The 72,089-nt window shown below is 39.6% G+C and overlaps 1 protein-coding gene and 2 long non-coding RNA genes across 4 annotated transcripts; 1 reads left to right on the top strand and 2 right to left on the bottom strand.

The window, feature by feature from the left end:
- Positions 1-11,012: 11,012 nt before the first annotated feature.
- LOC145579561 (uncharacterized) lies at positions 11,013-12,433 on the bottom strand. The gene is made up of 2 exons (XR_014099167.1): positions 11,907-12,433; positions 11,013-11,641 (listed from the first exon to the last, which is right to left on the bottom strand). It is a non-coding gene; the product is annotated as an uncharacterized LOC145579561 (long non-coding RNA).
- A 16,507-nt stretch (positions 12,434-28,940) lies between these two features.
- On the bottom strand, positions 28,941-49,028 carry LOC145579394 (inactive casein kinase II subunit alpha-2-like). Of its 2 annotated transcripts, none has more exons than XM_081636673.1 (5): positions 48,662-49,028; positions 48,418-48,547; positions 30,286-30,411; positions 29,343-29,629; positions 28,941-29,216 (listed from the first exon to the last, which is right to left on the bottom strand). In XM_081636673.1, the coding sequence occupies exons 1-3, from the start codon at positions 48,784-48,786 to the stop codon at positions 30,361-30,363; spliced, it is 306 nt and encodes a 101-aa protein (XP_081492799.1). In that variant the 5' UTR covers positions 48,787-49,028; the 3' UTR covers positions 28,941-29,216; positions 29,343-29,629; positions 30,286-30,360. The 2 variants fall into 2 exon arrangements, with proteins under 2 accessions (XP_081492799.1, XP_081492864.1); XM_081636738.1 differs by having other exon boundaries at positions 28,945-29,216; positions 30,286-30,408.
- Positions 49,029-54,835: 5,807 nt separating this feature from the next.
- Positions 54,836-55,831, top strand: LOC145579332 (uncharacterized). The gene is made up of 2 exons (XR_014099137.1): positions 54,836-55,167; positions 55,618-55,831. It is a non-coding gene; the product is annotated as an uncharacterized LOC145579332 (long non-coding RNA).
- The last annotated feature ends 16,258 nt before the right edge of the window (positions 55,832-72,089 follow it).

Here is a 72,089-nt window from a genome sequence, read left to right as displayed (position 1 = left end):
CTCTAAATGAAAAGGGATGAGCATTGGAGATCCCTTGATATGATCATGGTGTAAGTGTATGAATGTGAATATGAATGCATGTTTATTACGGCCGCACCTCGATGTGAGGTTGCCTACGTATCCGTTAGGAATCAGGCCGAACGTAGCTCTAGCCAAACCTCGCACAAGTGTGTATACCTCAAAAAGGTCTTTTAAGGATTGTAGCGTGGTTAGGCTAAAGGTTTAAAGAAGAAGGGGATAAAGGCTCAAGACCCTAGATAAGCCCCCAAGGTGTGCAACCTTGCTTTTGAATATTTGCATTTTTATGCTTGAGGTTTTCTACTCTTTTTTTTTAGCTCTTTCTTTTGCTTTAGCATTTATTTTATTTTTATAAGTGTGGGCAATCCCGATCATGCGGTCTATCACTCACTTGGCATTCATGTTTCTCAGGCACGGTACCGAGCACTCGATAAGAGACGCAATCTGAGACGTATTCTTATCGAAGATACTTTCATATCAAAGACATTGGAACACTTACCCTTTTGTACACTTGTTTTTGTTTTTTTATTATTGCTTATTTTTTGCTATTGCTTTCTTTTGAATTTGCTCAAGCTTTCTTTAGAATTGCATAAGTTGCACGCCATCCCATCCCAAGGTTAGGCAGATGTAGGTTGAAAAAAGAAGGGTCTATCGTTAGACGAGGCTCAAAGTGGTTTATGAAGAAAGGATTTGTAAATTAGAAAGGCGAAAGGAGATATGATGTGGCTACAAGGGGTGCCTTAAATCATTGGTATACCTTGTGCTTAATTCGACATGGTTTTATTTTTTTTTATGGAATGTAATGAAATGATCATATGCAAGGAAATAAATGCTCATTTTATTAAAAAGGGAAAAAGGAAAAATCTACAAAATTAATCTAAAAGAAAATAAAAGGTGCCTATGCTAGACTTATTGGGGAAGGGGTAAAATGAAAATAGAAAAAGAGGTCATGAAATCTTGTCATTGAAGCTCGTCTCTTGTCTTGTGTTTGCATTATCATTACTCGTTCTTGTTGTTGACTGGAGGCATGGGAAGCTTGTTATTATCAATCAAATGTTGGATAGCCTCCTTTAGCTTCCAACAGCTCTCAGTAGTATGACCCCTACCTTGATGATAATTGCAGTGTTCGTCTGGATTCCAACTAGGCAATCTCTTTTCAGGTGCGGGATCTTGAATAGGTCCAATGGGAGTAATGAGTCCTTTGGCATGGAGTCGATCGAAGGCAGTATCGTAGCTCATCCCAATGGGGGTGAAGTCTTTCCTTAGTTTCTTCTTAGATCGTTGGTTATCTATGGCTAAAACTTCACTGAGATCAAAGGTACTAACATTGTTACTAGAGTGGGCGTTTTTGGAAGAAGAAGGATTGTCGTTCTTCTTTCCTTTCCAGCCACCGTGGTTGCTATTATTAGTAGCTTTTTGCTTTGCGAGGTCATCTTCGATTTCAATTCCGATGTCATAAACGACCTTGAAAGTATTCAAATTGTGTTGATATTTTAGGTGCTTCGAATACTTTTCTTGGAGATTCTTGATAAACATCCTCACAGATTCCTTTTCGGTGGGGACTTCGATCATCTTGGCGGAAGTTTCCCTCCACTTATTAAAGAAAGAAGTAAAGCCTTCATTCTCTTTTTGTCTTAGCATCTCAAGTTGTCTATGATCGGTTTCAACTTGAATATTGCACTTGTACCTATCAACGAAAGCGTTTACTATCGATTCCCAGGTAGAGGTTTTCTCCTTGTCAAGGGAGAAGAACCATTGTTGGCAAACGGTTTCAAGAGATAGTGGGAACAGAGAGGGGAACACCTTCTTATCGATACCCTTAATGGTCATTATAGTTTCGAAAGCTTTTAAATGGAAGTAAGGATTATCTGTTGCCTTGAATTTTGGGATGTCGTTGGCATTGAACTTATGCGGAAGAAGTTCTTTATCCAGCGAGACCCCTTGCGAGCTCATGCCCTGAAATTTATAGTCACTAGATAACTTGCTCAGACTCTCTTGCATGAGGTCCATCCGTTGTTGCTTCACGGGATCATCGACCTTAAGTGTGAGGAGTTTCAGTGTCTCAGTCATGGTAACCAATTGATTCCTAAGCTCATTAACTTCTTCTTGAGTTGCCATTATCTTCTTAGCCTTTCTCTTTTGACGAATCGGTTTATCAAAAAGTAAGACTTGAACAAAGGTGTTGTCCTTGATTAATCGCCCTTCTCTCCTCGACCAAGTACTGTGGGAAAGGAATTTATTCAACATGTAATGGATGGAGGAAGTGAAGAAAGATTGGAATAGAATATGAAGAAGAAAGATGGAGTTGGAGGGATATGAAGAACTAGGGATAAAATGTACCCCCTAACTCAAATGACGGAAAAGACTGACTCATGCATGAACCTAAGACATGGCCATGGTGATGTATACTCAGAGTGTGTGCTAAGACTAGTAAGTGTAGGTGACATGTTAAGACTCGGGTCATGACCATATGGCTAGACTATGTGACCCAGACTCGATTTATGACTTGACGAGGTGTTATTGACAGCGAAAATTAACCGAATTAATTAGCAAACTGGTTAATTAGACCCTAGGCGATGAATCGACAAATAATCCGAACTGTCGGCCAAGCGACAGGACTGGCGTCACAATATGGTGATTGGCGCCAGACTTTTTAGTAAATGTCTGGCGCTACACACCATACAGTGGCGCTACAACTCAGATTTTGGCACCAATATTGGAGCTTCGGTCCGGGACTGTTTTCGGTATTATTAGCCAACTGGGGTATGCCTAAAGTCGTACTAGGTCAATTCCGATTAAAGAAAATAGACTTTATTGACTCAAATTAATTAATTAATTAATTAAATAGGCAAAGTTCTTTAAGTCACTAATTTTAGTCTCAACACAAATCAACAAACGGTTAAGAGGAACATAGAATATATATGCACAACAAATAATGCACAATTAGTCAAGTAGGCACAATATGATGCAACGAGTTCGCAACCTAACCATGGCTCTAGTTCTCTAAAGTTCGGGATATGGTTTAGTCAAATAGGGTCCATGGTTAATTGTCCAGATGCACCGCGTAGAAGTCTAACCGTGAAGGGTTAACGCGTGTGGATAGGACACCGCGAGTTTTTTTTTTTAGAAAAAACTCACTTCCATGGTTTGGTGAATTCAACCTCTCAGATGTACCCTTTGTTTCAGGAGCGTTCAATCAGGTAGATAGAGCATGAATTCCCAGAGGGTTATGTCCATATGTAGAACACATATGGGTTTCAGAAAAGTGAGAAAAAATTCAATCAGGAAGTAGGATCGAGCAAACAATACGAAAAACCGGTCGAAATTAGAACGCATATTTCTGGCTCGGTATTGGGGGAAATTGGCGCCAGCAAACAGAGACTGGCGCCAACTTTTAACTGTAGCGCCTAGCGCCAACTCTGGCGTCTGGCACTACGGCTAAAAGTTTGGCGCCAAGCTCTGGCCCCTGACGCTACTTCCCACATGCCTCAGCAGCTTTCTGTGCTCAATAAAATCATCCTGTTTCGCGCGGTGTTATTTCAGTCCTAGTTGTGAAAGACATTTCTCATATTTCCTACGTGTAAAATCCTTATGTTTTTGACTCATTACGGATGGTCTTTCCAATGAGAACCTTTTTATGCATATGACACAATGTTAATCAAAATTACGCACATGAAATACTTAGAACTTTTCGAGTCTCATCCACTCATACTAAATCATTGCCGAAACAAATTCAGGAATTAAAATAGAAATCCTTCCCAGTGGAGTCGCCAAAAACTGTAGGGAATAATTTCAAGCCTTTAAAATCCCACTAGCTCGAACCCCACTGTGATCATACACTAAAGTACGGTGGCGTCCAAAAGGGAAGAAGATAGAGCAAAAGAGTTGCCAACAAGTTTTTAAGGAACTTGTAAACCATCACGAGGTGAAGGTTACACCCCTTAACGATCCAAGAGATCGTTAACTCCATAAGGTCATGAACCAAATAAGGGTCCGGGGATGATGGTACAAATCCAACCTAAAAGAGATTGAACCTGCCCTAATAATAGGCCTCTACTTTATTCTGCTCGTATTCATGTGCGCTTTCTAATTAACATACAATCAATAGGATTAACCCTAAACCTGTTTAATCTATGTTGGTTGAATATTAATGCACAAACAAACTATTATTGGCGATCACTTGAATTATAATCACAATTAACCTAACAAGATTATTAATTATCTTATTAAGCGTGATTGCAAGTACCAATTCCCTTTAAACATGCAATAAAGGTGATCAAGCAATAACAACATAAAATAATATGTGTCAAGCAACATAAATAAATAATCAACATCATTAATTATAATAATATCAATCATAATTATAATCATGTTAAAGCATAACAAGATCCTAGGCATGATACTAACAAGATTAATAACAAACCCTAGCATGTCACTAAACAATAAAAATCAAAGCTTTAGCCCTAACATGATACTAACAATCATAAATATTAGGAAGAGAATAAAAAGCATCATAGCAATCATATTTAATATTAAAGTTACCCTAGACATGATACTAGGAATATCATAACAACAATGTAAACATGATTTCTACATCATAAATCAATTAATCAATTAAAGTACTTACTTGGATGTCTCGTACCTCTTTCTAATAACACAATACACGCGTTAGTAAATTCAAGGAAAATAATAATCAAAACAATCAAATTAAATAATTGAAAGAGAGATTTGGGATCAAACCCTCAGAAATTAAAACCTTTCACGTCTAGGGCGAATGCAACTTCGAATATGGCTAGGCGTATCAAGATCTCGCGAATGCGGAATTTTGTATTCGAGAAAACAAAGTTTTAGAAAAGAAAGAATGAATGATTTTAAGAAGAGAATTGAAGATTCTTGAATGAGATGAATGAATTCAAAGAATTTGATGAGAGTTGATGAAGACTTAAGAATAAAGAGAATTGGTGAACGATAGATGTAGATGATGAATAATGAAGATAGTTGGTAATTGGTGAATGAAAACGGAGTATTTGATACGATATTTATAGAGAAAATCATCCAAAAAAGATAATTTATCAAAACAGAGTCTGAAGACCACAAAACCACTTTGGCGCTAGACCTGGCTCATTGGCGCCAGGTCCAGTGGCTAGCGCCAGGCGCCAATCCTGGTTCCAGGCGCCAAGGCCTGGGGTTGGACGCCAAATCGGCTTTCAACGCGTTTTCGAAAATCTGATAAACTTACCGTAGTGGAAGATAAAATAATATAATTTCAGTCGAAAATGCTATTTGATCTAATTAAAACTCTGAAGAGTCCTAATTGAATTAAGAATGATAAGAACCTTCTAGAATATTCTAGAAGACTAAAACCATTCCTAATTGCATTAGGAATGATAAATCATATTAGGCCCTCCCCTAGATCATTAGGCCGTACTTAAAACTCAAACCGGGCCCAGTTTAGTAAATTGGCCATAACTTCCTCAATATTCATCGGAATTGGGCTTATAATATATCGTTGGAAAGGTCTTTACAAGCCCCATCCAACTACACCACTATTGGACCCATATCATGGACCAACCAAACTGGATTGGCTGTTTTCTTAAAATAAAGTTTTCAAAAACAGAGAGAAGAGAAAAGAAAAGAAATAAAACTTTCCGCAACACTAGACCTTTCCACACTTTCGTTTCATTCGATCATGATTCGACGTGAAAGGTACTCATCATTGGGTTTGGTTTTGGGGAGACACAAATGGGTGTCTACACATAATATTCATATTAAAGCATAATAATAATAGCAAGATCCTAGGCATGATACTAACAAGATTAAATGTTAGGAAGAAAATAAAAGGCATCATAGAAATCATAATTGACATTATATTCTTTACCCTAAACATGATACTAGGAATTTATTGTTGTCATTCTAAACATCAAATTAAGAAAAATATCCTAACATGATACTAGGAATCATAATAACAACCTAGACATGATTTCTATATCATAATATCAATGCAAATAATTAAAGCACTTACTTGGATGCCTCGTACCTCTTTCTAATAACAAAATACACGCGTTAGTAACTTCAAGGAAAATAATAAACAACAATTAAATTAAATCATAATTGAAAGAGAGATTTGGGACCAAACCCTTAGAAATTAAACCTTTCACGCCTAGGGCGAAGGCAACTTCGAATATGGCTAGGTGTATCTAAGTCTTGTGGATGCGGAATTTTGTATTTTGAGAAAAGGCTAGTTTAGAAGAGAGAGAGAGAGAGAGAGAGAGAGAGAGAGAGTAATCAAGAATTTCTTGATGAGAGTTGGTGAATGAAAACGGAGTTTTTAGAAGACTATTTATAGAGAAAATCAGCCAAAAAGATAAAAAATCGAAACAGATTTCTGACGCGCAAAATGAGGTTAGCGCCAGACGCTGACATTAGCGCCAGGCGCCAAGCTTAGCGTCAGGCGCTAATGCTGGCGTTTGGCGCTAACTTAATTATTGACGCATTTTCTAAAAATCAGATAGAAATTGTCGTACAGGAGGATAAAATCGTATTTTCCTCAAAAACATTCTTTTATTCTGATTAAAACTCTAAAAAGTCAACAAAAGTCAATTTATCAATGCTAATTGAATTAGGAATGAAAAGAACCTTCTAGAAGAATCTAGAAGACTAAAACAATTCCTAACTACATTAGGAATGATAAATCCATATTAGGCCCTCCTCTAGATCATTGGGCCGCATATAAGGTTCAAACCAGGCCCAGTTCAGTAATTTGGCCATAACTTCCTCAATATTCATCGGAATTGGGCTTATAATATATCGTCGAAAAGGTCTTTTCAAGCCCTATCCAACTACACTACTATTGGACCCATATCATGGACCAACCAAACAGGATTGGCTGTTTTCTTAAAATAGGTTTTCAAAAACAGAGAGAGGAGAAAAGAAATTAAAACTATCCGCAACACTAAACTTTCCACACTTTCACTTCATTCGATTATGATTCGACGTGAAAGGTACTCATCACTGGGTTTGGTTTTGGGGAGACACAAATGGGTTTCCACACCCGTCCTCAAGAAGAGGTTCGAGAGCGACGCGTCGCAGCCGATCGACGTCACCAAGAGGATGTGGTTTGGGAGGCTCTTCCCAATTGGGACCCTAGGGTCCTTAAGTGGGACCTAGACCAACATGTCTCGATCAGAGGGTGGCGCGGCATCGTGAGTTCTTTGCGCCTTCGTTTTTTTCTCTTTTCCTTTGTTTCTTCTCCTTTTTGAACCATAACCGTTTTTTTTTATTATTTTTTTATTTTCCTTAGAGTGATCCTAGCATGCGTTTATACGGATCTGGTGACCTGCGAGCCCGTTTTGAGAGTTTGCCTGAGGTGGCAAAGGAGATTGTGGAGCTTAAGGGGTCAGACAAGAGACTGCGCGACCTTGTGGCAAAAGAGATTGTGAAGTCCGTGATAGAGTTCGTTAAGGGGTCAGACAAGAGACTGCGCGACCTTGTGGGGGACCGTCTTGCGTCGGCCCTTCACGTGTACGCGCAGTCTTGTCCGTACTCATTTCTTGCTGATGAGTTATCGGTGGACGAGCTTGATCGGCAGTGTACACCTGAGCAGCTGGCTCGGATATACATTTCTCACGTTCTTTCCGTCACTATCTTGAGTGATCGAGGAGAAAGTTTCGCTATTGGGTTACTTATTTGCCTCAGTGATTTGGGGAAAGTAGGTAACCTGATTTGGGTAGAGGTGTCGTATGCCCGTAGGCTTACAACTATGGGCAAGGCGACCCGGGTGATGGATTCCGCGACAGCTACTGAGGTGCCTCGGATCTCCCTTACATGGAAAGATCGTATCCTTGAGGTTCGTACTTTAAGCTTCTTTCGATTATTATTTTTTCTTTTCTCCTTTAGGCTTATCCTTTTTCGGTTTCAGGCTTGGGGATACTTGTACCTGCCTTTCTTAGCCCCCAGGATGCTTGGGGCTGCTCGTTTTCCCATCGGCCATCAATTGGTCACGATTAAGAAGAGACAAGCCACTTCTCCCGGCAACTTTCGCCAGAGGATCCTTTCGGAGACTCGTGCGTCGGTGAGTATTCCAACTACATGTCCATCTTTTGATTTTATTTATTTTCTGACGATTTTTCATGTGGTTGTGTTTGTAGATCGATCTCCGTCCTTGGAGTTTGATCGTCGGAGTCCCTGAGGCTGTCCGGTCCAGATGATTCGTTGCCGTTTTTGGGATCTTTATCAGGGACTTCCAGTCCTTCAGAGGACAGACGCTTGGTTTTTAGGCGAGCGTGTTCTCTGGCAGTCTGCATTCGAGGAGCCCATGGTTCCCGTGGATCCTCCGATCCGGATGTTACGTCCGGACTTGCTGTTTACCGAGGATCGAGCTCAGGCGATCCTTGGTTATCCAGCGGAGCAGCTGGTGCTGCCGGATGCATCGTATCCGGGTTCATTGCATCAAGGCTGACTCCTTTCCTAGCTTTTGTTTCGGTTTGTACTTTAACTCTTTTTGTTATTTATATTTATTTTTCCGGAACTTTGACCCTTTTATTTATTTTCAGCGGGTTAAGCTAGGTGGTTGGGTGCCTCCTACAGCAGAGATCACGTATACCGATGCCGTTGGGTCGGTAATCCGTGAGATCCTTCCAGCAGCGGAGTATGAGGAGGGGATACCGTTTGTTCCTGAAACGGTTGAGTCGGTATGTTCCTTATGCATATGTATTTATATATATTTTTTCATATAAATTTTTGCTAATTATCCTTGTCTTTTGGAATAGGTTCCGCGAGAGACCGTGAACGGCATGGTGAGGACTTTGCGCGCTTTCCGAGCTGTTTATCGGAGAGCTCTCCTCACTTTGTCATGCCGTGATCATCGGATGGTCGCTGTAATTTTATTATTTATTTTTCTTTTAACGAAGTTATCACACATTTTATGTATTAATCTTCATTCGGATTTTGTAGGATGTGCAGCAGCCGTCTGGGAGTCGCCGACCATCTTGACTTCCTTTGTACACACATTTTTTTATATTAGGAAACAAATGTATATATTTTTTGTTGTACATATGACACGTTTTTTGTATATATGTCATTTTCTTTTGTTTCCATGTGTACATTTTTTATTTATTTTATTTTCTAACTTTTTCTCTTTTTTTTATTATTATATAAAAAAGTTGCAAAAAATTTTCCGAGGGAGGGAAAGGTTCCCGACTTACCCCCCCCTCGAAAAAATAACAAAAAGGAAACAAGGGAATAGAAAAATGAAAGGAAAAAAGAAAAGAAAGTAAAGGAAAATAAAAAAGAGAATATGAAAAATAAGAAAATATTAAGGAAAAGGACACAAAGGTTAGTAAAAGGTAAGCGTATTATTTGTCTTAAGATCTCGTGGGATTCTGTCTTTATGTTGTCCAAAATACGGAAATAATCCTAACTCACATGTCACGACAGAGCAAACGCGCGCAACTGTAGGAGTTGCGCGCGGCTGTCGCGCGCATGTGAATTGGTTGCGCGTGTACGTCGCGCGCAACTCATGAGTTGCGCGCAACACCTGCTGGTGAACTTTCCTTCGAGCGAAAATTGCCAAAATTTTACCCCTCTTGGGTCTATTTAAACGCGATTTCATGTAGGCTTTTAAGTATCTCGCATTCATTCTCTTAGTAATAAGAATCTAAAAAGAATTAATCTCTCTAAATTCTCTCTCTTTTTTTTTTTATTTGAAAAATGCTGAAAACCTTTGAACAATGCTTGAAGCAATGGGTCACCTCCCTCTCAACTGAGGATAAACTAGCTTTCAAAATTTACCACCTAGACCCTTTTTTGAACTATATGAAACTAGTGATCAAATTTGATTTTCTTCATGCCACCGTCAACCATTGGGACTCTAACCATCATCTTTTCTTGTTTAAAGGGGACGAGATTGTCCCACTTCCTGGCGAGTTTGAGGCCTTGCTAGGCTTCCCTATAAACACTCTCCCTGTGACCTATGCGCCTACCTTGTCGGATTCCAAACCTATATTCCAAAGATTTTTTGGTTTTTTTGACAATGATATGACTAACATTGGAAGTGAAGAAGGCGTGAATTTGATCCAATTTATTGAACACTTCGTCGCCCTTCATGATAACATGACTAAACAACGTTTTAAAATTCGTGCTTTATGTTATTGTCTTGTTGTTAATTGTTCACTTAGGACAGGCAAAAAGTATGGAGATTATTCCATGGTGTCCATAGTAGAGCAAATAGAGGGATGTCATTCACCCGCTCCTTTGGCTTTAACGGAAACCGATCTATGCTTGAATCGCCTTAGAGGAGACCCTAACGAAACCGGTTTCATGGGATGTCCACTCCTATTACTGATATGTGTCGTATACCGTATAAAATTAATTAATAAATTACCTAACTTAAACCTTCAAAAAAAAATTAACAACTAGTAGAAAGGGTAAGTAAGGGTCGAACCCACGAGGAGATTAATTAACTCTATAAACCCAAAATCAACTCGAAACATAAACTATATACCTAAAAGAGTATTATTCACACTATGTACATGAGATTGGGGGAGGGGGTATAATTGAACGAGTAACTAAGCCAAACAAGATAAAAATAATATACTAATCTATTGTTTGAAAATAGACGACAAGCAAACCACCAATGTGATAACAAATCGATCATAACTTAATTCCCAACTTCCTTCATATAGTCTCCTTCAATATTCAACTCAATATTTAGGTAGTCAAATTACCGCCACAGTCGATTTGACATGTATAGCTCACTAGAAATTAGAATCTTACTAATACACTTTCTACCCCAATAAACTTGATTTATTAGATCAACCCACAAACTCAACAAAACTACGATTGAGCCGCTCAAACTAGTAATATCGAGTCATTCACTCTAAATTATCAAATAATGTCACATCAAATAATAATTTATCATAGTCTAATTACTTCATACTAGCAATTGTGTACTCAATTACAAGTATAAATAAATTAAATGTTCATATAAAAACAAGGAAGAATATGTGAATCAATTAAATACCAACTAGAACATTGAAATACGATTATACTCAGCGTTTAAATGACGAAATATAAATCAGGAAATTAGAGATCAAATTACATCTAATTCACCAAGTAGAAGCAACCAAATTAATCACAAAATTAAAAGATGAGGAGTAAATTAACGAGAACTTATGAACTGAGCCAAGAAAACAAACAGCCGCTGCTTGAATCCACCGTCACATTCATCCCTTCGCCTTCCAATACCACCCAATTGATCAACCTTGGACCAATTCGTGCTCTACTAAGCCTCACGAACTTCCCGTATTTTTGTGGTAATACTTGTGTGTTTTCTAGGAGGGGTAATTGGAGATTTTATAAACGAAAACAACCTAGGTTTTCTGGGTTTGAAGGGATAGAATTGTAGAAAAGGATAGAAATTCATCTTCTCTATCTCTTGCCTTGAATTTTGGATGAATTTGAGCTCTTATTGAAGATGAGCACTGAGTTTTAGTTCTTTGGTTTACACGCCTAATAGTTAGGCACTCCTCCTTATCCTTTTGCTTTTCTTTTATTTCTTTTTAATTTGCAATTCCTTGCTCTTCACGTGAATTTGAGCTAGTGGGAAGTAATTTTCCTCCATTTCCTAATCACAAAATAATGATAAACTTATTAAGTACTTATAATATACGAAACTTAATAAAAAGAATAACTCTAATATGAATATACTACTAAAATTATAAATGTAAATAAAATCCTAAAATAATAAATAAAAGGCAATAATAAAACTAATATTAGGGACTAAAAATATAGTATATTATGCACTTATCAAATTCCCCCACACTTAGTCTTTGATCGCCCTCGAACAAACTAAATAGAACTAACCTATAAAAGCAATAAACCTGACTCACTGTCGTAGGAATCATGGTTACACTTAGCATGTGCAATAACCCCTTTAAACGTGAGGACATACCCACAAAGTCTCTTTATTTGGAATCTTTGAACCAATCAGCAAATACAACCAAAATAAGCATTTCCCAGCAAGCATGGACCATATATTTGACATTTATAAAGATTTTAACACCCTCAATGTCCGACGTCGTATCATTTCCGTTCTCACCTTTATTTTTATGTATTTGATTAGATGTCTCTGATCGTCATAACTTTTATGGAAAGTAAAATGAACAAGGTAAAATAGAGGTGGGAGATATGTTTAGGCTTGTAGTGGTATAGGTGGAAATTAGTAGAGCACATTAGTAGTACATTTATATCATACATCTCCAACATTGAACTTAGACATACTGTTTTTTTCCCAATCTCAGGACTCTTAATGCTTTGTCTCTGTCAAATAGTTCTTGTAGCAAGTGTTCGACCAGTGACTCCCGGTCCTATTGGCCCAAGGTATTAGGTTTTAAAATACCCCTACGGATCTACTTACTCGAACTACTTAAGCACGAGATAAAAACATCACACGTACATTAGAAAAACACCAAATAATGACATTGGTACGCAGAGCCTTCAAATCTGAAACTTTTCATTAGTACACAGAGCCTTCAAATCTGAAACTTTTCATTAGTACACAGAGCCTTCAAATCTGAAACTTTTCATTAGAAAAACACCAAATAATGACAACCACCATTCCACTTTACATTACAATTTAACAATATGCTCTACTAATCCCAAAAGGTGTTTTAATTGTTTTGTGGACAGAGGCACATTTGTGAGTTTTATATGATAAGAAACAAACTTAAGCTCAAATTGGCTCAATAGTGGATTATGTTAATGGAAGGCTTTGAGACATGATAAATTTTTTAGTGAGAAACAAAAACTTTTACTAATCATACCAAAGAGGGGTTTAAGCTATCTTTCATGTCTGTAATCCACATCATGCAATAAGTAAAAGACACATTTTTTTTTATTTTTTATTTGCCGATTAACCCAAAGTTCCTTCATTTATTAATGAAACTAGCAATCTAAAATAACAAACTTTTAAATCTAAAATTTGGCAGCACCTCCTTTACAGTAGGAGCAATCCACTCAAGAACGAGCTATTTTAATCAACACATTTACAACCAAATATCCATTCAAATAGGCATTCTCTCCACAAAACCAAACCAATTTCAAATATTCAATCCCCCCCACACTTAAACTTTTCATTGTCCTCAATGAAAACAAAGTTAAGAAAGCAAAAGAGAAACTTAGCTGGTCATGTGAGCTATTTTAACGTTTATGGATCAGCTCCAAGTTTGTGTTAAGTTCGGGAAGAATCGCAATATTTAAACTTGAAGCACGGTGAAGCATCAAGAAGGGAGTAAAATGTCCTGTCTAGCCCTTTATATTATGCTTGTTATATCTGCCAGAGCAACTTGGGATAAGGCTGGTGCTAATAAAAAAACAAAAAGAATACACAAAACGACATGAACTATTATAAAAAATAACAAAAGAAAGGAAGAAAGTGTAGAAAAATAATCTTGGGTTGCCTCCCAAGCAGCGCCTCTGTTTAGAGTCGTTGGCTCGACATAATTCTTTCCTCAGTCCGATTGAAGGTCAATTTCTTCAATCATCCCTGCAAAGTCATACTCATAAAATGGTTTCAACCTGTGACCATTTACTTTAAACTCCTTACTAGTTTCCAAGCTTTTAATTTCAACTGCACCATGTTGAAAAATATTAGTAATAACAAAAGGTCCTAGTTGTTTAGGGTAATTTTACCCCGCCACGTGGTCCAATCAGAGGATGACACGTGTCAGTCTCAGGATGGCCAAAGTGGACCAATCCTTGTTTGACACGTGTCACTCCATAAATTAGGGAACAATGGCGGCCTTCAGGCCCAAATCCCGAGAAAGCCGCAATGCGGCGCAGCCCACCAATGATTAGGGATCAATGACCTAATCAGGGGCACAAATCCCGAGGACCCTATAAATAGGGAGATTTCCCTCTTTTGGAGGGCACGTTTTTACCATTTTTATTACACCCTGTCCCTGTGATAGAGACAACTGAGCTTGGAATCCGAGCAGATACCCACTTAAACTTCCGCACCTTTTTCTCTCCCTTGAAGTTACTAACTTGTTCGTCGGAGGCGGAGCACCAACCAACCGATGTCTCCGTTTGTTTTGCAGGTACAGCTCACGCCGGATTAGTCTTCGTGTTGTAACTCTCCCGAGGGACAAAAACACCCAAAACATTTGGCGCCGTCTGTGGGGAGAGTACCTCGAAGATGGTTCAAGAGTCTGTACCACCCCCTAACCGTCTGGGCGATGACCCAAAAGTCTTTATAGACTAGGAGGATGAGGATCCTCAGGTCGAAACCTTTACAGCCGATGATGGCTCGCTCAGAATCAAGAGCATCCGGCCCAGAGATATTCTGGAGCGGGGTGCCTCCCAGGCGGGTACAAGTCGACCCCCTAGGCAGCCGGAAAGGGAAACCCATACGGCCGCTGGATCAGCACCTGTCACCCGAGACGAACTCATGAGGTTCATGACAAGTTTCAAGGGTGAAATTAAAGAGCTGATCACCCAGAGCCGGGCTGGCCCAAGTAAAGGTCAGTCGGCCAAGAAGACTCCTCTGTAAAAGGGGAAGTCAGTCAGAGAACGACAACCCACTCCTCATCCAAAGGAGAAGGCAGCCGGGACCATTAATTGGTCGAAAATTCTTCTCCCAACGAAGAATACCAACAAGACCCGCCGGACTCAGCAGCCGGTGAGAAGTAAAAAGTCATCTCTTGATGCCCGGGAAATAATCAACCGGAAGAGAAATTAACAGCTGTCTGAGTCGGCTTCAACGTCGAACTTTCCTGACAGCTTCAACAATACTTCTGCAGGGAATGCTCTCTCCCTTCATGAGAGTCAGACGGGTGGTAATACCGTCCATTCTGGCCCTCAGATGATTGGAACTGTGCCGTATGTACCTACTCAGGTTTACGGTCAGTATCCCCCTCACTTCATGCAGCCGGCCCTCTTCGGAGGTCAGGCGGCATATCAAAATGTCCAGCCACTGGACTGGCAACTCCGTCTGCTACGCCTGGGTGAACAACCTTCTGCGTTCACCCGGGAGATAACCGAGGCGGCATAGCCGGCCAAGGTTAAGAATGTATTGGTGGGTACCTATGATGGTACCACTAACCGGGAAGATCACCTAATGGCATACACCAACCTCATGTACTTACAGGGGCTGGATGATGCCACTTGGTGTCGATGCTTCCCGGCTACATTGAAGGGCATTGCCCAACAATGGTTTGGCAACTTGCCAGCCGGGTCCATTGACAATTTCAGGAAGCTCGCCTTCCTGTTTGCTTCCAACTTCTCAATGAACATCCCTGCTAAGAAAACAAGCCGTGACTTGAGCACTGTTAAGCAGGGAGAGAGAGAAGGGATGCGCTCATATTTCAGGCGGTTTTATCTGATCAGAATTCAGATTCAAGGACTGTCTGATGAGGTAGCTTTTACAGACTTCTTCAAGGGTTTGAGAGACGGTCGACCTTTAAGTTCGATCTAGTTAGAAAAGGGGCTTTCACCTTACAGGCGGCCCTGAGGGAGGCGGAAAGCTACATTCAAGCTACCGACCTCTGCTCGCCTGGTAACCAGTCGAACTCCAAGAAGTCCGACAAGCAAAAAGACAGCCGGCCTGCTCAGCCGGCCAAAAATAAAGAAGAGAGCAAGAAAAGAAAAGAAATCTGGGCGGTTAATGACTCTGACCAGCCGTCCCAGAAGAAAAAGAAAGAGTTTAAACCGTATGTTCCTAAGTACAAGTTTAACAAGGACTGCAACTCCATCTTCATGGAAATTAAGGACCGGCTGTCCCTAGAGAAGCCGAATCCAATGAAAAGTTCCATTCAATCAAGGAACAAGAACAAATTCTGCCAATACCATGAGGAGGTTGGCCATGACACCAACGACTGCTTCAGCCTACAACGGGCGTTGGACCGTCTGGCTGACAAGGGGATGTTGAAGTCCTACATTTCTAAGTCCCCAGCCGAGGCAAAGAAGAAGAACAAGGGTCAGCCATCGAAGACTACCCCCAGCCTGCTAGTAGCTCGGATACTGACAAGGAGCCGGTCTACACAATAGCAGGCGGGTTCTCCTGTGGTGGCCCTACCATCCGGGGCACCAAGAGCCATCTTCGAAAGATGGACAAGGATGATGATGAGCAGGCGTATGCAAGCACCTCCTTCCCAGACGTCTTGATCACTGAGAAGGACAGGGGCAGCGTCCGTCGTCCGCATGATGACCCGGTCGTCATTGAATGTAAGGTTGCCAACCAGCTGGTTGGAAGAATCCTTATTGACACCGGCAGCTCATTAGACATCATCAGCCTCCGGTGCCTGCAAAAGCTGAAATACAATGTCAGCAACATGCATCCGGTCACCCACCCCTCGGTTGGTTTTGGGGGCGGGATGGTCTACCCAGCCGGGAGAATTGACTTACCCATCCGGTTGGGAAAGAAAGGCCAGGGACGACATATTGTCGTTAGATTCTTGGTCATTGAGGAGTTGACCGCCTACAACATTATCCTTGGTCGGCTAACTCTCAACGAAGCCAAGGCGGTAATCATCCCGTCTCTCATGCTAATCAAGTATGAGAGGGATGATGGCTCTGTTGGTTCCTTGAATGGGGATCAGAAGACGACCCGAGAGTGCTATCTCTCAGCCGTCAAAGATACTGTGGCCCCAGGCGGCCAGGAACCAATAGACCTTGACAATGTCAAGGATGCCGACCTAGCACCTGTTCCACCGGCTGCCAGGAAGAAAAGAAAGGCACCTCTCGTTCTGACCGGTGAAGAAAGAGAAAAAATAGCAATCACTGACCGGTGAACGGTCAGATGAGCTCCGTCCCCAACCGGCTGGTGAAAACATTGATCTTTGTTCTGGATGACAGCCGTCCAAAGCGTACTGTAAAGGTTGGGACGGTTGCTCATGCTACCTTAGGTGCAAGTTTGCACCCCCTGCTGAAGGAATTCATAGACATCTTTGCCTTTGAAGTGGAAGAGATGCCAGGCGTCAGCCCGGATCTCGCTGTCCACAAACTCGCCGTGGACCCCAAAAAAAAGCTCATCCGGCAAAAGAAAAGAAACCACGGCGAGGAAAGAAGTCAGGTGGCAGCTGCCGAAGTCAAAAAGCTGCTAGACGCCAGGTTTATTCGGCCTTGTAATTTTCTCGACTGGGTGGCCAATATGGTCCTTGTTATGAAGCCGAATGGGACCTGGCGCATGTGTGTTGATTACACAGACCTCAACAAGGCGTGTCCAAAGGATAGTTACCCGCTCCCAAAGATCGACAGTCTGGTCGACTCTACAGCAGGCCACGCCTTGATGAGCTTTATGGATGCCTACTTCGGCTTCCATCAGATACCCCTGTGGAAAAAGGATCAAGAGAAGACGGCTTTCGTCACTGATCAGGGGTTGTTCTGTTATACTGTGATGCCGTTTGGCTTGAAAAACGCGCCTGCCACTTTTCAATGAATGATTAATACGGTCTTCATTAATCAAATTGGGAGGAATGAAGAGGTGTACATTGATGACATGATAGTCAAATCCAAGCTACAGACGGATCACCTTGCTGATCTCCGAGAAACAGTCACCACCCTCAGGCGGCATAAGGTCATGTTGAATCCAAAGAAATGCGTCTTTGGTGTTGAGTCTGGGAAGTTTCTCGGATTCCTGATTGATCATAGGGGGATAGAGGCTAACCCCGAAAAGATACAGGCGGTGATTGACATGAAGTCACCCCGTTCTGTCAAGGAAGTTCAGAGACTCACCGGTTGCCTGGCCGCCTTGGGGAGGTTCCTCAGCCGGTCAGGCGACAAATGCCTTTATTTCTTCCAAGCAATCAGGAAGAAGACCAGGTTTGAATGGGGGGATGATGCTGAGGCGACATTCCAGAAGTTGAAAGAACATTTGCATTCTCTACCTAGGTTGGTCAGTCCTTTGCCTAGGGAGACGTTGTACATGTATTTAGCCGTCTCAGATCATGCTCTCAGTGCCGTTCTCCTTGCTGAGCGAGACGACGTGCAGTTCCCGGTTTACTTCATTAGCCATGTTCTCAAAAATGCTGAACTCCGATACCCCATGGTTGAAAAATTTGGCCTTGCTTTGTATGTGGCATTCAAAAAACTAAAGCCTTACTTTTTGGCACATCCGGTGGTGATTTACATCGACCAGCCACTCAAGCGGCCAATGTCTACCTTGGAGTCATCCGGGAGAATGTTGAAATGGGCTATTGAAATGCAAAGTCTTGAAATCACTTACGAACCAAGAAAGGCAGTGAAAGGTCAGGCGTTTGCCGATTTCATTGTTGAAATGACCCGTCCGGTGGCTCCGGATAATTTTGATCAGGTTTGGAAAGTGTATGTAGACGGGAGCTCTACAAAGAACGGCTGTGGTGCAGGCGTAATCTACGAGTCTCCTGAAGGGGACAGATTTGAATATGCACTACGCTTCAAGTTTCAGGCCTCTAATAATTAGGCGGAATATGAAGCCCTGTTAGCTGGCATTCGTATGTGTAAGGCGGCAGGGGCCATGAAAATTGACGCATACTCTGATTCACAATTGGTTGTTAGCCAGTATGAGGGGAGCTACGAGGCAACTCATCCGGCTATGATAAAATATCTTCAGGCAGTCAAAGAAGAGGCTGAGGCACTTGAGGAATTCCATCTGAATCAAGTGCCTAGGTCGGAAAACAACCAGGCGGATGCATTGTCAAAACTGGCATCTTCCGCCTGCCATGATACGCCTCGGTCAGTCTTTTGGGAAGTTCTTGAAAAAAGAAGCATCTATGAAAATCCCATTGGAATTCTGGACCGAAGCTCTACCTGGATGGATGGCATCCGGGCCTATCTTTCAGACGGTACACTTCCTGATTCGCCACAGGAGGCATCCGTCCTGAAGAAGCGAGCTGCAAGCTTCGAGTTGAGAAACGGAGAACTCTTCAAGGAGGGGTTTCTTAAGCCCCTGTTGAAGTGTGTCACCCCAGAAAAGGGGAAGGAAGTTCTCGAAGATTTGCATTTGGGATTCTGCGCCTCTCACATAGGCGGCAGGTCCCTAGCCGTCAGAGCTAGACGACATTATTTTTGGCCCACTCTTGAGGCAGACGCCAAGGAGTTGGTGAAGAAATGTGACAAGTGCCAAAAATTTGGCAAACTTATTCACCGTCCGGCTACTGATCTGACGGCCATCCACAGCCCAATCCCGTTTGCAAAATGGGGCATGGACATCCTAGGTCCTTACACGCCTGCTCCAGGCGGAAAGCGCTAAATCTTGGTGGCTGTGGATTATTTCACCAAGTGGGTGAAGGCTGAGGCGGTTAAGAACATCAAGACCTCAGACGTAATTTCCTTCATCTGGAAAAACATTATCACCCGGTATGGGGTACCTATGTCTATGGTGTTTGATAATGGTCCTCAGTTTGAGACGCCTCAGCTAAAAACCTGGTTGGGAGATCAGGGGATCTCAAGCTGTTTTGCATCCGTCGGCCGGCCCCAAGCAAACGGCCAAGTTGAAGCCTTAAACAAACTCATCTCAGACGGCATTAAGAAGAAAATAGAAAGAGTCGGTGGCTTGTGGGCAGAAGAGTTAATCCATGTCTTATGGGCCATCCGGACAACAGCAAAGGGGGCAACCGGTGAAACCCCATTTCTCATGGTTTACGGTGCTGAAGCCGTCTTGCCCATCGAACATTACGAGCCGACTCTCAGAGTCATTCTATATGATGAAGAGGCAAACTGGGAAGCAATGCGCCTGGCATTGGATTCACTCTCAGAACGCAGGGGCAATGCCGCCTTGCGTCATGAGATTTACCGTCTGAGAATGACTAGAGCCTACAACAAGAAAGTACACAAGCGTTCCTTGAAAGTTGACGACTTAGTGTTACGAAAAATGGAGGCAACCGGTAGGGCCAATGAGCTGGGAAAGCTAACTTGACAGGGTAAAGTCGTATCCCCTAATCAAAAATAATTACCTAAATCACTAACTACAGTACATAGGGAAGTAGGGTCGATCTCCACAGGGAAACAAGTCTTTTTACTCCTAATTAAATATTATAATCTAAATTATTTAAGTAACCAATATTTATAATTAAGTAAGAAACTAAACTACTAAGGTTGAGAATAGGAAGGAAACAATATATGAAAGGATCTAGGGCATAGGTTCACCAATAAATAATATTCCAGGGTAAAACAGGGTAATAAATCATTGACATGGCATAGATAACATGATTAACAGGCTCTCGCAATTTATTAATCAACATAGATCTAACAGGCTCTCGCAATTTATTAATCAACATAGATCTAACATAGATCTAAGTTCTTATTGAAAATAGCCTTTAATATCAAATTAACATCTGCTCGATTCATCAATTTAATATTGCTATACTTTTACAAGCCGCAATTGTAAAATATTAAAACAATTCAATAAGAAATTATCATGCAATACCAATAATCAATAATAGTCAATCATCAATGCATCAATTAACCAGATTGTAAAGGGCTCTCGCTACGTATTACAATCACACAATTAATTTACCGGTATTAAATCTCATCTCTCGAATCTTGACTTAACCATTTATAAATTAACTTGCCTATTGAAACTAGACCTAAACATTAATTCTCATCTCTCGATTCTTGAATCAATATTGTCAAACTCATGCATAAAAGATAGGCCTAATCTAGTCACAGAGCATTAATCCAATCAATAGGAAATTAATCTAACATTGATAATCAACAACAATAATTTACCCCTTCATATTATTTATTAGATCCCCATAAACCCTAGAAATTAAACTACTCACACATATTAAAAATTAAACAAATCAAAGCAATAAAATAAGACATGATTAAAGGAATAGAATAAATAACTAAGATTAAGAGAAGAGGAATCGTTACCAAAATAAATCTGGAATTAAAGGAAGAATTAAGAACAAAAGTTTAGAGAGAATTTAGGAGAGAGAAAAATACTAAGTAGAGAGAGAAAGTCTAAGAAAGAAGGTCCCTTAAAAATTCCGTACATAAACGTATATAAACCTTTCCTAAAACACGAATTAAACTAAACTTAATCAGACTCTAGGAAAAACACGCAGCCGCCCGATCGGGCGAAGGGGCGCCCGATCGGGCCCGCCTTTTTTACTATGCTCCTTCTGATATGCCGCGCCCGATCGAGCCTACACTCACCCGATCGGGCGCGCCTTTCCTTGATGGCACTAACACAAGCAGCCGCCTGATCGGGCGTATGCTTGCCCGATCGGGCCCGGTCTTCATCTTCGAGGCTTGGACTTCGATTGGGCTAGATTTCTCGGTCCAATCCATATTTCCTCTCGGGTCTTGAATACGTGGTCCAAATGCCTCGTGATCCAAATAACCGAGCCCTTAGTCACCGGCTCTCACCGATCTTGGGCTCCGAAAGTGGTCGTGTCCTTCTAGCTTCCGTAGTCGATCCGATAAGGCCCGGGAAAATGCTCCAAGAGTGCAATTTCATGTAAAATACAACTAGAACTACGAAAACACTAGAACACACAAATTAGTAATAAAAGTGGCCCGAAAGAGCCAAAAACACTACTAATAATGACCACGGGACGGGGGTAAAACACGATATAAAATAGACATATCATAACTCCAAATTGGGAAGGCCCCTACCGGATCTATGAAGAAGTAAGGGACGGCACCTATCGCCTGGAAACTCCAGACGATAGGCGCCTGCCTAGAACTTGGAATGTAGACAATTTGAAAAAGTACTACTTCTAAGAATGTAAGTTTTTTGTAAACAGTGAGTCAATTAATGAGAATTCAGACTTTGTTTGCAAATTTGTTTTGTTTTTCCGCCAGGGTATTACTCAGACGGATTCTTCATTTAACTAACTAATTTTGACACTTAGTAAGGGTTATAACTGCTTAACCGCCTGGGTAGTACTCAGATGGATTATTTATTTATTTTACTAAGTTTGACTTAATAATTGTCTGTTCGTCTAGGTAATGACCCAGACGGACTTTCTGTTTAACTAACTAAGTTCGATACTTAGGGTAATTCAGTAACGTTCGGCCAATGCTCCGATTAAAAACGCTTAGTGGCTATACAACCGGTCTCAAACAAGACCAAAGGCTAAAACTGCCGGATGGTTGCTCATTTTATAAAATCGCCTGTCCCAACATGGACAAAGGCGTCCGGCGACACCCCTCCGGGTGCAATCGTCGCAGAGAACAGACTATTTTTCGGTTCTACGTACCTATGCATACGACAAAAATTGAATGACCGAATTGGTCAACTCATACCCGTCCGACCAGAATGATCTGTGAAGTACGATCAAGTTACTGAATACCGGATGCCCTTGGGCATCAGTCGGTCACCGGCTGAAGTTCTCACTTAGGTTATTTATTCCAAAGTTACACCTTCTATCCCAATTGGGGCAAAACAATTGTGCAATGGCTATGAAATCTCTACCAAGACGGACAAACTCTGTCTGGTTAGTGACTGGAACGCCTGTTGATGTACGGTTGTGCACTTGGTTTGGGGCAATCACTATTGTGATTGATTGACTTACAAACGTATCATGCTCTTTGCAGCATCAGACGTTTCCAAGTCAATCAACCAACTCCACTTGAAACCAATCACACAGCCGTCCAGGGGCAAGGACAGCCAGGCTTTTGATAAGTTAGGCAAAAAATCGCCGCATGCTTTTGATAAGTTAGGCAAAAATGCAAAATTGAAATTCGCAAAAATTGAAATTCAAACGCTAACTCAAAATGATCAAAACCGACTCAGTCGGTGCATTCATTAAAAGTCCACCCAACCAAATGGTTGTGGTGGATCAAATGTTAACCGGACCCCGTCCGGGAAAAAATAAAAATTGTTAATTAACCCAGCTCCTTAGCCGGTAAATACAAGGATACTCGGCACGCAGGCCGAAAAAGCAAAGTTATTGGCATACTGCCGCAGATTAAAGAAAAAATAAAAACAGAGATTGGCATACTGCCGCTGAAAGATTACTTCTGGCCTGCAGGCGGTGCCTCCTGGTCCTCTTCCTCATCATCTGAGGGAATGTCTTGTGCTACACCTAGACCAGGTAGCTCAGGCGCGAGGGGCTCATTGTTGGAGTTGACCCATGCATCAAAGGACTCAGGCTTTGGCTCACCTCTATCTCTCAAGTACACCACGTACTCGGCGTAACTGTGAGCCAGTGCCCAGATGCTGTAATCCGTGTCTGGGTACAGGGCAGCCCAGGCGATCTTCATGCGGGCGTCATTGTAGCATCACTCTCAGCAACCAGGCAGTTTTGCTCCGCCTCCAGGGTTGCTGCAAAGTTTGTCTGAGCCTGAGCAGCCTCCTTCTCCAGCCTCTCAACCCTGGTCTTCAGGTTGGTGTTCTCTTCAGAAACACCTTGAAGTGTGCCAAGGTCCGTCTAGGCCTTCTTGAGCGCCTCGTCAGCTTTCTTGGCGCTCTCATCCGCCTTTTTCTAGGCCTCATCTGCCTTCTTCTGAGCCGTCTCAGCATCACTCGCCCGCTGGTTGGCCGTCTTCAGATCCGCCTCCAACTGCTGGATTTTAGACGCCTGTGTCATTATGATTGCTTTAGTTTCAAGATCATTTACGATAGTTGAGTATAAAGCAACATTATCAGCGTCTGTGGCGGACTTCTTGGCCCTTTTTACCTCTTCCCGTTTGCGGGAATAAGGACGCTTGAGCCCGTCTACCCGCAGCATAGCCTGCAAAAAAGCAAGCGGTATTAGTATTGCAAGCGGGGTAAAGCACTTGGAAAAAATAAAATTGTCAAGTCTCTTACCTCAGCCAGAAGGGATAGAATGTGTTCTAGATTGAACGTCTCTATCCCCGGGATGTTGTCTTTATCCCTCTTACGGACGGCGTCAAGCATGGCCTTGGCATGCTTCTGGACGTCTGGCCAGCGGGGAGATTGATCTGCACCATAATCAATACGTGATGAGTGCGAAACTAAGGCAGCACCTATCTGTTGCTGACCGTCTGAGGATGACGTCTGTTGGGAGTGGGATTTCACTCGCAAAGGCCACCCCAGCTCAAGCGAGGATTCAAAAGGGTTCTTACCTTCAGAGCCGGCCAAGCAGGAACTGCTTGCAGGCGTGGTGAACCCCCCGGTTGCTGATAAGGGGTTGACGAGATCGAGGCACAGGCTGCCGCCTACCCTCTCGTTTCGCCCCGCTATCCGCATCTGTTGATTCCCGGCTGAGGCGCCAGAAGTTGAAGCGGAGGTGGATTTTTGGGTTTTGTTGAGAATGGAGGGGGTTTCCTCCCTAGCCCGTTTGAGATTTTTCTCAAATGTCTTTCCAACCTTTCCCCCCTGCGAAAATAACCAAGTTAAGGTTAGCATCCGGAGAAAATAATCTTTGAGGACAATCTAAGAGAGGGTCATGCGTTTTTTTACCTTGGCCTTGACTGCGGCCGCAGCTTTTTCCGCAAGCTCCTTGCGGATGACTGCAGAGGACCGCTTGGGAGTCTTCTCCGTCTGCAACATGTCTAAAGCTTCTTCTGCAAAAAGAAAGAGATTGATTAATATCATAAATCAATTCTGATACAAAAGCACTACAGGCGGATATAAACTCAGGCGCATACGTTTGGTTAACATGTGTCCTAGCCCGCAGGCGGCTAGGAAACACCTGAACTAGGCGCTCTTGGGGATCCAATTCTTGGGGAATTTTATTGTTTTCCCAGTTGACAAAGTCGCGTCTGTGAGGCCGAAAAAGTCCGCCTCAATGATCTTGTCAAAATCTTCCTCTGGGATCTGGGGAAGAGCGCACTTCCGGCCCATCAGGTCGGGCTTCTTATTGTACTAGCGGAATTCATAATTCTCCCGCCTACTGGGAGCGGACATCAGGTAGAACCTGTGCTTCCAGTCGTCGAATTTGGAGACCTTGTCCAAGGTCATCATGTATTGGGGATGCGTGGTTAGAGTGTACCACGCCCTCCAGCCGCCTGGGCTTCGGCTAAGATAGTGCATACTAGCAAAAGCCTCCCAGCCGGGGTTGAGCCCCTAGAACTCGCAAGAGGCAACATACCCCAAAATGTTTGTCCAGGAGTTGGGGGTAAGTTGCCAGACTCCGAGGCCGTAGCCTCTCAATATTGCCTTCACCGCCTGGTGAAGGGGAAAGCGAAGACCAGCCTTGAACGCCGCCTCATAACAGCCAAAGTAGCTGTTGGCGTTCTCTTGATCATCCTCCCAAGCGATGGTGCCGTTCTCAGGCGGCACTCTTATTCTATACCCGTCTCCTAACGGGTGCATTTGCGTAAAGTTTTTTAAGTTCTCCTCCATTTGGATCCGGTCCTTGGCGGGACGTGGATGTTGAAGGGATCGTCCTTCTCGTTCCACTTCTTTTTCTCCTCCTCCTTGCTATCCTCAAGCGGGGGTAAATCGTCGCCGCTCTCAGAGGTGGAGGCGGAGCTGTCGCTCTCCGTCTCCTCCTCATTTTGGGTCAAAGGGGCTGAGGCGGCCTCATCGCCGCCTTGGTCGCACTCTTCCAGAAAGGAATCTGCGGGAGTTGAAGGGGCGCGCGGAGGGGATCTCTCCAGAGCCGTCTGGTCTCCCTGACCAGACGTTTCTCCCTCAGGCGTTTGGCCGCCTGAGCCTTCGCTTCAGTAGTTCGGATCGGTGGCCGTCTGCATAGTCCGAGCCATTGTGTCCTGCACAGACACATAAATGGTCGGAATCCAAGGCAAAGGGTGGTCCTAACACCCCGAGACGACACTCCTAGTCCTAGACTCAGCCGTCCCAGATGACCGGCTGGACTCTAACCTAGGTTGTGCCGTGTGTGTTGGTGATGCATCCATTTATTGCAAGAAATATGTACAAGCGGTGAAACAAGAAAAAGAGCTGAGGCAGGCAGAGACGGTACCTTTGGATTTGATATCTGAAGAAAGACGGGTCCGGCTGGGTTGATGGTGTACGAGCTTCCTTGCTTGCGCCTGACTCAAACGGATGACTTCTGCTCTCAAAGTTTTTTCTCTAGAAAATTTTTGTAAAACGTACAAAATTATGAGGGTAAACGGCTATATATAGAGGGTAAATACGGGGGCATTTCCGTAATTTACTCGGAAGGTGAACGGTTACTCTTTGATGGTAAAATTACCACCAATCGGAGCGTGACACGTGTCACATATGCCACGTGGCGTGCCACGTCACATCTGTGAGGGGCAAATGTTTAGGGTAATTTTACCCCGCCACGTGGTCCAATAAGAGGATGACACGTGTCAGTCTCAGGATGGCCAAAGTGGACCAATCCCTGTTTGACACGTGTCACTCTAGAAATTAGGGAACAATGGCGGCCTTCAGGCCCAAATCCCGAGAAAGCCGCAATGCGGCACAGCCCACCAATGATTAGGGATCAATGACCTAATCAGGGGCGCAAATCCCGAGGACCCTATAAATAGGGAGATTTCCCTCTTTTGGAGGGCACGTTTTTACCATTTTTATTACACACTGTCCCTGTGATAGAGACATCTGAGCTTGGAATCCGAGCAGATACCCACTTAAACTTCCGCACCTTTTTCTCTCCCTTAAAGTTACTAACTTGTTCGTCGGAGGCGGAGCACCAACCAACCGGTGTCTCCGTTTGTTTTGTAGGTACAACTCACGCCGGATCAGTCTTCGTGTTGTAACTCTCCCGAGGGACAAAAACACCCAAAACACTAGCCATCTAGACCTAAGTTTTCCAGGGAACAACTTCAAACGAGCATTATATAAAAGAACTTTTTGTCCTACAGTGAAATCAGATTTAATAATTCTCTTATCATGAAAAACCTTAGTCTTATCTTTATAAATCTGATTATTTTCTTAAGCCTCTAATCTAATTTCCTCTAGCTCTTGTAAACTAAGTTTCCTTTGTTGTCCAGCCAACTCATAATCCATATTACACTGCTTCACAGCCCAATAAGACCTATGTTCGAGTTCTACAGGTAAATGACATCCTTTACCAAACACAAGGCGATATGGTGACATTCCTATAGGTGTTTTATAAGCTGTCCTATAAGCCCATAATGCATCTTCTAGCCTAAGGCTCCAATCCTTCCTATTAGTATTCACCACCTTCTCTAGGATAGATTTGATTTCCCTGTTTCAAACTTCAGCTAGCCCATTAGTTTGGGGATGGTAAGCAGTTGCTACTCTATGTGTCACATGATACTTTGCAAGAAGGGTGCCAAAAGGTTTTTTTTACAGAAATGGGTTCCCCTATCACTGATTATGGCTTTTTGCATACCAAACCTATTAAAAATATGACTTTTGACAAACTTTACAACAGTTTTGGCATCATTAGTTTTGGTAGCTATGGCTTCCACCCATTTAGAAACATAATCTACAACAAGCACAATGTAAAGATTACCAAAAGAAGAAGGAAAGGGACCCATAAAATTAATTCCCCACACATAAAAGATTTCACAAACTATGATTCCATGTTGAGGCATTTCGTTTCTTTTAGAAATATTACGTGTTTTCTGACATTGCTCGCAAGATTTACAAAACACGTAAGCATCTTTAAATAATGAAGGCCAATATAAACCACATTGCAGTACCTTAAACGCGGTTCGTTGAGGTCCAAAATGGCAACCAACTTCAAGAGAATGACAAAAATTCAAAATTGAAGAAAATTTAGATTCATCTACACACTTTCTTATCATCTGATCAGAACAAAATTTCCATAGATATGGATCATCCCAAAGATAATATTTAGAATCAGATTTAATCTTATTCTTTTGAGCTTTAGTGAGTGTAGGGGGAAATGTTCTAGTCACTAGATAATTAACAATATCAGCATACCAAAGAGTGTCAACACTATATAAAGAAGCAAGCTGCTCATCAGGAAAAAAATCAGTTATTAAAGGTCAATCCTCTCTGGGTAAAATTCTACTTAGATGGTCAGCAACTGGGTTTTCAACACCCTTTCTATCTCTAATTTCCACATTAAATTCCTGTAATAGAAGCATCTACCTAAGCAACTTAGGTGTTGAGTGACTCTTCTTTAACAAATATTTAAGAGCTGCATGATCAGAATAAACAATCACACGAGTGCCAAGTAAGTAGGGCCTAAACTTCTCTAAAGCAAAAACAACAGCATACATCTCTTTTTCAGTTACAGTGTAATTGCATTGAGCATAATCTAGTGATTTAGAAGCATAATGGATCACATAAGACTCTTTATACTTCCTTTGACCTAAAACTGCTCCTACAGCCTTATTACTAGCATCACACATAATTTCAAAAGGCAAAGACCAATCCGGGGGTCTAATCACATGAGCACTTGTCGATTTGTCTTTTAAATCATCAAAAGCCTTTTTGCATTCATCGTTAAAGTCAAAAACAACATCTTTAGCAAGCAAGGCACATAAGGGGAAAGCAATCTTCACTAGTGGAAAAAAGGTCATCCGTAACGGGCAAAAACTGCCCATCCGTAACGGGCAGCGGCCGTTACATATGCAGCCGTTACGGATGGCCTTTGTTATTTGTAACGGGCACCGCCCGTTACGAATAATAGGTTATTCGTAATGGGCAACTTAAATGTCCGTTACGAATAATAGATTATTCGTAACGGACAACTTAAATGTCCGTTACGAATAATAGGTTATTCGTAACGGAGATTTAAGTTGCCCGTTACGAATAATAGGTTATCGTAACGGACATTTAAGTTGCCCGTTACGAATAACCTATTATTCGTAACGGATTTTTTAGTTGCCCGTTACGAATAATAGGTTTTTTGTAACGGACATTTAAGTTGCCCGTTACGAATAATGTTCAAAACATGCTAAAAATTAGGGGTATTTGTAACTGGCACTCTTTGGTACTAGTTACAAATGCCCCAATTCTTTTCTTATTTCCTTTTAATTTTTAACTATAAATTGGTTATCATCCCTAATGAAAATATCAAAACATTATACATACAATAGCCAACTATATGTCTCAAAAGAAGTTACAAAAAATATATTATGACACCACTTAAAAAAAAAAAAAAAAAAAAAAGATTAGAGTTACAAATAATTTCAGCAGCCCCTTCTAATCACAGAGGCGTTCTTTTAACTCCCTCTTAATTTCAGGGTCCTCCTTTTAATCATTTCCTTTTATTTTCTTCCTCCTAATTTCAGCAGCACCTTCCATTTCTTTCACTCTGCTTTCCTCCAAAGCCATTACCACATACGACAAGACGCTCCTCCAACTCTACTTCACACTTTCTAGTACATTTGCAATCTCAGAGAAGTATTTCACCGTTTCAGCATCTATCTGCTGCCTATGTGTATATTAGACTCATGTTAGCATTTCAATAAAGCACTCAAACACCAAACAAAATGGCAACAACAAGATACCACAAACATTATCATCTTTAAAGGTGATAAAGTATTGATAGAACAGACACCTGATATATGAAGTCTCAACATCCTCCGAAAAATCTTGATTCTTTTGATATTTATTATCTTTATTAAAAGCACCATCAGATTCAGTTCCATGGGAACCTTTAGATTGGTAACTCCCATCAGAATTTCCTCGTTTCCCATCTGCCTTTCTCCGCATACTTCTACTTCTTCCCTGCCTAACAACGCCTACTTCTTCTCCAAATAATCGACAAGTCTCAACAACAGTATGATTCTTCGTCCTTCTAAGAGGAAAAGCTTTCGAAACAACATCAACCATACGAACCCAAAGCTGCCACAGGACCATAATCAACAACAACCATTTTAGCAAATTGACAAACAATAAGAAGTGTTCAAGTTCTTTTAATTTAACTCTTGTTATCAATTGCACAAAAATTTAATGATTCAAGAAGCCTACAAATATTCCTAAGTAACACCACACTCCTAACCTGCCACACCATATTTCTTAATCAGTTGAGCATTTCAGCGAGACAATAAGCATTCACCTCGGCTGATGTGCTCAATTCGGCTTAAAAATGTGACACATTAGAAACCAGATTTGACTCAATCAACAAATTAGGCTCAAAATATCACATAAATTCCTTCTCGTTTAAGAATATCAACATAAAATGCACATAACGTTCTAGCAAGTAATAAGTATCAACTCCAAAGGTATTAAGCGGTAAAATGATTTTACAAGCTAACAAAAAGCCAAATTAGAATAAGATATATAAAATTTGACTTCCAAACAATATTCCATAGGATCCATGATACAAAGTTAAAATTGGCAGACTTAATTACGAGATAAGGGTACAAGATAACAAGCTAGTGGAATCATACTGCATTAGTAATTTTGGTGCCCTTAATTATCAAGATACGATACAAAATTAGTACTTTTGATAAAATTGAGGAAAAATTTAGAAGTAGAAAGAGTGACAGTGAAAATACCGGTGATGGAGGAGAATTTGGAGCCGGGTTTAGCGTGGATTGGGATGACAATTATGTTGCGTCTCCAAGCTCCAATTATGGAACAAGTGAGGACTGCTTGCTGGAACGATTTGATTCCATTATCTGCTTTAAGGAAACAGAACTAATGTCAGTAAACCATTTAATATTGGAGGAAGTACTAATGCATAACTGTTATGTATAAGAAAATATATAACGAGTCCAACTGCGAATCAAACTAATATCACTACAGGCCACAGTGATATATATTTAAGCCTTAGTTGCACAAATTAGTTATCCAGTAATATTAAGCTATTTCTCAGTGATAAAATATTTTAAAAACGTCAATCTTCAGTGATATTCTTAATAGTTCTAGTAATAGAAAATTACTATCAAGAGATATAAATTCAGTGTTCAGTAGTAGATTTTAAGTAAATAGTTTTTAAAGCCAATAAATTCTCTTATCTTTATAAATTCTCTTTATTATCTAGTAGCTGTGACGATCTGGTATCATAGCCATACGGTTAAAAGCTAAATTAAGTTGTTAATAATTAAGTAAAACTGGAGAATACTAGACCCTCTACTGAGTGTAAGAAACCTGATTTTAAGCATTATTATCATATTCCTGAAAATACTAGTAATTTTGGCCCAGTCCTAAATTACATAGTAGATCAAATTGGCGAATTAAGATCGGAAGTTGATAACATACATGCTCGTTGTATTAATATAGAAAATAAGATATCAATAACCACAACCGATATTAATAAAAAAGTAAGCGACCTAAACGAACAGTTTAAACAAGTTCAACTTGCTTTAACAAACGAAGTTAGGCATCAATTTGGAAAAGAAGTATCACCTAATAAAGAGAAAATCACCCCATATAAATATAAATATCCTTTTTCAAAATCTAGATAAAAATAAAAAGTTTACCGTAACACTCCCTAAGAGACCTACTAGTAACCAAGAAAAGACTAAAGAAACTAAACATGAGCCCTCATCTTCAGAAGAAAACGCTAAATGAATTACAAGTCCTATTCGACAAAGAAGAAGACCCTAATAAGCTTAAAGAAATCATGAATTTAATTTCAAAAAGGGATTGCTTATGATAATGAAATAGAGGAAAATAATTATGCTACTTTAGAGGAAGATTTATATCAACAAATGGGATTAATAAAGTTAAATGATCTTGACTTTCTACCCATAGAAGTTGTTAAACAAAAAATCGAAAACAAACTAGGAAAAAGAGTAATGGATAATAATGATGTTGGAGAAGAAATTATTAAAGAAAATATTAATGTAAACAATGTTATCCAAAGACCTAGGTATCAAGGAGAAGGAAGTTGCACACGACCAAGATACATACCAGGGAAGACTACCCGGTTTAGTGTCAAGGTTATGCCTACTCATATACCTAAACATGAAGAAGTGACTCTTGAACCCATAAGTCAAACTGGTTATAAACTTAAATTAGATGGTGTAAGAGATAGACAAGATGTTTTAGATCAATGGAAAAAGAGTATGAGTAGTGTACTTAATTTAAATACTAAATGGACTTCAGAAAATTTCTTAAATTATATTGAACATAGTCTCTATGGCTATGTAGAAGACTGGTACGATGGAATAGATGAAGAAGTAAAGACTGCATTAAGAGCTATTGAATCACCTACTAGAATGTTTAGGTAGTTATGTCAATATATTGAGTTAGATTTCATTGGTCCTAGAGCCGATCCTAATGAGAAACGAATGGAATATCAAAGAAAGTTAAGTAGCTTGTCCATCTGTAATATGAGATATGTTGATGATTGTATTATGGAATTTGAAACATATTATTATAAAATTGGTGAAAATGAAACAAATCTTGGAATGTTCTATGACAAATTACCCAGTCCTCTTAATGAAGAAATTAGTGAAAAATATCAAGAATGGAGAGAGATTTTTAGCTAGGGATTCCCTAGGAAACAGAATTGCTTTCCTTAGAAAGTGGATTGAAAAGAAGTGTAGAGAGGTTGCAGGAACTCAACAAATGAAGAGACTATTTCTCACTTGTTGGGATTTCCCAAATAACTATGGATGTGAGAGAAAAAACTATAATAAAAGAAAGAGCTATAAAAAAAATAAATTTGATCGATCAAGAGGAGAAACCTATAAGAAGAAGTATTATAAACATAAATATAGAAAGCCAAGTAGGTTTTTCAAAAAGGCAACATATTGTCCTGAGAAAATGAAAACGTGCAAGTGTTGGTCTTGTGTAGAATTAGGACATTATGCTAATGAATGCAAGAAAGCTAATCATAAATTAATGGAAGCCTTAGGAAGTTGGGATTACATAGAAATACCAGAAGACGAGGCTTTAGAATTGGCTTTAAGTAATAATAAAGGAATAGTAGAAATCATAGAAGAAGAAAATGAATATAATGAAGAACCTGAAATTAGTGATGAGTTTGAAGATGAAAATTATGAAGAAATGAATAACATGATGGAAGGAGAAGAATTAGAAAATTCAGAATCAGATGACAATGAGGAAGATAAAAGCAAAATGAAAATAGGTCAACTAAAAAGAGTTGAGTATTCATTTGAAGATAATGACCTAGATCAAGTAAACAAAGAAAGTTGGAATTTTCCCCAGATTACTAAAGATAAAATATTTAAAACTTCTTTCTTTAAAACTAGAACTAAATATGTATGTGAGGAAATGGAAGGAAGCATAGTAATCGAAGATTGTGAACAAAAGGCAGCCGAAATTAATATCATAAACTGGAAAAGTATTAAAAAACATAAAGAAAAAGGAAATTATAGCTATATTTGTATTGGTGCGGTACAAGTATATATAACTCCTTTGCAAGATTTTGGCAAAGATGTTAAATGCTTGAGTTTTATTTGTGATATTAGACATAAAGAATTTTATGATCAAATAATTAGTGGTATCACATGTAACTTAAGTCAAGGAACAGTAAGCTATATATGTGAACCTGGATATTATGTGAGCTTAGAGGATTCCTTTGCGTCAAAGTTTTTAGCTATTAAGTTATTAACAGAAGGAGTGAAAATGCATAAAGGAACACGACCCATACAACTAAGATGGAAGGTGGTTTATAAGTTGGTAAACACTATAGACTCATCTTTTAAGAAACAAATAGTCGATGCTCAGAAATATGAGCAAGGAGGAGGTCCTAAGAAGAAAATTACACCTATAAAGGTAAATCCTAATGAAATTGAAATTGAAAAAACTTGGGAGGAATTCTTTATGAACCCTGCAGTTGGTAATAGATCAAGTAAGATGTTAATTGATGAATCAGGATTACTTCATATTGGAATGAATAAAAAACCTAAAATACAGAGAAATCTGAGTCTTAGAACACCAAGCCTAAGTAGACAAAATTCAACAATAATAAGAATGAAAAAACAAGGTGAATAAAATCCAGAAGAGGATGATGAAGAAATATTAGTTTTACTAAAGAAACTAAATGAAAAATATGAAAGTAAAAAAGCTTTAAAACAACCAGCAAGACATAGCATTGATATGGGATCATGTTCTAATTTCAAGTTAAATGAAGATCCAAATAATCCTATTGATAAAAGAAAGGTAATTGGGTATAGGACCAAAACTGTGAGTGAACCAGTATATGAGGATGAAGTTAATATGCAAATGGAAGCATATAATGAAATATCCAGTACTAATCCTAATAGTATTTATATACCAATTGATATATGCATTGAAGATTATAATAAATATAAATTATGTGCATACATTGATAGTGGTTGTTCTACATGTTTTGGAAAAAGATCATTATTTCCAGAATTCTTATGGAAAAAGGCTAAAAATCCTATGCAAGTTAGAAGTGCTAATAATAGTATCATGATGCATACGGAGATAATTGAAGATTTAAAAATAGAAATTGGAGGAGTCCAATGTGTTATCCCTATTTTATGGGCAACTGATCAGCCTAGTCATGATATGATAATAGGAAATAATTTTCAAAGATTATACTCCCCATGCACTCAAACTATTGATCAAATAATCTTTACTATTAATGGTCATTCTGTTCCCATACAGAAAATAACAAAGGCATATACTCATCAAACAATGGAATTTACGCGTAGCCAGCGTGGTGATAGGGTTACTCCTACACAATGAGAGGTTGCACTTAGAATTTCTGAGTGTGATTCGTCAGTAATATGTCAAACAAATAAGCAACAAGAAAAACTATGCGAAAAATTATATTCAACAAATCCTTTAGAACATTGGGAAAAGGATAAAACATTTGCTAAGATAACTCTAACAAATCCCAATAAGATTATTAGAGTGAGACAAATGGTTTATACCTACCAAGATATTCAGGAGTTTGATGAACAAATAAAAGAATTGCTTAATAAAAAGCTAATTAGGAATAGCAAAAGTCCTCATAATAGTCCAGCATTCATGGTAAGGAATCATGCAGAAGAAAAAAGAGGTAAAGCTAGAATGGTTATTAATTATAAACAACTAAATGATAATACTGTTTTTTATGGCTATTATATTCCTAATAAAACTGTGTTATTTAATAGAATACAAGGAGCCACATGGTTTTCTAAAATGGATTGTAAAAGTGGCTACTGGCAAATTAAAATGGAAGAAAAAAGCATTCCATTAACTGCATTTAGTGCCCCTCAAGGGCATTATGAATGGCTAGTAATGCCTTTTGGATTAAAAAATGCTCCACAGATATTTCAGAGAAGAATGGATAACATTTTTAGAGAACTTAATCATTGTTGTTTGGTCTATATAGATGATATTCTAATATTTTCAAAAGATTTAGAACAACATAAAAATGATCTTAAAGCAGTAACTCAAAAATGTGCAGAGCATGGAATAATCCTTGGAAAAGATAAATGTGTTTATGCTAAACAAGAAATTGAGTTTCTAGGATTAGAAATTAAAGCAGGACAAATAATACTACAAAAACATATTCTAGAAAAGATTGAAAAATTTCCCGATAAAATTGAAGATAGAAAACAGCTAGAAAGGTTTCTAGGATGTTTAACCTATGCTTCTAATTTTATAGAAAATCTTGCTTTATTAAGAAAGCCATTACAACAAAAACTCAAGAAAGAAATAACTTGGAACTAGAAAGAAAGTGATTCCAAAATTGTTCAAGATTTAAAAGCCATGTGTAAAGATCTTCCTGTACTAACACTACCTACTAGTGAAGATGATTTAATCCTTGAAACAGATGCTAGTAATGAGCACTGGAGTGCTGTGTTAAAAATAAAAGAAGGAGAAAAACTTTGCAGATATAGCAGTGGAAGTTTTAACAAAGCTGAGTTAAACTATCCTACAATGCAAAAGGAAATCCTTGCAGTTGTAGGCGTCGTTCGAAGTGCGCCTATGTAAAAGCATGTGGTGAATATGCTTGGCAATCATAGGAAGTGGGAATTGACATATACGATTAGGGACAAGGAAAGTAGGGAGCCGCCAACAAGTTTTTAAGGAACTTGTAAACCGTTCACGGATCATAAAAAGCAACCACGATAATGGACAACGATAGGCAACAACGATTGACCCGTGAAGGTTACACCCCATTCATAATCCATGAGATTACTAACTCCATATGGTTCGGAACCACGAAATGAGGATCGGGGATGATGGTACGAAGTGAGTCATGGAGTCACATTCGCTCGTATTGGCCTATACTCGATTCTTATATTGAAAAGCATTCCTGTGATCTCAAAGGCATACAAACAATAATTCAATTCGCTCCAAACTATTATTTAACTAAATTGGTTTAATATTAATGCACACATAATTCTAAAATATTGGTGATCACTTCAATTAATAATAAGATTAAAAGGATCCTAAACCGGTTGTCCAAATTATCTTATTAGGCGTGATTTTCAATTACATATTCCCTTTAACATGCAACATGGTGATCAATAGAATAACATTAATATTAAAACCAAAGTAATCACAATTCCAACAACATAAAATCGTTAGAAAAAATAATAAAAATAAAAGGAGCATGATCCTTACTTTGATTCTGTTTGTTTGCAACTACAAAATAATAAACGAGTTAGTAACTTCAAGGAAATAATAAAACAATAATTAAATTAAATTAAATAAAATAAAGTTGATTTTGGGACCAAACCCTCAAACAATTCTACCTTTCACGCCTTGGCTTAAGGATAGAACCACGAGTAAAGTATGGACTCCTTTGAGTACTTAAAGAAGGAATTTTGAAGTGAAAAGGGTAGGCTAGTGTTTAGGCTAATAGCATAGAAGAGAGAAAATAAAATAATAAAATTACTCGGTGCCCCGTTCATCAGAAATGAGGGGATATTTATAGGGAAAATGTGCTGAGGGAGCACACGGAACCCTAAAATGATAAAAACCCTAAAAAAGTATCCCGTGACACGGTCAAACTTTACCGTGACACGGGAAGCCCCACCGTCAGACGGTACACTTTCCCGTGACACGGTACACTTTTGGCGTGACGCGGGAAATTTTCAGAAAACGGGATAGAAAACGCGTCAAGGGTTTACGCGGAAAAGACACGGAATGTCCCGTGTCACGGGAAATCCCACCGTCAGACGGGAAGGATTCCCGTGACACGGTAGGTACCTGCCATGGCGCGGGAAATTCCAGCCCGTTTTTCCGTCTAAATACATTTTTAACCCTAATTTCCTTCGGCATTTTAAGTGTTGATTGATAATTTCGGGCCTTTTCTGACTTTTTATTATTCGGGCTAAAATAAGAAAATAATTAAATAAAAATAAATAAAGGGTTTGGGCCAAAAACAAATAATAAAACAATAAAATAAAAAAGCTTTGGGCTAGAATTAATTAATAAGTTTGGGCTGAAATTAAAACTATGCTTTTACCAAACATCAAGACTAATCCATGGACTGTTCAAAAATATGAATTTAATAAAATACGATTTTTTAAGCACTCTCGGGATTAAATACTAAACCCGACCAATAGTGGCGGTGAAAGGTTGTTCATCATCGGGTTTGGTTTTGGGGAGACATTTTTAGGTGTCTACAGAAGCCCCCACTTTGATTGAGTTTGTAGAAACGTCAGTTTCGAAAACGATAGTCAAAGTAGTTGATAGGGACGGAGAATGATTTAAGACGTTTGGCGATCCTAAATCACTCTGTATACGCCGATACCTGCAGAAAAATGTTAGTTCTACAGATAAAAGGAGTAAAGGGATAGAATACGTATCTGACACCAGTGTATCGGTGACAAATGAGTTTGGTATTTTCCTATGCTTGAAGGAATCCACCGGATGACGTTTGTTGAAATGCTTTCCATGCTTGAGGAAAGCCGACTGAAGAGTTTGGTAGCTTTCTAAGCCTGAAGAAAGCTACCGGATAATACTTTCCATGCCTGAGGAAAGTCGATGAACGAATTTGGTGTCATTCTATGCTTGAAGAATTTCACCAATAATGCCTTCCATGCTTGAGGAAAGCCGACAAAGGAATTTGGTGGTTTTCTATACTAGAAGAAAAATCCACCGATAACGCTTTCCAAACCTGAGGAAAGCCAACTTGGCGGTTTTCTATACTTGAAGAAAAATCCACCGATAACGCTTTCCAAGCCTGAGGAAAGCCGACTTGGCGATTTTCTATACTTGAAGAAAAATCCACCGATAACGCTTTCCAAGCCTGAGGAAAGCCGACTGATGAATATGGTGTCATTCTATGCTTGAAGAATTCCACCTATAATGCCTTCCATGCTTGAGGAAAGCCGATTTGGCGGTTTTCTATACTTGAAGAAAAATCCACCGGATAATACTTTCCATGCTTGAGGAAAGTCGAAAGATGATGAGATTGCAAGTCTCTGTGTATCGAGAACCTTGCGTCATGAAATGATGGTGGTCCGCTTGTCCCCGGACATGGGCTGTAGATGGTCCGCTTGTCCCCGGACGTGGGCTGTAGATGGTCCGTTTGTCCCCGGACGTGGGCTGTAGATAAGACCTGCAAAAATAAATTTGCCAATGGACTCGTATATACTGTGATTGACTTGACCACTAACTTGACCAAGTTTGACTTGATGTGACATGACATGTGTATGACTTGTGAGTGTGTGTGTGTGTGTATATGTGTGTGTGCAGACACAAGCAAACGAAGATGCAAAAAGCAAAAATTTTCCGTCAATTTTTGTCATGAGTGGAGGGTACCGACTTTCTCCCGAAAAAGAAAGATGTGAAATCTGAACTTTTATTTTCGAACTTCCTTCGATGAAAACTTGAAAAAAGTTTTTTGAACTTCCCCAAAATAAAATAATGAAAAAGGAGAGAAGTTTTGAACTTCCTCCTTGAGCAAGACGAAATGATTCATATGGATTGAATTGTTTGTCCTAAAAATAATGTATGCATGATGCATGTTCTTAGGCCAGGAGGCTAAGGACAATTACATCATGTGACACGATAGATGAATGAACTTAAGTCATGGAGCTAAGCATCATATATGGTGTAAAGAAGCGATTTTGAACGTCACTTAGGTCTGGAAGCTAAGCACGTATAGTGATTATTGCATAATGAACGTTTCTTAGGTCAAGGAGCTAAGCACGATTAAAAATCATTGATATATAAATGTTTCTTAGCACATTATGCGAAACAATGAACATTGCTCAGGTCAGGAAGCTAAGCAAGTATGCAATGTTTCTTCTACTGAATGTTGTCTTTAAATATGATGAAGCATGCACAGTGTTGAAACAAGATTTCATGATAAAGGGCTCTTAAAGGGAAGGATGATTGATATGGATATGGATGTGTGAGTGAAGTGTGTAAATGTGATACTAAGGCTGGCTGCAAGGGTTATAGCGATGGAAAGAGATGTGAGAAGAGTTAAATATGATGACTCTTCAGGCTGGGTAAGCTAATGTGATTTGGGTTCAAGCCCACAAGTCTAGCTCTAAATGGGTAGGGATAAGCATTGGATATTCTTTGACTCAATCATGCATGGATATGAATATGAATGTGGCCGCACCTCGATGTGAGGTTGCCTACGTATCCGTTAGGAATCAGGCCGAACGTAGCTCTAACCGAACTTTGCACAAGTGTATGTACACCTCAAAGAGGTCTTTCAAGGGTTGTAATGTGGTTAAGTTGATGGTTTAAGGAAGAAAGGGGTAAAAGGCTCAAGACCCGAGAGAATCCCCAAGATATGCAATTGTGTATTTGAAAATTTTGAATTTTGCAAGTTTATTTTCAACATATTTTTTTTGCTTTGAACTTTCTTTTTTTTTTTTTTCATTCTTTTGAACCAATGTAGGCAATCTCAGATCATGCGGTCCATCACTCACTTAGCATTCATGTTTCTCAGGCAGGATACCGAGCACTCGATGAGAGACGCAATTTGAGACGTGTTCATATCAAAGACATTGGAACACTTGCCTTTAGACATTGTTTTGAATGTTATACAATTACACATCTTCCAATCCCAGGGTTAAGTGAATGTGGGTTGAAGAAATGAAGGCCAAACGTTAGACGAGGCTCAAAATGGTTGATGAAGAAATGGAATGTGATTGAACGGTTAACAGGGAATGACATGGTTGCAAAGGTGCCTCAAGTCATTGGTGTACCTTGGGTTTAGTTCGGTAATTGAGTTTTTTTTTTCTTTCTTTTTTCTTTTTTTTTTAGAATGAATGAGTGAATGAAAAATTCTATGATCGAGATGTAAAGGAAAATTGCTCATTTTATTAATGGAAAAGGTGAAAGAAACACATGAAACATATAAAAAAATTCAAAGTGGAAAATCTATGCTAGACATGAATGGGGGAGTGGAGAAGAATGATAAAGAAAGAAATCATGAAATCTTGCACGAAAGATCTGTGTGCCTTGTATTCATTACTTCTTTCCGCCTGGAGGGACAGGAAGTTTGTTTGCATCCATCAAGTCTTGAATGACGTCCTTCAAATTCCAACATTGCTCCGTAGTGTGGCCCCTTCCTTGATGGTACTTGCAATAGGCATTGGGATTCCATTTGACGCTCCTTTCTTCAGGTTTTGGCTCTGGAAATGGCCCAATAGGTGTGATCAAGCCTTGACTGTAAAGGCGATCAAAGGCCGCATCATAAGTCATTCCTAAAGGAGTGTAAGTTCTTTTCTTCTTGGGCAATGGAATATCAAGAGCTAACACTTCATTGAGATCAACTTGACTTATATTGTTGGTAGTATTTTTGTGCTTAGAAGACGAAGAAGAAGGATGGTCGTTCTTCTTGTTTTTCCAAGTGTTATTATTGTTACTACCAGCAGTCTATATTAGCTCATCCTCGATATTGATGCCGATGTCGTATACAGCTTCGAAAGTGTTCAGTGGAAGAAATTTGAGATGTTCCCTATATTTATGAGTCAGATTTTGAATAAAGAGGCGAACCATCTCTCTTTCTTTGGGTGGATCTACCAAGAGTGAAGCTGTTTCCCTCCACCTGTTCAGGTAAGCGGTGAAGCCTTCATTCTCTTTCTGTTTGAGAATGGAGATTTCACGTTCAGAAGTTTTAGTTTGAATGTTACATTTGTAACGATTCATGAAACTGTCGGTGACATCTTGCCAAGTCGCAGTATGCTTGACATCTAAGGAATAAAACCATTGTTGGCAAGCATGTTCTAAGGAGAGAGGGAACACCGTAGGGAAGAGTGTTACGTCCAATCCCTTAAGAGCCATGGTTGCAGAGAATGCCTTCAAATGGAATATTGGATTGTCAGTAGGCTTGAACTTTAGAATATCAGCAGTTGAGAACTTTTCAGGGAGTCTATCCTTCAATTCCAAAGGAGTGGGAGGCCATTCCACATAAGTGAAATCCTCAGAGATCTTACTCATTTGTTCCTTCAGTTTGTCAAGGGTGGAAACAGTGACCTTGTTTTGTTCCATGGTAGTGACCCTAGTGGTAAGGGTTTGCATCATGGAAGACAGTGCCTCAATGGATTTGTTGATGTTCTCAACGTCTTCTTTAGTGGCCATTGAAAGGTGATGAGTAACGAAGATGGCAAAGTTCTCTTTGAACGCCTATTAGATCTGAGAGATTGTTGCGGTAATGGCTCGAACCGTATTGATCTATCCCTGTTCCTTGACCAAGTACTGTGAAATAAAATAATTCACTTAATTATTTGACTCATTGCTCAAGATAGGAAAGGAAGGAAAAAAAAATAGACATTTGAAAACAGGTGAGAAAACTCCACTCATTTTTTATTATGACGAAAAAAAGGTGCATGAACCTAATATACGATCATAAACGACCTGGTGCGCGACTCGAGTCGGAACATAAAGAGAGTGTGTGGACTATACTTGACTCGTGAGTGACTAAGTGATGTTATAAGACTCGTGGTATGATCGTATGGCTAGACATGTGAGCAATAACCAAAATGACTGACGCAAGGACCAAATTAACACGGAAAACTTGACTGACGCTTTCTTTTTTTTTTTTTTTTTTTTGGAAAATCCACCGTGTCACGGTGGAAATTGCCACGACACGGTAGAGTTTCCCGTGACACGGCAATTTTTTTTTTTTTTTGGAAAATCCACCGTGTCACGGTGGAAATTGCCACGACACGGTGAACTTTCCCGTGCCACGGTAAACATTCCCGTGCCATGGTACGGCACACCGTCAGACGGTGCCCTGTACCGTGACACGACAAATTTTTTTTTTTTTTTTTTGGAAAATCCACCGTGTCACGGTGGAAATTGCCACGACACGGTGAACTTTCCTGTGCCACGGTAAACATTCCCGTGCCACGGTACGGCACACCGTCAGACGGTGCCCTGTACCGTGACACGACAATTTTTTTTTTTTTTTTTTTTTTGGAAAATCCACCGTGTCACGGTGGAAATTGCCGTGCCACGGTACGGCACACCGTCAGACGGTGCCCTGTACCGTGACACGACAATATTTTTTTATTATTATTTTGGAAAATCCATCGTGTCACGGTGGAAATTGCCGTGCCACGATGAACATTCCCGTGCCACGGTACGGCACACCGTCAGACGGTGCACTGTACCGTGACACGACATTTTTTTTTTTTTTTTTTTTTTAAAAAAAATATCTATAATTTTGAAATTCTACTTGTTTATTTTTAAAGGGAGGATACCATCCGACTTACTCCGAAAAAAAAAAGACACAAAAAACAAGACTACCCTAAAATACGGTCAAAAAGTAGTGCACGACTAAAGAAAAAAGTGTGTGAACACGAAATGTGAGTGATTAAGTGAAGTTATGGACGCGTGTTTTGACCGTACAACTAGACACGACACAAAACTGGACACATCATTCACACAAAAATCGAAAAAAGGACTGACAGGACACTTTTCTGGGCACCGTGTCACGGTACAGACTGTCGTGACACGGTGCAGTCTGCCGTCAGACGGTAGACAGCCCCGTGTCACGGCACTGTTCACCGTGGCGCGGCAGAACATGCCGTGACATGGTGCGCAGTTCTAGGTCAGTTTTGTGATTTTTCTAGATTTTAACCGATTTTAGATCCGTACTAATTACTATGTGAGAATAAAAACCCTCGGTCATGGGTTAAACAAAAGAGCAAACACATGAAGGTTAGCACCAAACAACCACATAGCATTTAGGCACGATGATGTAAAAAAGTTCGCAACCTAAAGTCAAGATCTATGTTCAACTATTGGTCAAGCTTTGGGTGTCAAAAGGGTACCATGGTTAAGAGTTTGGACGCGTTAGCAAGGCAGCCTCCCTTGAGGGTGTATGCCAACGGGCGGCTCCGCGAGTTCGTGATGAAATCGAACTCGACTCCATGGTTTGGGTGGATTTAATAACTCGGATGAACCCTTATTGCCATGAGCATTTTTGGGTCGATAGAGCTTAAATCCCCCGGGGCTAAGACGTATGTAGAGCACATACGTTTTTTCAGAAAAATCGAAGGAAGTCGACTGTGAGGAAAGAAAATAAGCCACCGGACTGATTTTAGGACTGCCGTGACACGACAAAAATTCCCGTGGCACGGCAGTCAGAAGATCTGATTGGTGCCCTGTTTTCCTTCGCGCGCAACCAAGTTATCCAATTTTTCTTACGGGACAGACTTGAATGCGACGTTAAAACGTCTATGCAGATGCAAAAATGCCAAATTAATCACAGGAATATTTTTTCAAGAATCTTTCAAGTCTCATCCACTCATCTTAATTAAATACCGATCACTCAAATCGATAAATAATTAAGAATCCTCCCCAGTGGAGTCGCCAAATTGTAGGCGTCGTTCAAAGTGCACTTATGTAAAAGCATGTGGTGAATATGCTTGGCAATCATAGGAAGTGGGAATTGACATATACGATTAGGGACAAGGAAAGTAGGGAGCCGCCAACAAGTTTTTAAGAAACTTGGAAACCGTTCACGGATCATAAAATGCAACCACGATAAGGGACAACGATAGGCAACAACGATTGACCCGTGAAGGTTACACCCCATTCATAATCCATGAGATTACTAACTCCATATGGTTCGGAACCACGAAAGGAGGATCGGGGATGATGGTACGAAGTGAGTCATGGAGTCACATTCGCCCGTATTGGCCTTTACTCGATTCTTATATTGAAAAGCATTCCTGTGATCTCAAAGGCATACAAACAATAATTCAATTCGCTCCAAACTATTATTTAACTAAATTTGTTTAATATTAATGCACACATAATTCTAAAATATTGGTGATCACTTCAATTAATAATAAGATTAAAAGGATCCTAAACCGGTTGTCCAAATTATCTTATTAGGCGTGATTTTCAATTACATATTCCCTTTAACATGCAACATGGTGATCAATAAAATAACATTAATATTAAAACCAAATTAATCACAATTCCAACAACATAAAATCGTTAGAAAAAATAATAAAAATAAAAGGAGCATGATCCTTACTTTGATTCTGTTTGTTTGCAACTACAAAATAATAAACGAGTTAGTAACTTCAAGGAAATAATAAAACAATAATTAAATTAAATTAAATTAAATAAAGTTGATTTTGGGACCAAACCCTCAAAAAATTCTACCTTTCACGCCTTGGCTTAAGGATAGAACCACGAGTAAAGTATGGACTCCTTTGAGTACTTGAAGAAGGAATTTTGAAGTGAAAAAGGTAGGCTAGTGTTTAGGCTAATAGCATAGAAGAGAGAAAATAAAATAATAAAATTACTCGGTGTCCCGTTCATCAGAAATGAGGGGATATTTATAGGGAAAATGTGCTGAGGGAGCACACAGAATTCTAAAGTGATAAAAACCCTAATAAAGTATCCCGTGACACGGTCAAACTGTACCGTGACACGGGAAGCCCCACCGTCAGACGGTACACTTTCCCGTGACACGGTACACTTTTGGCGTGACGCGGGAAATTTTCAGAAAACGGGATAGAAAACGCGTCAAGGGTTTACGCGGAAAAGACACGGAATGTCCCGTGTCACGGGAAATCCCACCGTCAGACGGGAAGGATTCCCGTGACACGGTAGGTACCTGCCGTGGCGCGGGAAATTCCAGCCCGTTTTTCCGTCTAAATACATTTTTAACCCTAATTTCCTTCGGCATTTTAAGTGCCGATTGATAATTTCGGGCCTTTTCCGACTTTTTATTATTCGGGTTAAAATAAGAAAATAATTAAATAAAAATAAATAAAGGGTTTGGGCCAAAAACAAATAATAAAACAATAAAATAAAAAAACTTTGGGCTAGAATTAATTAATAAGTTTGGGCTAAAATTAAAACTATGCTTTTACCAAACATCAAGACTAATCCATGGACTGTTCAAAAATATGAATGTAATAAAATACGATTTTTTAAGCACTCTCGGGATTAAATACTAAACCCGACCAATAGTGGCGGTGAAAGGTTGTTCATCATCGGGTTTGGTTTTAGGGAGACATTTTTAGGTGTCTACAGCAGTTATTGGAGGGATCGAGAAGTTTTTAATCTTCTTAGCCCCTAAACAGTTCTTAATAAGAACAGATTGCAAAGGCATACTCGGTTTTGTTAAAAAGAATTTGTCTAATAAGCAAGCGCAAGGGAGACTCTTGCGTTGGCAATTATGGCTTAACCAATTCTCTTTTACTGTTGAACATATACAGGGAACAAGGAATTCTTTGGCAGACAGCTTGACCAGAGAATTAGCTAATGTCATCCAAGAAGCTCAAGACTACACAAAAACCTCATGCATACCAACTTCAAAAGATGGATGTAGAGAAGAAAACTCTCATTGATGAGACCGAAAAGGCAATGGAGCGGGTTTCACCCTCCAGTTGGGCCTTAATGCAAGGCTTGATCATATCGGGCAAACAACGTTCGCGAGATGGTTTAATTAAGGGTTGTCATCGGGCAGTCCAAAGGTTATTGATGTTCGAAATAACAACTATGTTATTTCAGCTCATTCCTGATGTACGAAATACAATATTAAACAAAATAAGAGATAACGATTTTAGGACATGGTACGAGTTGGTGGCTACAAGGTCCAGTAAATTCTTTGATCTTCGAGATCTATGGGGAGAAAGAGTAGAGTTTCCCAAAAACTCTAAAGTTGCATCATTGCGAATCTACCCATATCCTCTTAATAAAAATGCTCCATTCATTAGTATACATTACAAGGCTTGGGATTATGGAATGGTACATGATTTCTATGAATTCCCTACCCCTAATGACTCTTTCTTTCCAAGACTTACAAAGTTCAAGCAGTACGCATTCAACAAGGTTCGAAAATATTGTGATGACAAAAAAGACGAATTTCGGTTAAGCGTAAAGGTACAATGTGCTAATATCGAAGTTAAAGAAGGAAAATTTAGTCCCCAGCATTACTTAATAGTATTTGGGGGAGTGAGGTATTGCAAAGATCCCATACTAATTCGTCAGAAGACGGTTAGAAATCCAACTGAAGCAAGAGCATTGGGATTTTTCTACATTTCACAATATCTTAATGATTTTATAAAAAGGAAAGAAATTCCTCTTGTCATGTTTCATGTTGGTAACACAACAATTTTGGCGCCTAACGAGATGAAAGAATATTTAGTAGATGGCATAAACAACACCGAGTCAATCTACAAATATTTAGAAGACATCGAAAGAGGAAAGTTTCTGTCATTTGAAGGCTATGAGTATCTGTTTGAAGCATTCATGAGTTGGGATGAAGAGTATGCAGCCAAATGTGTCGCAGACCTTTGCAAAGAGAATCCTATTTATGAAGACAGTAAAGATAGTGAGGGAGGCCTACAAGAAATGATGATGGATGAAATTATGAATGCATGAGCCCACACCAGCAATAATTCAAGGCATCTTTACTGTAGCCACGTTTTATTACTTGTTTCTGTATCTTTGTAAAAAGAAATGGTGTAAAATTGCTTGCTGAGTCAGGATAAGGATCCTATGTAAGTTTGCTTCCCTATATAAAGGGACTTAGGCCAAGAAGTGAAGGCAGAGTTGGAAGAGTTAGCTAGAGAATTACTCTGAAATATTTAGAGAGTCCTCTAGAGAAAAATACTCACCTTAAGAGAAAGATTGGTTCTCCATCTCTCTTAAAGTAGAGAAAACTCTAGTTCAGCTTATGTCTGTTTAAGCTTTCAGTTTGTGTGTGTTGTAATATATGAGTGTTGTAATCTTTTCAAATTAAATAAAAGTTTCGTTCAAGAAGGGAACGTTATCCCCTTGAACCTTATGTATCAAATGATTTATCTTTCTGTTTAAAAAGTTCCATCATAAGCACAGTAAGGATTGTTTAATTAGAGACTACGGTCTAAGGTAGGAAACGAAATAGATCTGTGCTGAGCCTGATCTAAGGAAGACAAGGTTGGGGTTAGCTACCTTGGTAAAGCCGGAAGCTCAGAACGCCGGAGGTTCCATTGTCGACTAAGTTCAGGTATTGGTCAAAACTCTCTAGTTAAAAAATTATTATTGCGAAGCATGGTGGGCTGTTAAACTGCTAAAATAATTTATTTTGATGCATAAGTAGTAGAGTTGTGATAATTAGTACCGTTAAAAGCTATTTATTAGAAAACAAGTGACTATTACCCTTAATTATAAAACGTTGTTATTCTCTTTAATAGTACTATTAATATCATCAGTGGTAAAATATACCGTGTAGGTCATATTATTAATAGTTTCAGTAGTACAATAACAAGTTTTAGCATTTAAAAAAAAAAAAAAAAAGGGACCACTTGTTATGTATGAGCATATACATAACTAACCTCCCTTTGGAATCCCCCGTAATATTGCTTCATTGATCAACTTAACTAGTTGAGCAAAAATAATTGGGTCAGTTGCAAGATGGAATAAAAAGGAAGAACATGAAGATACATAGTAATTAAGGTCCATTGACCAAATATTGAAACAAAAATAGCTTACAATTTGAGCCATTAATCAACCAAAACGTTTCTGTATATTCTAGATTAAAAAGTCAAGCTTGATGACTCTCATACATGGATATGGACATTTGAAAGAAAAAATTTGGACAAAAAATATAAAATTGACATAAAATAGCCAAGTTTGACACTATGACACGTACACCAATACATAATACTCGAGTCTAGATAACATAGGTTGGCATTGTAGAAATCATCTATGCTTTAGCAAAAACTGAAAACTCTCTGGCTATTATGTGTTGCACAAATTTAATACGTATACCCCACCTTATGGGCAATCCTTTTGGTGACACTTTCTCCATGTTAGTATGTATTTTGGGCAGACTATAAATAATGACAAAGATAGACTGGTAAAGAAACTGATTTGGAAAGAAATGAGAAACATAAAACAAAACAAATTTGAGAATATACTCACATAAAAGAAAACATTTATATACAGCCATACATGTAATCAAGAGCTTCCATTGGAGTTCGTTTTAGCATATTCTCACATACTATAAAAGGCGGGGAGGGTCCTCTTACAAGATATAGTCAACTGTTCTTTCTATGTTCGAGATCCTTTTGGTATAAGAAAATCAGAATTATTTGAGAACAAGCCCGTCGGATGCATGCAATTACAATCTATGTAAGGTAGTAACACAGAGATTGCTAAAAAAACCATGACATTGGCATTCACAATCTAAATTCTCAGTTCCCAATTAATGTTTCAATTCAGCAACAATCCAATTACAATTAACAATAAAAATTCAACTTTATAGAAAAAAAAATATATAAATTCACCATGAAATAAAGAACAAAGATTTAAAAACTAACCTTCTTCTTCTTGACAGGTTTGAGGATCTTAATGATACATTTCTCAATATTAATACAATGAACACCTTCAAAAACCTCGCTGTACTTCCCTCTCCCAACCTTCCTCACCACCTCATAATCATCCTGTTCACTGCAAATTTCCAATTACCAGAACAAATCAATCAATCAATTAATCAACAGATCGAATTGAGAAATCAATCAAATAAAATCAAATTCATTCAAAAAAAAAAAAAGAAAAACAAACCCCCATTGAACAGTAAGAGCCTCGTAATCCCAATAACCCTTAGGTCTAACAACATTAACATTGGAATAAACCCTAGCTTTGGAAGCAGCGCCAGGGCGGCAAATCGATAAACTAGCAAAAATCATTCAAATAAAAATCAGATTAAAAACTAATTATAAAACCCAAAAATTCAACCAATTTGAATCTAATTGCTACAGATCTAGTAGCAAAAACAAAACATAAATTTAAAAAAAAAACGCATAATCAACAACAACCGAAAGGAAATATGGAGGTAAGGAGAGGTGGTAAAGAGAGTGAAAGAGAATGAATCTTGAGGAAAGAGAAAGACAGTGAGTTCTAAAGAGGAGAGAGAAAGAGAGTGAGCGAAAGAGAGGGGAGTGACGGCTGAGGAGATGTGTGAAACCCTAAGTAACTAATGGGCTCATCTCATCAGCTGGACGCCTGGACCAATCATTCGTAACGGGCCCATGATGTCCGTTATAAATAGTATACTATTCGTAACGTGCGGTATTTTGTCCGTTACAAATAGTATAGTATTCGTAACGGACATTATTTTGCCCGTTACGAATAAATAAGTATTCGTAACGGACAATATTTTGCCCGTTACGAATATATTAATTGTAACGGGCAAAGCTTTGCCCGTTACAAATAGCCTGTTACGAATGAGATTTTTTCCACTAGTGCTTGAAGAAATTTTTGATAAAGCGTCAATAAAAGCCAGCATGTCCTAAAAATGATCTAACTTCACGAACACATGTTGTAACACCCCAATAATTCTCTTTTTAAACCTGTGAGGACCTTGAACAATATTCAAGAGAATTATTAGCGTGCTACCGCCACATGTTCAAACGTTAAGGCTATATAAAAAATTAGCAGCGGAAAAACTAAATCAGTTATATAAATAAGTTTCAAAACCAACGAATGAAACCAAATTAAGTCATACAACTTGGAACCATTAAGGCCTTTATTCAAAACCCAACAAAAGTAGTAATTAAATAAAACCAGGGTTTAAATAAATTCAAACTTATGAAACGAAATAAACTGCGAATAATAACCAACTCTCCCCTCAAAATCCCATAACCCTGATGTGAATGCTGCATATGTAAGAACATGTGGTTAATCTTCTCCCCAATATTACAAGTGTAAAAATTGGATCGTCACAGGTTCATTGAAAGGCGAAGGCCATGACCAAAGAAAGACACACACAAAAGCACGCAATCAGCAAAGCTGAGTACATACAAGCTGCAAAACATAAAAGAAATCCCTAACATGCTACTAACAATCAATCATCACGCATTATTAGTTAAAGACTCGACACATGACTCAACTATTTATATTACTAAGACTTCATTAATTAATAATAGGTAAATAATTATTTTATTCATTGGATTACGCAATAGACAAGGTTGTTCAACCCATGCTCCATTTGGAACATCAATAAAAGAAAACCCCATGCCTCCTTTCGGAAACATCAACAAACATCCAACGACCACAGGCGCGACTCCGTGACCGTAGTTAGTATGAGATCTCACCTAACTCCTAGTTTTAAAAAAAAATATTTAAAATAGGAGACTCGCAGATTAGACGACCTCGATACAAATACACGGCTAATACCCCATGTACCCCAACCCCTGATTGTCATTACTCCAGAAGTGCACCAATCCAGAGTTTTATTGCTCATCCATTTTGCACTTTACGTGATTTACAGGTTTAGACTTGGTGATGACTCATAGGCAAACAATATAATCAATCCAATATCAATTCAATCAAGTAAAACAACTTTCCCATTTCAATTCTTGATTTATCAGTGACAAGCAACATTTATATTTATTCCTTTACTACCTCGGTGTATAAACACCTTGAGTGCATAAGGCACCCCAAAACCTTAACCTCGTCTTATAAGACTTGAATTTTTCATTTACTCATCCTATTTCAATAATCATGAATGAGTAATAAATAAATCATTCCACATATTCACATACCTTTGCCTCTAAGCGGATCTTGCAAAGTTAATGCATAAATAATACTTACAAGTTAAATTAATACACAATCCTCATACTTGAATCAAAACCAACTGTCACATCAAACATTAACCACAATTACTACCATACAATTTCAACCAATCCACAAGTTCCTAACATGATTCTAAGTTCTCGATCCGTCCTTAAACATGCACCTACAAGCAAGGTTTCGTAACTTGTACGTACCTTGAATAAACGAATTGGTATGCCACTTTACTATCTAGAAATCACCTTCAATAAACTCCTCTCCTAAACCAAATAATAACATCTCAATCAATACCCAATCAATCAAATTTACAGCAATACTAACTTACTTTAAAACCTTCAAAATCCAAATCAAACAACACTTAATTTAAAACCTTCCCTTTAGTTAAAATTAAAGGCTTATATATAGTGCTTTAAATTTTCTTCATAAAAACCTTAAAATACACTCTTATACATGAAATTGCAGAAAGTTTAAAGTTTAATAAAAATCTTAAAATTATTTAAAAACCCCTAATAATCTCCCTTTTTAATGGGTGATTAAACCCTCTTTATAAAACATCAAAAGTAATACTTAGAAACTATTTCCAACACTTAAAACTTCAATAAAAACATATATTTATGCTTAATTAACTTTAAACATAATTAATTTTATTAATCAAACTCAAGGATAATATTTTAAGTATAAAAAAAACTTCGTTAAAATCAAAAACTTCCCGAAAATCATATTTAGAGGCTGAATTTGGCCACGAAAGGGTGGTGCTCACTACCATAGGTAGTGAATCTTTCTTAAGACGTTGTTTCCACATGAAAAACACTACTTTTTCATCAAAATCGGATGAGTTCAAAACCTGATCGGAATTAAAACGGGATTAATATTAACGAACAGAAATCTTAAAATTAAAACACGAATTTAAGTGTTCAAAATAATATGGAATTAAGTTAAACTAATTAGTAGTTACAATTACCAAAAATTTCAAAACATCATTACTATAAAACCCCTAAATCAATTGTTCATAAAAACCCTAAAATCATGATTTTCAATAATTAAAAACCCTAGATTATAAAATTTACAAAATTTGAAAATTATGACATAGTTTAATCATCAAAATACAACTTGATACTAATTAAATTACTTTCAAAAAATAAAATAAAAATTCATAAATCAATAATTATAATTATACAAATTAATAAAACAAAGGAGAGAGAAAATAAGACTAACCTTTTTGTGTGGGAAAATTTTGGAGATTCATGGGGTACTTATAGGAGAGAATTATTATATGGTAAAAAGGAAGATTGGGCCTCATAAAAATAATGGGTCAATTAAGTAAACAAATGGGTTAGGCTTGTTTGATTGGACATAAATTGTAGAATAAAGGTGCATAAAATAATTTGTTCAAGTAACTTTCGACCCAGATTAATAATTTGAAACTTTTGAAATTAAATTCCGAAAAATAACAAATAAATATTATAAATAAAATAAAATTTCATTTATAAAAAATTTAAAAATACGGGGGATTACACATGTAGGATAAGGCGCAAATAACTAATGACATCAATTTTAGCTTTATCAACCTCTAAACCCTTGGCACTAACAATATGACCAAGAACTACACCTTGTTCTACCATAAAATGACACTTTTCAAAATTCAAAACAAGGTTAGTTTCAACACATCTTTTCAAAACTTGAGACAAAGCATGAAGACATCTATCAAATGAATCACCAAAAACTGTAAAATCATCCATAAACACTTCCATATCTTGTTGAATCAAATCAGAAAATATACTCATCATGCATCTTTGGAATGTTCCAGGAGAATTGCATAAACCAAAAGGCATTCTTCTAAAAGCAAATGTACCAAAAGGACAAGTAAAAGTGGGTTTATCTTGATCTTCAGGGGCAATGGGTACTTGTGTGTAACCTGAATAACCATCTAGAAAACAGAAAAAAGATTGTCCAGCAAGTTTTTCTAACATCTGATCAATAAATGGTAGGGGAAAATGATCTTTTCTAGTAGCTTGATTAAGCTTCCTATAGTTAATACAAACTCTCCATCCATTAGAAACTCTAGTAGGGACAAGTTCTCCTTCATTATTTTCTACAATAGTTATTCCACTCTTTTTAGGTACCACATGAATTGGACTTACCCATTGGGAATCGGAAATAGGGTAAATCACTCCTGCATCTAACCACTTTAGAATTTCCTTTTTAATTACTTCCATCATTGAAGGATTTAATCTACATTGAGCCTCTCTAGTTGGTTTAGCATCTTTTTCAAGGAAAATTTTATGCATGCACATAGCGGGGCTAATGCCTTTTATGTCAGCTAAAGTCCATCCTAAGGCTTCCTTATGATTTTTAAGCAAATTCAATAACCTAGTCTCTAGAGATTCATTTAAAGAACTTGAAATAATCACAGGTAGAGTCTCATTATCACCCAAATAAGCATACTTCAGATTAGAGGGAAGGGGTTTCAATTCTAATTCAGGTGGCTTAACAATAGAAGGAATCAATTTAGGCACAACATAAGGCAAAGATTTTTCACATCCATTAGAAACATCAGATTCAATTACATCAGACGATGCTACAAAAGAATCAACCAATTCTGTTTTTTCAACATCACCAAAAACACCATTTGCAAACAAATTTTCACACCACTCATCAAAAACATCTTGAGCCATCCAATCACATGCATCAAAAGAATCGATAAAACTAACATTATTGATATCATTAGGGTATTTCATAGCATCAAATATGTTGAATTTAATCATTTTACCGTCAAATTCCATTGTTAGATTACCTTCATGAACTTCAATTTTAGTCTTAGAAGTCTTTAGAAAAGGTCGACCCAACAATAAAGGAACACTATCAGATCTATTACCCATATCAAGCACATAAAAATCAGCAGGAAAAACTAATTCATTCACTTGAACAAGTACATCTTCTAAAACTCCCAAACGAAATGCATTAGAACTATCAGCTAGTTGGATAACCACATTAGTCTTAGACAAAGGACCAACATTCAAGGTATCATATACAGATTTAGGCATGACATTGATTGAAACACCTAAGTCTAGCATGCATCTTTCAAAAATAGAGTTACCAATTTTACATGGAATAGAAAACATGCCAAGATCCTTACATTTAGGGGGAAGTTTCTTTTGAATTACTGCTGAAATGTTTTCCCCCATACTTACCTTTTTAGAAGGGCAAAATTGTCTTTTATGAGTACAAAGTTCCTTAAGAAACTTTGCATAGCGTGGCACCTGCTTAATAGCATCAAGAAGAGGAATATTAACTTCAACTTTCCTAAAAGTCTCTAGAATTTCATTGTCCATAGCTTCTTTCTTAGATTAGCAAATCGAGAGGGGAAAGGAGGAACATCTTTAAAACGAGAAACATCAAAATTCACATCAGAATTACCCTTCCCTACAAGTTCTTTCTCGCTCTCTTTATCATGTTTTTCCTTACTCTCACTAACTACATCCTTAGGTCTGACTTCTACTTCTTTCTCTACTACTCTATTCTTCTTTTTAGGTTCTGTTAACTCTTTACCACTCCTAAGTGTTACAGCTTTAGCATGTTCATTTGGAAGGAAGTCTATTCGAGAGTTGAGATTCCAAATTACTCAGAGTAGTGCTTATTTGACCTATTTGAGTGTCTATGTGATGTAGGTGAATGTCAGTTTTCTTTTGATATTCAACACAATGATCATGAACCTGTCCTATTTGGTTTGCTAACTGTTTCACCAAGTCTTCTAATGAAGGGCTAGCAGTTTTAGGTAGTGGGTTTTGTTGACCATGTTGCTTAAATTGATTAAACTGCTGAAATTGTGGTCTATTTCCATACCTTAGATTAGGGTGCACTACCACAAAATAGAGAATAAATAACGCATAATATAGAACTGTCAAGTTAGATAGGCGATCTCTAGCATTCTATAGAACGCCTATGTAAGATAAGTGCTTTGTATGTTTAAACCTATAAAGCGCCTCTCATAGTTAAGCGTTCTATAGATGTTTTGTAGAAAATATGATTATAGATAGAGAACGCCTTTCTAAGTTAAGCGATCTATATAATTTTAACATGATTAAAAAAAACTAAATAAATAAAATTCTAACCCTAGCAAATAAAATTCCACTCATCAGCCTCACGCCGCCCTCATTCTTTCTCTCTTCTGATCTCCATTCCACTTCCTCTATTATCTCCTCTCTAACCTCACGCTGCCCTCAGTCTTTCTCTCTCCTCTTTCTCTCATCTCATCTCCATTCCTCTTCCTCTATTATCTCCTCTCAAACCCCACTAGAAGGCTAGTAAATTTGTTTTTCAATTTCAAAATCAAAGACTAACGCATGCTTTTTTGTAACATTTCCCTCAAATTTTCAAAAGTTTAATTTGATGCCGCCGTCGATCGAGTCATATAAGCCGTCGTCGCTAGATCTGGGTCAGTTGAAATGAGGTGTTGCTACTATAGAACATATTGTGAAGTCTAAAGATGCATAAAGGTACGGTATATGAAGGGTAATATCATTTGTGTTTGAATTTAATGTTTAAATCCGATTTTTGGTTGTTTTAAAGTAATTAATATGATTTTTATGGGCTTTTTTTCGATCTATAGTTCATGATTTAATTCTAATTCAAAATGTTGATTTTGATTTTATAATTTTATTTTATTTCTCAATTACGAGTATTTTAGATCTGTTTTGGTTTTCATGTTATAAACTCATAACTTCTGATTTTCATCTTTTATCAATTGATTTTTATGTTTTAAAATTTATGATTTTCATGATTTTATTAATTGATTTTCATGTCATAATCCGATTTTCATTTCTTATTAGTTGATTTACATGTAATAAATTCTGAATTTTATCTTTTATCAATTGATTTATATGATGTAATTGGGATTATTTTCTGATTTTAAAACTTTTGATTTGCGGGTGTTTGATACGGTGCAGGTTTTCTATTTTTGAGGTTGGTGGAAGCGAGCTGGCCTGGTTGTGGATGATTGCGGTGCAATTCAAGTAGATGCACTTCGATCAAAAGTGTTGATAATTAATTAATTAGTTATGTTAGAAACCTTGTTGTAACATAATTTTTTTTTCCTCAAAGGACTGAAATACTTGTATTTTAATTTTTTATAAATAAAATGTTGTTATTATGTTCTATTTATTACGTAATAATAATAATAATAATAATAATAATAATAATAATAATAATAATAATAATAATAATAATAATAAATTATTATTATTACTATTGTTATTATATAATATTTTTTTTATTTAAATAAGAGAGGAATAGAGAGCTCCTATCTATGATAGGCGTTCTGGTTTTATGTAGTTATAGAGCTCCTTTCTTAAGATGACCGCTCTCTTATCCTTGTTGTTTATTCACTTTGTACCTTAAATATGAAGCGCCTATCTTAGATAGGCGATCTGTATTGTGTTAGATATAAAACGCCTCTTTGAGGCGTTCTGTAGACTTTATAGGGCACCCCCTCAGAAGAACGCCTCTGAGGCGTTCTATATTGTATGTTTTAGGCGTTCTATATTCATGTTTTTGTAGTAGTGGTGGTCTTTCCAACCTTCATTATAAGTTTGTGAGAAAGGATCATACTTCCTATTTTGTTGACCAGAAAAACTTCCTAAGGCATTAACATCTTCACTCTGTAAAGTAGGACATTCATCGTTAGCATGAGAAAAATCAGAACAAACACCACAAACTCTAGATTTAGACTCATTACTAGCAATTTTAGAAACAAGAGTAGTCAAAGTAGCAATTTGTTGAGAATTTTCTTGCAATTGATTATGAATACCACTTATATCAATTTCATTTACTCTTTTAAAATCATTTCTAGTACTAAACTGATGTGTATTCTGAACCATATTAGAGATTAATTTTCTAGCTTCAGTCGGTGTTTTATCAACTAATGCACCCCCACTAGATGCATCTATCATACCTCTATCATTAGGTAACAAACCCTCATAAAAGTATTGAATTAACAATTGATCACTTATTTAGTGTTGTGGACAAGATGAACAAAGCCTATTAAAACATTGTCAGTACTCATATAAAGACTCATTATTATTATGTCTAATTCCACAAATTTCCTTCCTAATAGAACCTATACGACTTGTAGGAAAGAATCTTTCAAGAAATTTTTTTTCCAATTCTGCCCAAGAATTAATGGAACTAGATGGAAGTTGCTCATATAACCACTCTTTAGCAGGATCTTGCAAAGAAAAAGGAAAAGCATGCAATCTAATATGTTCCTATTCTATTCCTTCGGGATTCATAGAAGAACATACAACTTTAAACTCTTTTAAATGTCTATAAGGATTCTCACCTGGTTCCCATAGAATTTAGGGAGAAGATTAAGGAAACCTGAGTTCAGTTTGAGGGGATTCTCTAGTTCCGGAAAGACAATGCAGAGAGGATCTTCTCCTGTTTTAGGGGCTCCAAGTTCTTTCAAGGTCTGTTCTGCCATGTTGTTATATTTGATTGGCAATGGATCTTCTAATTCAAGTGCTGGTTCAGCACTGAAAATATTAAGAAGCTCCTCTTGTTTTGCTTCGTTTATCAAGTCTATGTACGCTCTTATGCGCTGAAGTCTTGCTTCTTTATCGTACGCGTACATGCACCTATATAGAAAATAGAAATTAATGAGAGATGAGCCTGTAATATTAGTGCATAAACGTAGGTTGAAAATGAATTTCTAGTCAGAACTAAAATATAGGCAAAATCAAGGGTTGATATCAGATATTCAGATCAAACAAGACATGTTTAATTATAAGTGGTTCTAACAGTAAGTATACTGAAATTTAGAAGCATCAGACAAGCTAAGAAATTATATGAACCCGACCAAGAAATCTCATGAAATCATCGGTTGTCATGTGCAAATTGTCACAACTAATTTTGCTCAAATTTTAATCAAGTAGATGTGTATCAGTTTAGCATTTCAACAAATTTTTAGCAAAATGGTCTCCCTGAATTTAGGATTAGGCATACAATCACACATGCACCTGTCAAAATTCAACATGTGAGGCTTTGCTAATTATCTATAATATTCTGGTCATATTTTTTTTAGCTTTAGCAGTTCTGAAGTAATGAGATCAGATCTTTAGACAAGAAATTTTAAATGTCATGTATTTGGCAGTTGTATACACCTAAAAATGTCTCCCCAAAACCAAACCCGACGATAAATAACCTTTCACCGCCACTATTGGTCGGGTTTAGTATTTAATCCCGAGAGTGCTTAAAAAAATCGTATTTTATTAAATTCATACTTTTGAACGGTCCATGGTTTAGTCTTGATGTTTGGTAAAAGCATAGTTTTAATTTCAGCCCAACTTATTTTAAACCCAAACCTTTTTTTATTTTATTATTTTATTATTTTTGGCCCAAACCTTTTATTTATTTTTATTTAATTATTTTCTTATTTTAGCCCGAATAATAAAAGTCAGATAAAAGCCCGAAATTATCAATCGGCACTTTAAAAGCCGAAAGAAATTAGGGTTAAAAATGAATTTAGACGGAAAATAGACTGAAAAATTCCCGCGCCACGGCAGACTACCACCGTGTCACGGGAATGCTTCCCGTCTTACGGTAGGACTTCCCGTGACACGGGACGTTCCGTGTCCTTTCCGCGTAAACCCTTATTGCGTTTTTCATCCCGTTTTCTGAAAATTTCCCGCGTCACTCCAAAAGTGTACCGTGTCACGGGAAAGTGTACCGTCTGACGGTACAGTCTGACCGTGTCACGGGATAATTTTTTAGGGTTTTTATCATTTTAGGGTTCCGTGTGCTCCCTCGGCACATTTTCCCTATAAATACCCCCTCATTTCTGATGAACGGGGCACCGAGAATTTTATTATTTTTTATTTTCTCTCTTCTATGCTATTAACCTAAACACTAGCCTACCCTTTTCACTTCAAAATTCCTTCTTTAAGCACTCAAAGGATTCCATGTTTTACTCGAGGTTTTGTCCTTAAGCCAAGGCGTGAAAGGTAGAACTGTTTGAGGGTTTGGCCCCAAAATCAACTTTATTTCATTTAATTTAATTTAGTTATTATTTTATTATTTTCTTGAAGTTACTAACTCGTTTATTATTTTGTAGTTGCAAACAAACAGATTCAAAGTAAGGATCATGCTCCTTTTATTTTTATTATTTCTCTAACGATTTTATGTTGTTGGAATTGTGATTAAATTGGTTTTAATATTAATGTTAGTTTTATTATATTTATTTTGATCACCATGTTGCATGCTAAAGGGAATATGTAATTGAAAATCACGCCTAATAAGATAATTTGGACAACCGGTTTAGGATCCCTTTTAATCTTATTATTAATTGAAGTGATCACCAATATTTTAGAATTATGTGTGCATTAATATTAAACCAATTTAGTTAAATAATAGTTTGGAGCGAATTGAATCTTTGTTTGTATGCCTTTGAGATCACAGGAATGCTTTTCACTATAAGAATCGAGTAGAGGCCAATACGGGCGAATGTGACTCCATGACTCACTTCGTACCATCATCCCCGATCCTCCTTTCGTGGTTCCGAACCATATGGAGTTAGTAATCTCATGGATTATGAATGGGGTGTAACCTTCACGGGTCAATCGTTGTTGCCTTCGTTGTCCCTTTATCGTGGTTGCCTTTTATGATCCGTGAACGGTTTACAAGTTCCTTAAAAACTTGTTGGCGGCTCCCTACTTTATTTGTCCCTAATCGTTGTCCCTAATCGTAATGTCAATTCCCACTTCCTGTGAGTGCCAAGCATATTCACCACATGCTTTAACGTAGGCGCACTTCAAACGACGCCTACAATTTGGCGACTCCACTGGGGAGGATTCTTAATTATTTATCGATTTGAGTGATCGGTATTTAATTAAGATGAGTGGATGAGACTTGAAAGATTCTTGAAAAAATATTCCTGTGATTAATTTGGCATTTTTGCATCTGCATAGACGTTTTAACGTCACGTTCAGGTCTGTCCCGTAGGAAAAATTGGATAACTTGGTTGCGCGCAAAAGGAAACAGGGCACCAGTCAGATTTTCTGACTGCCATGTCACGGCAGGATCTGCTGTGTCACGGTACATTGCACCGTTTGACGGTGCACAGTACCGTGACACGGGAATTTCTGCCGTGTCACGGCAGTCCTAAAATCAGTCCGGTGGCTTATTTTCTTTTCTCACATTCGACTTCCTTCGATTTTTCTGAAAAAACGTATGTGTTCTACAGACGTCTTAGCCCCGGGGGATTTAAGCTCTATCGACCCAAAAACGCTCATGGCAATAAGGGTTCATCCGAGTTATTAAATCCACCCAAACCATGGAGTCGAGTTCGATTTCATCACGAACTCGCGGAGCCGCCCGTTGGCATACACCCTCAAGGGAGGCTGCCTTGCTAACGCGTCCAAACTCTTAACCATGGTACCCTTTTGACACCCAAAGCTTGACCAATAGTTGAACATAGATCTCGACTCTAGGTTGCGAACTTTTTTTTACATCATCGTGCCTAAATGCTATGTGGTTGTTTGGTGCTAACCCTCATGTGTTTGCTCTTTTTGTTTAACCCACGACCGAGGGTTTTTATTCTCACATAGAAATTAGTACGGACCTAAAATCGGTTAAAATCTAGAAAAAATCACAAAACTGACTTGGAACTGCGCACCGTGTCACAGTATTTTCTGCCGTGCCACGGTGAACAGTGCCGTGACACGGGGCTGCCTGCCGTCTGACGGTAGACTGCACCGTGTCACGACAATCTGTACAGTGACACGGTGCCCAAGAAAGTGTCCTGTCAGTCTTTTTTTTCGATTTTTGTGCGAATGCTGTGTCCAGTTTTGTGTCGTGTCTAGCTATACGGTCAAAACACGCGTCTATAACCTCACCTAATCACTCACATATCATGTTCACACACTTTTTTTTTAGTCATGCACCATTTTTTGACCGTATTTTAGGGAAGTCTCGTTTTTGTGTCGTTTTTTTTTTCGGAGTAAGTCGGATGGTATCCTCCCATGTTTTTTTTTAAAAAAAATAGAGTTTCAAAATTATAGTTTTTTAATAAAATATATATATATATATATTTTTAATCCGGATAGGTTAAGGTTAAGTTTGGTCATTAAAGGTGTGTTTGTTTCGGTGTCACAACACTTGGACAAGAAGCAGGGGTAGATTGTTACGGTTCGAGTCCATACCTCAACAACCTCTTATACCAAAGAGGCGTACAAGGAAACCACCTCAATCATCTCCACAAGATCCATCTCCAGTCTACTTTCAACCAATGGCCACTAAGGAAGACATTGAGAACCTCAACAGGACAATCGAAAGATTGTCTGACATGATGCAAACACTCACCACTAGAGTCAGCACTGTAGAGCAAGACAATCAAAACAATGTCACTACTGCTGCAATGGACAAGATCAAGGAACAGATGAGCAAGATCTCTGAAGAGTTCACTTATGTGGAACAGCCTGTCGCCTCTTCGTCCATAAGAGAGAAGCTTCCTGAGAAGTTTTCCACTGCTGACATTCCTAAATTCAAGCCTACTGATAATCCGCTTTTCCACTTGAAGGCTTTTTCTGCAACTATGGCTCTTAAGGGAGTAGATGTGACACTCTTCCATACGGTGTTTCCTCTTTCCTTAGAGCATGCCTGTCAACAGTGGTTCTATTCTTTGGAATCCAAGCATGTCGCGACCTGGGAGGATGTTGCTGAAAGCTTTATGAATCGGTACAAGTGTAACATCCAGGCCAAGACTTCTGAACGTGAACTCTCCATTCTCAAACAGAAAGAGAATGAAGGCTTCACCACTTACTTAAGCAGGTGGAGAGAAACAGCTGCGCTCTTGGTGGATCCTCCCAAGGAGAAGGAAATGGTTCGCTTGTTCATTGCCAATCTGACTCATAAGTACAAGCAACACTTAAAGTTTCTGCCTCTAAGTACCTTTGAAGCTGTATACGATATTGGAATCAATATCGAAGATGAACTGATGAAGTCTGTTGGTAGTAACAATAACACAAGCACTAGGAAAAACAAGAAGAACGACACTCCTTCTTCTTCGTCTTCTAAGCCCAATAATGCTACCAATAATATCAACATCAATGATGTGCTGGCCCTTAATGCTCCTCCTCAAAGATTCCAAAGGAAAAGGAGGGTTTATACGCCTTTGGGAATGACTTATGATGCTGCTTATGACCGTTTGCATGGTCAGGGACTGATTATGCCAATCGGACCATTTCCAAAACCTCGACCTGAGAATAGGACCGCTACCTATGACCCCAATGCTTATTGCAAGTATCATCAAGGCAAGGGTCATAACACTGAGAAGTGTTGGAGGCTGAAAGATGCAATCCAAGACCTGATTAATGCTAACCAACTTCCTGTCCCTCCAGGGGGCAAGAAGCCTAACATTCAAACAGGTCCTCTTTCTGATGCTTTGGCTATCATGGGAGATGAAGTCTCCTTTGATCCGTCAATACTCATTCAACCTGTGAATGAACCTCTGCCGGAAGTTGTATTTATCTCAAGTATTGAAGAAGTGAATGGGATCTAGGATAGTGATGATGAAGACGTCTATCTCAAAGACATAGCCTGTTCATCTCTCGGCACCAGTGAAGATGTTTGGGGGGACTTTGAGGTCAAGGTTCTCACCAGAAGTGGACGGTTACAACAACCTAACCCACCTCCACCTCCACCACAATCACATCCGATAGTTGATCCCATCGACCCTGTGAATAGCGATGTGGTCAAACAACTGCAAAAGACCAAGGTGGAGATGAATGTATGGAAGCTTTTGGCCACTTCCCACGAGCATCGAAAGGCTGTGATGAATGCTCTGGTGAAAATAGGAGTCGATGATGACATGACTCCTCAAAGATTGGTCAACTTTATCACTACTGAGCTGCCGAGTACTAGCAATCTGATTTCCTTTTCTGATAAGGATCTACCCCCGGAAGGGGACCAACATAATAAGGCCTTACACCTCACTGTAGTGTGTAGGCAGATGAATGTTCCTATGAGCCTGGTTGATAATGGCTCTGCAATCAATGTGTGCCCACTCCGTACTGCAAAGAAGTTGGGTATAAAGAATGAAGAATTGACTCCCTCCACTCAAGGGATTCGAGCTTACGATAATACTCGCCGTCAAGCCGTGGGTACTATCATATTGAATATAACTACTGGGGCCATTGAACGTCGCACCAAATTTCAGGTGGTGGACATTAAGGCCTCTTTCAATCTGTTGTTAGGACGCCCTTGGCTTCATGAGCTAAAGGCGATTCCGTCATCGCTTCACCAGAAAGTGAAAGCCATAGTTGGAGGGGTTCCGATTACTATCGATGCTTCTCCTATGCGCATTCAAGTTATTGATACTCCTATCGTCCATGTTGAACATGACGAAGAAGATGAAGATCTTTGGGGGTTTTCACTAGATGATGTTCTTGTGATCGAAGAAGAGGAAAAGTGCCATCTCGACTTCGATCCTTATTCAAACACCAGTATCAACGCCATTCTGAAGAAGCAAGGTCACTTCCCTGGAATGACCCTTGGGCTCAAGAAGAAAATGGCTAAATCTTGGGGCCATCCTGGTGCGCTCAAGAAGGATACTTTCGGCTTGGGATTCAAGCCAACAAAGGAAGATCTGAAACAAGCTGCATTGAAAATGAAGGCTCGCAACAACGCTCAAATCACGAAGACGGAAATGGCCATGGATCCATATCCGTTCACCCTCAATGGCTAGTACATCAAAGAAGGGGAAGACTTCCAATGCTATGAATTCCCTGAACCATTTGTCCATAATGGGATCCGTGAACCGGGATTTGAGGTATTCCTCGATTGTGACTTCATCGATGAAGAGCTCTCCATAGCCGAGAAGCCAGCTAGCCTGAACTCTGATGATCTGGGAATCAACCTTCTTTTTTGAATGGAGAAAAATGAATCCAAGCCGGTCTGCAATGATAACTCCGAGCTCGTTCAAGCCGTCATAGCGAACAAGGATTTTGACCCCTCCGAGTTAATCGTCCAAGCTGACAACATTTCAAGGGGATGGCGCAAGACATTGAGGATCACTACGCCGAGTGGAGAGAAGTTGGAAATAACCGCTGGCGAGGGTCCTATGCGTGATGAGTCTGAGTCGTCTGGGTCTGAGTCTAAGTCTGTAGACGGGTCCTTAGAGTCTGAGGCCGACCCTCTTTCTGCTATAGAGTTCAACCCTGAGTCTCTCGTTGAGTCCTCTCTTTCTAGTCCTAATAATTATGGTGAGGTCGCAGCCGACCTTGCCTCTCTAGATGTATTAGCCAATGAATTCAATGAAATGAGTACCTTTGCTTACGATGCGTGCCATTCCCGTAGCCCTGATCAATATTGCTTTGCTAATGATAAAAATGACAAAGAAATAATAAAAGCAATGGAAGAACACGAAAATAAAACAACAGTTATTGAAGATACAGAAACAGTTAACATTTCCAATGATACGACTGTTAAAGAAGTAAAAATTGGATTAACACTAAGTCAAGATGAACGCAAAGAGCTAATTAACTTGCTTAGTGAATTTGTTGATGTATTTGCTTGGTCATACCAAGATATGCCAGGAATTGACAGGGATATAGCTCAGCATACGATACCACTCATTCCAGGTATGAAGCCTGTCAAACAAAAACTGCGCCGAATGAAACCAGGTGTGGCTCTCAAAATCAAGGAAGAAATCAGGAAGCAATTGGCCGCAGGTTTCATCAGAGTATCCAAGTATCCGGAATGGATAGCAAATGTGGTTCCAGTTCCAAAGAAGGATGGAAGGGTCAGAATGTGTGTTGATTACAGGGATCTCAATAAAGCAAGCCCAAAAGATGGGTTCCCTCTACCTCACATTGACATTCTGGTCGATAATACAGCAAACCATGCACTCCTGTCATTCATGGATGGTTACGCCGGATATAATCAGGTATTGATGGCCGAAGAAGACATGGAGAAAACCACATTCATCACGTAATGGGGTACATATTGCTATACGGTAATGTCATTCGGGTTGAAAAACGCGGGTGCCACCTACCAAAGAGCAGCTACAACATTGTTACATGACATGATGCACAAAGAGGTGGAGGTCTATGTCGATGATATGATTGTCAAGTCTAAAGATCGCCCAGGCCATATCGTTGCACTTCACAAGTTTTTTAAAAGACTCCGTAAGTACAACATGAGATTAAATCCAGCAAAATGTGCATTCGGAGTCACGTCAGGCAAATTACTTGGATATGTGATCAATTCTCGAGGGATTGAAATAGATCCTTCAAAAGTAAAAGCGATCATGGCCATGCCACCACCCAAAAATGAGAAGGAGATTCGAGGCTTCATTGGAAGGTTGCAGTATATAAGTAGGTTCATATCAAAGCTCACAGCAATATGTGAACCTATATTCAAGAAGCTTAAGAAGAATGTCCCAGTCACATGGGATGATGATTGCCAAAAGGCTTTCGACAAAATCAAAGAGTATTTGGCAAACCCACCCGTGCTAGCGCCAGTAATACCTGACTTTCCTCTTCGACTCTACCTTACGGTCACAAGAGAAACGATGGGGGCAATGCTAGCACAGGAGATCGAAAGCAAGGAGAATGCAATCTATTACTTGAGCAAGAAACTTCAAGGATATGAGACGCGATACACACCACTCGAGAAGTTGTGTCTCGCACTTGTATGGGCCGCACAGAAACTAAGACATTACATGCTCACTCATACAGTGCATGTCGTGTCCAAGATGGATCCTCTCAAATACTTGTTCGAGAAAGCAACACTCAACGGCAGATTATGAAGGTGGATAGTCAATCTGGCTCAGTTTGACTTGAGATTTGTGCCACAAAAAGCCATCAAAGGTTCTGCAGTTTCTGACTTCTTAGCAGACTTTCCGCTAGAAGAAGCTGAAAAAGAAGAAGATGAGTACGATTTCCCTAACGAAGATTTACTCATGACCGAAGATGATAGCTGGACTCTCTATTTCAATGGAGCTTCAAAACAAAAGGGATGTGGTGTAGGAGTCTTACTCGTATCACCCAATGAAGAGCACATCCCAATTTCCATAAAGCTCGACTTTGATGTCACCAACAATGCCGCAGAATATGAAGCATGCATTTTGGGGTTAGAAACAACTGTCGCCTTGGGAATTAAGAAACTCAGAATCTACGGTGATTCTTCACTAATCATTAACCAAATCTCCAAGATATGGAAAGTGAGAAGTGAAAGTCTCGCTACGTATCAAGCTCATTTAGAAACTCTCACGGAGCAACTAGATGAAGTGGAATATACGTATTTGCCAAGAGAAGAAAACCAGTCCGCCGACGCACTAGCTAAATTAGCATCAATGGTGCGAAATCCAGCTGACACAATCAGAATGCCACTGACCATAGAGAGAAGATATGAGCCAGCTTATGTTCATGCACTTGACAATGAACAAGAACCACAGCAAGAAGACGAAGAGCCATGGTATACGGACATCCTTAATTATGCGACAAGAGGAGAATACCCTCCTAATACTGACAAAAGGGCACGCCGTGCTTTGAGGCTCCTGGCCTCACAGTATGTGCTCATCAGGGGAGAACTACATAAGAGAACTGCGATGGGAAGGAATCTCTTATGTATAGCCAAGAAAGAAGCACATAAAACCATGGAAAACCTTCATGCTGGTATATGTGGAACTCACATGAATGCAAAGATGTTAGTCCAGAAAATTCAACGACAATGTTACTATTGGACTACTATGGAGAGAGATTGTCACGAATACGTCAAGAAATGTATGAAGTGTCAAATCTACGCAAATTTACAGCATGTTCCACCTTCGCTTCTCTACACGTATACTTCTCCATGGCCTTTCTCCACTTGGGGCATTGACATCATTGAAAAAATAACACCACCAGGACAAGGGGGGCATGAATTCATTCTCGTAGCAATCGACTACTTCACCAAATGGGTCAAGGCTGCCTCATATGCCAAGCTGACGGCAAAACACGTAGCTCAATTCATTGAGAAAAATATCATATGCCGCTATGGGGTACCACATGAAATGATCAGTGATAATGGAACACATTTCCAAGCCGAATGCGCGGAATTATTACAGAAATATCATATCAAACATCACCGATCATCACCTTACAGACCACAAACAAACGGAGCAGTCAAATCGGCCAACAAAAATGTGAAAACTATCATCGAAAAGATGACAGAAAATTATAAGGATTGGCCAAGTAAGCTACATTTCGCCCTTTGGGGTTATCGAACCTCTGTTCGTACATCGACAGGGGCTACCCCTTTCTCTTTGGTCTATGGAGTTGAAGCTGTACAACCAATCGAGCTCGAAATACCTTCTCTTCGAATCGCATTGGAAAGCCAACTAGATGAAGTCGACTGGATTAGAGCAAGATACGACGAACTGGTCTTGCTTGATGAAAAACGCTTGGCAGCTTTGCATCATGTCCAAACCTACCAACAGCGTATGGCACGACATTTTAATAAAAAAGTCAAGACCAGAAATATCAAAGAGGGTGACCTAGTGCTTAAGGCACTTCGTAAAAATGTGTTAGATCCAAGAGGCAAATTCAGACCGAACTGGTCAGGCCCGTACATTGTTAAAGCCATCCTGTCTGGCGGAGCGGCACAATTGGTAGACATGGACGGTAACGGCTTCCATAATTTAACCAACTTGGAGCAACTCAAGAAATTCTATGCCTAGTCGCATGGGTTAATGACCCAAGAGAGCTACGTTTGGCCTGATTCCTTTTTAGGATACGTAGGCAACCCCTCAAGGGGGCCCGGCCACTTTAAAATAAAAAATCCGCCCTCTGTTGATCAAATACGCGCGTCGGTTCAACACTGCGTCACGGCCAAAAAAAAAAAAGGGGGAATTGTCGCGACACGGGACATCCTACCGTGTCATGGTACTGTTCACCGTGACACGGTAGGCCTGAACGAAAAAAAAGGAAAGAGGAACTCCCGTGACACGGGAATTTATCCCGTCTGACGGGAGAAGTTCCCATGCCACGTCACCCTCTGTCAAAAAAAAAAAAAATATTGCCGTGACGCGGGAATTTGTACCGTGTCACGGGACCCTTTCACTGTGACACGGTGGAATTTCAGTTTTTCTGTTTTATTTTTGGAATATTGGCGCATTCGTTGCGAATTAATTGTTTGAGTTTTTATTTTCGTTCTTCCATTGCGTCCGACTCCTTGACTCGGATAAATAAACAATAAATAAAAGTCATTGTAATTTTTATTTTTAAGGCTTAAATAAAGGTGTTATTATTAAAATAAATGCGACTACAAGTATTGGCATCATATGCCTTATTTTAAATAATAATTATAAATCATAAAATGCAAAGCACTATTGATCTAATCTCTCTTCTCTTTAGGAACATCCTTCTCTTGCTCAATTAGGTCGGCCTTCACCATTAATGTGTCTTTTGTAGCCCGAACCGTCACACCCCTAGTCGAACTTTCACCCCTTTCACCTTTCTTGAATTTTTTCGGTTGTTTCTCCCTATAGACCATCTTTTCTTTACCCTTCCCTTTCACATAATTCTTCTTTCTTGGCATTATAGGAGTCTTAAACTCAATCCCTTGTGTTCTCGGACCTAGACGATCTTTAGGAGGAGCTTTCTTATTTCAAAGACGACTCTTCACATCAGACTTGCGTGATCCGAATCGTTCCCTCCTACTTCTAGGGTTCAACCATGCCTTATATGCACTAGATAAAGGAGGAGGAGCTTTGTCACTTGCAGAAACGGTCCACAAAGGTCTTCCAATCCAATAAGCCTCGTACTTGTGAACGTTACTCTCATGCAACGATACTTCACGAGGACTATCGTTATAGCGTGGGATTACTTGTTCAAGTCCATACTGCCGCATCAGTCGAGAAGGACAGTAAAAGGTCAGTTTGGAGATACTTGGAACACGGCAATATGGAGTTTCATTCGTGCCAACCATCCTAGTAAGCCTCCACCAAGGCACCACCCAACGAATGGAAAATTCCCTCTTTGCAAAGAAATTTTTCCAATCTTCATACGACATGTTCGCAGAGTAATTCTTTTTCCTACGGACTAGGTCGTTAGGGCCATATTTTTCAATATCGTCGGGGGCTTCAAATAATTCCAAACGCTCCATCAACCAAATATGCAAAAAAAAAAAATTAATCAAAAAAAAAAAAAAAATTGCAGATTCCCGTGACACGGCAGTTTTAACCGTATCACAGCAGACACCCACCGTGACACGGTGCCTGTTTTGTGTCACGGGGGCTATTCGGAGCGTGTTTTTACCTGCAGTAGTACCAGAGAGCCCTTCCTGATGGCTTTCCGGTCAGCTTTTGCCTCGTCAAGACCACGAAATGTTTCTCCAAGGCACGTCGGCATAGGAGATCTTCCGGATTCAACATGCTCAAGCACAGACGCTAGACAAGCATGTCCTACCCTACCGTTTGCAAATAGTAGCTTGCTAAACATGCAAAAAATATATGCCCTTCTACGATATACATGATAGTATGTACAAACAAAAACCCTCGGTCAAAAATCCCTAGAGCCAGAATCGGTCTCATCTCCACCCTGTGCATGTCGTCCACCCTGTGCATATGGGAACGACGAACCGAAGAGTCCCTCGACCATCCGAGTACGGGGAGTAGCGTCCCTACTAGTCCCCGTAGCCCCAGCAGTAGCCAAGCTCAAGGCAGGACCCGTCCAACCGGAAAACGAAGTAGACTGGCCCAGAGACACTGGAATCGTCGGTGAAGGCATCGTCCCATACATTGGAACCGAGAACAAGCCCGACAACGGTGGAGGAATTCCGGATAACGGAGCTAAAAATGAACCAGGATCCAAAGGAATCAGAACAGACCCAAACTCAGGCTGTGGAGGCTGTGAAAACGACTGTCGCTGCCCCTGACTCTGGCTCGGAAAACGCTGGGAAGACTGACCCTGCTGCCACTGAGCCTCCTGAAATGGCTGAGTAGTCTGAGGCTCTCGCTGAAAATGAGAACGCCGGTGAGCCTCAGGAGATCGTCTACCACGACCAAGCTCCTCCTCGTCCAAGCCTCTGGGCCTCGAGCGCGAGCGGGACCTCCGTCGCTCCTGAAAGACACAAAATCAAAAGGTGTCAACAATGCAAAATAAAACAAATGGTAGAAATGAAAAAATAAGTGATACCTCAAGAACGTCGCTAGAGCTCCGACAACTCGCACCACGCCGAAGCTTGATGATGCAATACTTTAGGGCGTCCACCAGCTTCATGAATCCCATCATCTCCGGGCGGTTAGGCTGAGGATAAAACAAGGAAAAGTCAGTAACAAGCAGTATTAAAAGGGTGGATAATGTGTCGAAGAAAACTCACTAGCTCAAAGACCTCGGGCAGAGACTCCTGCGCCTGTCTATAACCCTCTGGCTCGTCAGCAATATGGTCCTCCGTGATACCAATCGGCCCTGGATAACGGACAGACTGAGGAGGAATCTCGATCCTCCCCACAGGGCGGATGGTCGTTTGAAAATATGATCGAATAATCAAGTTATTCGACTATTTAAAACAGAGACTAGTAAAGAAGATTCTCAAAAGAAATCATACCTCAGGAAGACAGGGTGGAGGAGCCAGAGAGGGAAGCAAGTCCCGCGCGTAGTCACTCTCCATGTGAACCAGCTCCTGCCATGGAAGAGTATAGCGCTCTCCCCTGTTGATCAGCTCTCTGATCAAGCGGGAGTCCAGCATCGACTCTGGTGGGGATGAGGGCACCACAAAGCGATCGCCGCTATGCTAACGGACGACTCGCTCCCCCAAATACCAGACAAAGCGTCCGGTACCAACCAAAATGGTACGGTACGCTGAAAGACGGAGGGCCTCAGGTAGATCAGTCATCCCGGCCCAAGGACGATACTGGACATCAATGGGAACCTGGAAACCACAAAAAGTTGGCGTGAAATAACGGAAACAACATCAGAAGGAAAGAACGCAACAAAACTAATCCTTACTCCAACGGAAGAGGTGCCTTGGCGTAGTAGCCCACGAAGTGCCGGAACGGACTCCACCCGCGACTCTCCTCGGTCACGCCAGCTGGCCCCGACAGGGAAATCATGGACCGCTCCGCGACGCCGGCGAGGAGCCAAGCCTGGAAAGTACTCGTAGAACCATAGCTGCGATAAAAGTAATCTTTAGCACATGAGTCGAACAAGCTAAAGTGAAGCAAAAAAGGGAAAAGATCATCACCTCTACGACTCTCCACAGGCCATAAACGGTGATAGGGGACTCGTCATTCAGCTGCCGGCAGCCATGACGTAGAGACAAAAGAAGATCCGCGTACCCAAGACTGGCCCAACTATAGGATCCTATCTCGGGGATCCTGGCCAAAGAGGGGAGGTAGCAAAGGAGCACGCGTGAACTCCTGTCGGGAGAGAGGGTCATAGAGATCAGGATCAAGATGAAGATCCGCACCCGCTGCTCAGCCGTCGTATCCTCCATCTCGAAGCCGCAAGCTAGAACTGAAGCCAGCTCCGATCGTCCACTCCTAGGACCACCTCGAGACACTGGTCGGGTCCTGATGTGCTGAACAATCGGACCCAACAAATCAGCTACCTCAGTCGATCCCCGAGATAGATCGGACATCTGACCTACAGCCCGGTCGGTGAAGCGCAGCCCGCTTATCATGCTGAAGTCTAGAGGGGTCACCGTCATCTCCCCCCAAGCAAAATGGAAGGTGTTGGTAGTATCCCAGAAATACTCCAACAATGCGCGAACGACTGTCGCACCGCAACCCCGGGGGTTGCGAAACCCTACAACCGCCGCGTAGAAATCGACCAAGCCAGCCGATTCCCATAAGGCGCTCGTAGCAGGATCCCTCGTAATGACCTGGTGAAGTCGAGGGATCAAATCGCCGGCTCCGGAACCATGTTGGCGAAGCGTGCCATCGACTATGCCGGAGAGTGCGCGATGAGAGACGTGGTTTTCACGGCAGAAAACCAACTGGTCCGGAGTCCACGGAGGTTGAACCCACCTACCCCTACTCGTAGAAGTCCGAGGCTCGGACTCTAAGACGTCGTCGTCCATGCCCTCAGGGACAGTGGGAGTGTCCTCCCGAAAAGCCCGACGCCGGCCGTGGGTAGAAAGATCGCAATCTCGTCGTCTAGGCATGCTATTGTCAAAATTTAAATGTTTAGCATCATTTCCTAAATATTTAATTCAAGTTGCATATTTATAAAATAAAAATCTAAATACTTAGCATCATTTCCTAAGTTATTTAGTTGTTTATTGAATTATATGCTAAATTTTTACCTCCAGGCTAAAAATTGGCAAAATTATGGTATTTAGTTTCTCCATGACAAACTAATACTACAGTTCTCCTAGCCGCATGATACTATGTTCTCCATGACAATATAGTACATATGCAAAATATGAATCAACACATCATTTC

Source organism: Chenopodium album, chromosome 1 (genome assembly GCF_948465745.1).
Source record: "Chenopodium album chromosome 1, dcCheAlbu1.1, whole genome shotgun sequence".
Classification (NCBI taxonomy): Eukaryota; Viridiplantae; Streptophyta; class Magnoliopsida; order Caryophyllales; family Amaranthaceae; genus Chenopodium; species Chenopodium album.
The sequence above is the reverse complement of the archived record's forward strand: the minus strand, read 5'-3'. Positions and strand labels throughout refer to the sequence as shown.

Bases quoted from the DNA above. Each gene is read 5' to 3' on its own strand.
- LOC145579394 (XM_081636673.1), bottom strand. From the start codon at position 48,786: ATGATTTTTGCTAGTTTATCGATTTGCCGCCCTGGCGCTGCTTCCAAA. The intron at 48,548-48,661 runs GTTTGTTTTTCT...GGAAATTTGCAG, and splicing joins GCTCTTACTGTTCAATGGGG to TGAACAGGATGATTATGAGG. The intron at 30,412-48,417 runs GTTAGTTTTTAA...GTTTCCTTAAAG, and splicing joins AACCTGTCAAGAAGAAGAAG to CAGATAATGGAATCAAATCG.